A 72089-nucleotide genomic window follows, 5' to 3' on the forward strand; every position below is an offset into this window, starting at 1 on the left:
ATATGAGCTCAATGAAAAGAACTGAGGAAATCTAGTAGCCTGGAGAAGAAAATGCTCAAATGACATGACAGCTGTCTTCAAGTATTTAAAGCCTTGTCATGCACAAAAGGATTTAGACTTGGTGGTTTGACCCCAGAGGGCATAAAAAGGAGCAGCTTCTGGAAGTTTCATAGGCAGATTTCATTTCTATGTAAGTAAAAACTTTCTCAGAATCTGTGCTATCCCAAAGCCAAAGGGGCTCCTTTGGGAACCTGTATGTTGAGGAATATGGAAGAATAGATCAATACTTAGGTACAGAATGATCTAGGTGGCCTCCAAGGTCCCATCTGACTGAGAGATTCTACAATTCAAATGAACAGGGATTAACTAGATTAGCTAGCTATCCCTTACCTGTGGAGATCAGACAAGGGGCTCATTCCTTATGAATGGAGAGGTGGGAATTAGGAAAGGTCCAGAATACAAAAGCATGTATTAGGGACCCTGACCAATGCCAGAAGAAGCAAAAATAATGGTATTACATAAAGGAAGAACCACAGAAAACCCTCCTACTTCCCAATTCTGCCTGGCTGTCAGGAAAACAAAGGCAGATTCTACTTTCCCCACCCCCAAAGCAAGGGTCTGCACATGAACAAATTATGGTAACTGTATGTGATGGAATATTACTGAGCTATAAGAAACAATGAATATGGAGACTATGCAGAAGCAAAGGAAAACTTCTCTAAATTGTTGCAAAGTGAAATAAACAGAATCAGGATACCTAGAATAATGTAAATCAACATAACGAAGGAAACAGAACACCGTACTCTTGTAAGCCAAGCATGACCTGAAAGAAGTGGCATAAGACTGCACCTCTCTTCCTTCTTTGAAAGGATGGGTGGAGAATATTGCATACAATATCAGATTTTGTGAATTTTTTGCTTAGTTTTGCTGAGTTCTTTTTTCCCCTCTTTCTTTTTCATTGTTTTTATTGAGGAATGATTCTACGTATTAGAGTGATGATAATATAGAAACAAAAGATATAAAATTTAAAATATATATATATTTAAATGTTAGCCAAGGATCTAAGCAAAAATACTATATATATATATATAGGGGGTCTTTAAAAATTGTTTGAATATTCAAAAAAACTGGGGCCTAGAGCAGCAGTATGACTTGTCCAAAGACTGATAGCAAGTTCGTAGGAGAGTCAGGTTTAGATCTCAGGGAGAAATTCATTTCTACTCATAACTCTAAGCAATTACTAGAAGAAAATGGGAAATTTTACAGCATTCGGATTGGTAGTTATTGGTAAGAGACTAATAACAAGGCAACAGATGACAGCTATAGCTCAGAAAACAAACTAATTTCTCTTACATATATATGTGTATATGTAGGTACATATACACGTATATATACATGTATATGTATATGTGTATTGTGTGTGTGTATATATGTATACGTATATGTATACACATGTTTGTGTATGCAGGCTAAAGTGGAGGGAGAATTGGTGCATTTTTTTTGGTGTTCACAGATGATTGTGCACTTAATTGTGCACTCTGAAGCTGAGGTGCAACCAAGAACGGATCAATACTCTGCTGCCTGTGCTAATTTTGGCCCAACAATTACCCAGAAAAACACAGGTGCTTCACCAGCCAGCATCACACCATCCACACATGGAATCAGTTATAGATGATGGAGAAGTTTTGAGGGCTGTGGATAAGTCCACTTACCTTGGTAGGGTACTCTCTAGGGATGTACACATTGACAATAAGGTTGACACACACATTGCCAGAGTTAACTCAGTGTTTGGGAGGCTCTGAAGGAAAGTGTGGGAGTAGAGAGCTATTAGAATGCCTACCAAATTGAAGATCTACAGAGCCATTGTGATGACCTCACTGTTGTATGCCTGGGAAACATCCACAGTCTACCAGCACCATACCAGGAACTTGAATCACTTTCATTTAAATTGTCATAGAAAGATTCTGAAGATCACCTGGCAGGATAAATAAACAGAGGTCCTTTCTCAGACTAAACTGTCAAGCATTCAAACTGTACTACAGAAACACAACTTTGATGGACTGGCCCCATTTGAATGCCAAATATATGCTTGCTTAAAAGACCATTTTATGGAAAACTCATACAAGGAAAACATTCACATGGTGGTCAGAAGTGATACAAGCACACTCAAAGTCTCTCTCAAGAACTTTAGGAATCGATTGTGTGATGTGGGAGACGCTGGTGCAGGAAAGCCCAGCATGGTGGTCTCTCTTCCCTACCTTTCCTCCTTCTCTATTCTGACTTATTGACTGACACTAGGTCTTCCTATCTCACCCAGGCTAGAAGTGCAGGGGACACACATAGCAGATTACAATACTGGGCAGCACAGAAGATACTGTCCTCTATGAGTAAAGCAAAATTGAAGTAGCCCAAAAGAAAAGTGAGATGTGCACATTTAGAGAATCCGCTCCAAATGTTCACATGGACTATTTGTGCACAACTTGTGGTAGAGCATTCTAAGCTCATACTTGTCTGATCAGTCACAATCTATCTAACACACTGTAACTTGGCTCTAACATAATGTCATTTTGGTTTCCTATGAGAATGAAGGAAAACATCCAACCAACCATATACATATGTGTACATACATATACGTATATACACACATATATAAATATATACATACACATATGAACTGACTCATTTTTCTTACTTCAGTATATATTTAGGAAGACCTCCCCTTGTTTAAATCTTTAAACATTTCCTTTTCCTCTTGAATAAAAATAAGAGATTGAAGCTCCTCCTCCTCCTCCTCCTCCTCCTCCTCCTTCTTCTTCTTCTTCTTCTTCTTCTCCTCCTCCTTCTTCTTCTTCTTCTTCTTCTCCTTCTTCTTCTTCTTCTTCTTCTTCTTCTCCTTCTTCTTCTTCTTCTTCTTCTCCTTCTTCTTCTTCTTCTTCTTCTTCTTCTCCTTCTTCTTCTTCTTCTTCTTCTCCTTCTTCTTCTTCTTCTTCTTCTTCTCCTCCTTCTTTGTTAACCACCAGGCACATGTGCTTTCCTTCTTTGTACAAATGTTCCTTCCTCATCTCTGCCTCCTGACTTCCCTGGCCTTCTTCAGGTCCCAGATGAAATCCAACCTTTCACCAAAAAAAACCTTTTTTGTTGATGTTCGTGCCCCCTTAATATTAATGTGCTTACCCTCTATCTCCAAATTCTCCATTTTGCATCTCATTTCTACCTAGTTGTCTACATGCCATCTCGCCTGTTAGACTCTGACCTCTTTTAACAGAATTGGTTTTTATTTGTTTGGGTTGGAAGGCTGCATTTCTTTCTATTCCCAGTGCTTAGCACAGTACTGGGCACATAGTAAGTACTTAATAAATGCTTGCTAATTTGACCTGGATACCTTTCAAAAGAGTCCTCCATGAATGTCATGGGCCTGCTAAACTCACAGTAAAAAGAAATCTGTTTAGGGGCTGCATAGAAAACAAGTCAGAAAATGGCTAAAGATGCTGCTTTTGGTCTATGATACATTAATCAGAAATATTCTCCAAAGTTCATGCTGACACAGCCTCCACTGTTCTCTCCAAACTCGATAGTCATTAGACAGAAGAAGCTTGGCTACTTTTTGTCTTCTTCATGTCCCTAAAGAATTCTGTGCCTCCATTCAGTGGCTACTCTGTGACAGGCATTATTCTGGGGAAACAAAGTCAAAACACCCCCTCACTTCAAGAAGCTTACAGTCTGTCTGGGGAAGACATCTATTGTAATATGGCTTTCTTCTCAAAAACTGAATTTATTCCATGATACTAAAATTTGTTTCCTCTCCAGAACTATTATGTTCACCCTTTTATACTAATTTCCAACCCAGAGGAAGGCATCACCTTCCTTTGGGAAAGATTATCAGTTATATCATGTCTCTGCCAACTAGTCTACCTAGGTGTTCTGTCTCCTCGTGGCATGGTTTGAAATTTAAGAACTCAGAATTTCCTGTATGTAAGGGAAGTGATTGTTGGCAGGACAGATTCTAGCTAAATAGACAGCTCTCATGACTTCCTCCCCACTAATTCTACCTCCTTTGCATTTCCTTGGAATAATATCTACACTTTAAAAAAAAACAGATTTAAAAAAAGAAATACCCCTCTCCTAAAAAGAGTAATGAAACACATCTATGTGGCATAAAATTCAACTGACAATAAAAGAGGGAAAACAAGCTCAAATTGATTTCATCTGGTCAAGATCAGACATTCTGAGTCAACCTAGTGTCAAGAAAAGCACAAATCCACCCTAGAGATGTCATAAAATAAAATTATGTCAAAATTAGTGGACATACAGGACTATAATGACACTATAACCTAACCAATATTTTTCCAACTTGTCTAGTATTTGTGCATCTTGTCTGTAAGAATATACAGTGCCTTTCGATTAGCAGCTCAGTCTAACGTCTTACTAAAAATCAGGACAGGTTCTGACGACTATATTCCCCTAAATCTAGACCAGAAATGGAACTGAGTCTAATGTGGCATGGCTTGTTGCAAACCCATGCTAATTCCCAATGACCAATGTTCTATCTAAATGCTCACCAACTATCTGTTTTTAAAAGCTGTTTAAAGATTTGATAGAGATCAAAGTCACTGTACCAGGATATATTTTGCAGAATCTGTTCTGTTTTACAATTTTGGAAATCAGCACATTTAGTAGAGTTATACATTTCTTTGTGTCTCCAGAGCCTAACACAAGTTTTACACGTGGTGAAAAATGTTGGTGAACGTTGTCATACAATAACAAGAGAATAAACCTGTATGTAAATGTTTTACACAGAGCTATTTGCTACTCAGCAGAAAGCAAGCTTTAGAGGATGCTGGCAAATTAGGAAAAGGAAGGGGACTTTACATGGATTTCCAAGACAATGGATGCCTTTTTTTCCCTAGTTCTTCCAGCTTTCCCTCTGTGCACCTTCATCTTTATAGGATTCACTTGTGAGAAAAGACACCAATGCTAATTTATATGACAAAAGCAGAGACAATGTGTTACTTCTTAGAAATATCAAGGGGATTAATCAATAGACCCAAAAGAATCGATGGGAAAGAAATACCCCCAAACTCTTTCTTCAGGATTTGCTACCACTATCCTCCTTTCCCACTTAATATCTTTTAAAATTACTTCCCCAAGACTTCAGTTCCTTTTTTTAGCTGATGCCTCAGAATCAGGAATATTGTACAGTATCCAAGACCCTGAAATCTAATAAAACAGAACAAGCTTCTTCTCCTCTTCACAGGAACAAAGGGAAGTTAATCTGGTGGAATGCTATAGGCAACTGACAAGGTGTGCTCCTTTTCTGTTTCTGTAAGAATTTCCTATAGTGCTGGGTGACACTGATATTGGTTTTTAATTGAAGACCTGGGCTCTGACTGCGCAGACTGAGAATGGAAGGGAGAGCTGACTGATTCTCGAAAGCCAAGTATACACCACTGATATATAGGTAGGAGTAAGGCCAGATGTGCCCTCCCGCCTAAGGTGACTCCACTATCATCATAAACAGTCATTAGTGGAAAACCTACTGGATACCACTGAAGAAGGGAGCGTTGGACCCAGAATGCTGTCTTTTCATAGGATCGTAGGATTAAGAGCTGGAAGGGACCTAAAAAGTCTTATTCCTCTCCCCCATTTTACAGGCAGGGTAATTGAGACCTGTGGTAGGGAAAAGATTTGTTCAAAGGCATATCACTAACTGGTGGCAGTGCCAGGAGATAGATCCAAATCAGCTTATTTAAAATCTTTTTACCCTAGGCTGTTAAGCAGTTATCTATACTCTCCAAGAATGGGGTTCTATTCCCTCCAAAAGTCGATCAGCATTCCAGCTTGGCGTCTTAATACTGACTTATAGACAATGGAGTGAGGTTGGGAGAATAAGAAGAAAATGTATAAAATATAATATGACAAACCTCCTGCTCTTCCATCATCATTCATAAAGGTAAGTTTGTAGCACTTAGATCCCTAAATCATTCCCCATCTATATGTGCCTACAACGCTTCAATTTCTCTTGGGACAGGGGAAGGGAGAACTAAGGGTTTTGAGTTCATACTCCAGGCAAGCTAAGACTCTTGCAGGGATACCCTGGCATGCCTTAGAATAGGGCAAGAACCTCTGTTCTTCCTCTTTTTTATATTGTGGATTTCTTAGACAGTCTGTTATGGTCTATGGATCCCTTTTCACAATAATATTTTTAAATCTATAAAATTTTTAAAACCCATAGGATTATAAAGGAAACCAATTATACTGAAATGTAGTTATCGAAAACACATGTTCAGAGACCCCAGGTTAAGAATCTTTTCTTTAGAATAACTCAAAATTCTCAAAAATGGTTCCATTCACAAAATCTCTGTTTAAAAGAGTTCCTGTACTAGGTGGCCTGGGATGTACTTCAGAAAACCATTCTAGAACTGAGTAACTTCCCTCCACAACAAACACACACACACACACACACACACACACACATCTCTCCTGGAGTTTGAGTTCCAGATTTGCATTTCAGCATCTCTATGATCTTAGACAATTGAACTTTTCTGGGTTTCAGTTCCTTCTCTGCAAGTGATGGTGTTGGATGAGATGGGATTTTCTTCCATCACTGCCAGTTGATGATCCCATAATTCTATTAAACAGTTGATGACAATGTGTGCTCACTGAACTTTCTCTTGTGCAGGCTAAACAGCCACAGGTCTTTCAACAGCTCATCAGATGACATGGCTTGACGTTTTCTCACCATCCTAGTCACCCTCATTTACATGGATATACTTCAGCTTATTAAGGTTCTGATTATGTAGTACTCAGGCCTGAACACCGTGCTCCAATTATGTTGGAACCTGGGGAATCTTAACTTTCCAATCACAGTTCCACGGCCTTCTGTTTCCAATGTTGCTATAAAGATGGCATCACAAAATTCAAACGTCATCTTGTAGCCAGTGAATTAGCACACTCAATTTTAGTATTTTTCTCTCCTTTAGCATATCAGTAATAACTAGTACTATGTAACAGCATACTCATTCATATTTCCTTCCTTTATTAAAATGTTGTCTTCAGCATGTTTTCGTTTAAGCCCAGCTTATATCAGTCCAGCGTTTACTCCTATATGCATGTGGTATGTCAAAAGGGCACTTGATTTGGTATTGGAGGACCAACACTTGTATCTCATCTCTTCCATTTACTACCTTGTGACCCTGGGCAATTCATTTGAACTTTTAGGCCCTTAGTTATTTCATCTGCACAACTGAGAGATTGGAATAAAGAGGCTTTACAGATCCTTCCAGCTCTGAGTCCACAATTCTCTGAGTTATGAGTTACGGAAATCTTTATCGAGAGTTCATTATTTTGTTTTGACCGAGTTAGCACCAGATTTTTTACAAGAATTACACAAAATCAGAAGACTTGAATGGGTTGCAATCTATTCTGGTGGGGAGTGAGCGCTTCCATTAATGAGATCACAAATCCACACAATTATCAAAGGAGAACCATAGGTTAAGAGCTAGAAGAGACCTTGGAGGTCATCTAAATCATCTCCTTCATAACATGAAATTAGGCCAGTCATTGGTAGATTAGGAGGATGTTTACCCCAAGCATGTGAAGGTTTCCCTAGGCAGAATGGGTGGATAAAAGTAATTTTTTTCCAACAACCTTGAAGACTTCTGAAGCAGGCTGTGGGAAGCTTAGATCATCAGACACTGAAGACACCAAGATCATCCGCTGCATCCTGAGCCATCATCAGTCACCTTGACTTTTGTCCTGCCACTGGACTTCAACGGCTCAGGAAGAGAGAGTGAGGCTGGTGACTTTGCACAACTCTGCCTCACTTAAATTCAAATCATGCATAAGTCAAGACATCAGCTGTGATATCATTGGTCCTGGGTGAACCACAACAAAATGAAGTCATCAAGGTCACAAGAAGGTCACTAATACAGAAAGAATTAGAACCTAGAGCATATGTCTCTAAAGATAGCACACTTTCCACAGTAACACAACCATCATCACCATCCCACCAGGAGAAACTCCTCTTCACATCATTTCTACCTACCGTAAATACTGCAATCTTGGGCAAAGAACAGCACAGTAAGCAGCCATTATAAGTTTCTGCTTTAGTTTGTGTTTGCATTTTACTCACTATTTTATAATCCACTGCATGAGAAAGCCTGGCTTCTTCAGTTGCTAAGTTAATTTAAAATAAATTAATTCAAAATTTCCAAAATTGCCAAGGGGCTTTTTTCTTGCTTTTTTTTTCTTCACATTAGATGCATAGAAAACAGATTTTTTGAAAAAAATTACTGATAGGGACAACAACCTGACGGACGAGCACAGAGCAGTGAAAGGAGTGCTGAATTTGGAATTAGATCTTCTTACTATTTGTATTTTAGCAGACAAGTCACAACTTTTTAGGACCTCAGTTTTCTGATCTGAAAAATGAAGAGGTCACGCTAGATGGATGACCTACCTACAATGTCTCTTTCAGCTTTAAATCTGTGATTCTATGATCTTGTTCTTTTGGTCCATCGCTTGCTCTTTCCAACTGTTTTAAAAATTTTCTGTCTTGAAATGAAGGAGGACAGAAGTGTGATCTAGTCTGTGGTCACCATTTTCAAAGCATCTGGGATAATAACCAAACAAAAGTCCTGAAAATATCCTTCTCGGTTAGTGCCTACTGTTACAAGAGGGAGAGTTAATGGAGTGGAATCAGAGATGGGGAATTGATATATTTCAACCTTGGGAACAAGTTGCTCTGAAATGGCCCTATGTAAGTCCCCATGACCTAATCTGGGTCTCATTAGCTAAGTAAGTAAAATGGGGACTGTTAACCAAATGGTCCCAGTACTGAGATAATAATTGTATGAGGACTTTAGCTTGTCTGATGAAAAATATCCAGGAATAATGAATTATTCAGGAAGCTAAAGGAAACTCTCCCCTCCCCTCCCTTTCCCTCCTCTTCTCCCTCTCTCTCTCTCTCTCTCTCTCTCTCTCTCTCTCTCTCTCTCTCTCTCTCTCTCTCTCTCTCTTCTCTCTCTCTCTCTCTCTCTCTCTCTCTCTCTCTCTCTTTCTGTCTCTCTCTCTCTCTCTCTCTCTCTCTCTCCTCTCTCTCTCTCTCTCTCCCTCTCTCTCTTTCTGTCTCTCTCTCTCTCTCTCTCTCTCTCTCTCTCTCTCTCTCTCTCTCTCTCTCTCTATATATATATATATAATATATATATATATATATATATATATATATATATATATATATATATATATATATATGCTTTTTTATCTATATGGCATAAATATGGAACCTTCATGGAAAAGGAAAGAGTGAGACTTTTTGGGGTTTATTATTATCAACCCAGCATGAAGATTACCAAGGACACAGACTCATAGCGTATTGAAATTGTAGAAACCTTAGCAGCTATTTAGTCCTGATTGTAGTCTGGAAAGGAATGGGACATAGCTGCCTTGACACCCTCCTTAAACAGAGATTCTGGGAGGAGCTAACCAATTTTTTTTTTTTTGCTTTTTTTAAAAATTTATTTATTTGTTTTCAATTTTCAACAACCTCTTCCATAAGTTTAAATTTTTCTCCCCCTCCCTCCCCAAGACAGCATGCAATCTTATATAGGTTCTACACATACATTCTTATTAAACACATTTTTACATTAGTCATGTTGCAGAGAAGAATTAAAATGAATGGGAGAAAGCATGAGTAAAACTAATCAAAACCAAACATAACAAAAGAGAAAATAGTCTGCTTCATTCTGCATTCTGATTCCATAGTTCTTTCTTTGGATGTGGATGGCATTTTGCATCGAGTCCTTTGGAAATGTTTTAGGTCCTTGCATTGCTGTGAAAGGCTAAGTCTACCAGAAACAGCCCACACACCCTGTGACTATTGCTGTGTATAAAGTTCTCCTGGTTCTGCTCGCTTGACTCAGCATCAATTCATATAATTCTATCCAGGTATTTCTGAAGTCTGCCTGTTCATCTTTTCTTACAGCACAATGTTCCATTCCATTCATATACCACAACTTGCTTAGCCGTTCTCCATTGATGGGCATTCCCTTGATTTCCAGTTCTTGGCCAACACAAAGAGAGCTGCTATAAATATTTTTGTACATATATATGCTTTTCCCATTTTTATGGTCTCTTTGGGATACTACTCTAGAAGCGGTATTGCTGGATCAAAGGGCATGCACATTTCTATAGCCCTTTGGGCATAGTTCCAAGTTGCTCTCCAGAAGGGTTGGATCAGGAGCTATCCAATTATTCAGGAGAAGCTGCAAGGGCAGAGGGTACCTGAAATGAGTGAATATCAAAGTTGGAATGAGGCCAGGGTATGTTAGAGGATGTCTGGAGTTCAGAGTGGAGAAGAATGAGAGGCTCATGGAAAGACCTTTGTACTTGGAACTGGAAGACAAGTCTTAGTGCAGTTCTCATCATTTCTAGGCAAACCACAGCTCCCTAGCCAGTCTCCTCATTTCTAAGATGGCAATAACAATGCTTGCCCTGTCCATCTTGTTCCACTTTGAGAATCAAATGAGATAACGTGTGTGAAAGTGCTTTGTGATCATGTTACACCCTACGACTATCACCTATTTTTGTTGTGACAGACCTTCCAGAGTGAGCACCTAAACAACTAGTAGATTCCCAATCAGACACTCTTCCATTTGCATACTTGTCTTCCAAAACTACCATATATCACAGGGTCATAAATATAGAATTCAAAGGGAATGCAGAAGCCATGTAGACTGATGTTCCCATTTTACAGATGAGGAAACTGAGATCCGGTAAATTAAGTGATCTGCTCAAGATCATCCAGATAATTTCACAGGTAAGATATGAACTGGGGCCTTCTGAGTTGAGGATCAGTTTTTTACCTCTCTTCCAACAATGGCTTTCTCTTGCCTATTGAAACTAGTCTAAACCCCTCTCACTGGTTTTCAAGACCCTCTGTCTTCTGGTTCTAGATTCCTTTTATGAACTTATTTGACACTATTTCCCAGCTTGCACGTTTTTCCTAATTGGACTTTTCTTCTTCCTATTTCACTCTCCCACATGAAACATGCTCATTATTGCCTCTATGTTTTTGCCTCCCGTCCCAGTATGGCCAACTCAGTCCCTAATTTATCTATCCTTTAAGTCTCATATTCTTCATAAAATTTCTACTCTCGCCTTTCCAGCTCTCCGAGTTCTAAACTTCTAATTTAGCACTTAGTATTCTGTACCACACAATTACGTACATTACCATCCCTTACTTTTGGTTATAGTGTCATCGCTGTCATTCTCTACAACTAGACCATAAGAGCCATGTGAACAAGCCACGTCCAATCCCAAATAATACCTACTGCAATAACCAACACTTAATTAAGTACTGGATGAACACTTGATAGCTCACATTTTTATTTCAGAAACAGGTAGGCAAACAAGTGGGGACCATGCCCTGACACTTTTAAGAAAGAGGCTACAGTTTCCTCCTCTACTAAATGGGTTTGCTGGTATCAATATGTGTAATACCACACAGTCTTGTGGCAAAGATCGAATGAGATCATGTAGATAAAGAACCTTATAGCTAAAAAGCATTATGTAAATGAGTTATAAGTAGCAATAATAATTAGAGGAATTGTATAGAAAAACCATGACTATGATATCAAAAGCACTTTTTCCCCATGAAAAGCATTATTATAATATATATTAATTCTGTATTAATTACTATATTATATAATATTACATATTTGCATATGACTGTTGCCTTTTAAAATTTCAGACATCTTCACTCAGTAAAGTGGGACCCAAATTCAGAAAAAGTCCCTTTGGGTTTGTTGGGTGGATGGAGGAAGGACAGGCAACCTTCAGGGCAGAGCTTCAGAGGTGAAGGTCATATTTGTAAGTCTCCTCTTTGATGACAGTTTTAACCCCATAACTTATTCCACTAAGCCCCAAAGAGCCTAAGTTGCTATAAGTTATATTCTTTTAATCACTATTAAGTAATGTGTGTTGGAAGAGGGTCTGAACTGAAGAGTATAATCCTCAAATTGAAAGTTAACAGCATTTTCTGCTGCTCAAGTGCCTGAGCAAAGTAGTAAGGAAATAATTAAGATGTAAAAATGTCCAAGGGCAACATTTAAATAACTTCCCAAATGAAGAGCAATAGTGATTTCAAGGAGAATCATAGAAAGGGCACTGTGGCGAAAAGAGGGCTGGACATAAGAATCAGGTAGACGTGAATGCGGATCCTGCCTCTGATACTCACTAGCTAAGTGACCCTGAGCAAGTTACTCAGCCTTTCTTGTCCTGTTTCTTCATCTTTAAAATATAGCTAAGATGGTGCGGTGGGTAAGATGCTGGACCTAGAATCAGGAAGACCTTAAAGCAAAACTAGCCCCAGACATTTACTAGCTAAACAGCCCTGGGCAAATCCCTTAGCCTGGCTTTTCTCATCTGTAAAATGGGGATAAAAATAGCACCTACCTTCCAGGTTGTTGTAAGGATAAAATAAGATAATACATACAAATAGACTTTCAAAGGACTTTTAAAGTGAAACAACAAAAAATATCTGTCATATAGATGTAGATATGTGTATGTATATATAAATATACATGCATACATGTTATATATATATATATGTGTGTATATATGTTTATGCATAAGTATATATGGGCAGCAGTGACTCAATAAGTTGCCTCAAGTCAGGAAGACTCATCACCCTGAGTTCAAATCCAGCCTCAGACACTTACTAGCTGTGTGACCCTGGGTAAGTCACTTTACCCTTATCCTCAGTTCCTCAACTGCAAAATGAGCTCAAGAAGAAAATAGCAAACTATTCCAGTGCCTTTGTCAGGAAAACCCCAAATGGGGTCACAAAGACTCAGACATGACTGAAATGAATGAACAGCAACATAAGCAAATATATACACATATGTACATATCTAAGCATGCATACAGACACATGTACATGTGTGTGCATATATGTGCTTGTAATGTGTATACATGAGTGTACACATGTGTTGATGTATGTGTACATGCATGCATATATTTCTATATATGAATATATATGCTTAAATCAAATCAAATTACTAGATACCATTTCTATTTATCTCCTAATCACATAAAATCATCAGTTCTATGTCTGAGAACTCTTTGGAATATCAGAGCGGGCAGTAATCTTAAAAATCATCCAGTTCAATTCTCTCATTTTATAGATGAAGAATCCAAGAACCTGAGTGAAAAAGAAGAGGAGAGGAGAGGAGAGGAGAGGAGAGGAGAGGAGAGGAGAGGAGAGGAGAGGAGAGGAGAGGAGAGGAGAGGAGAGGAGAGGAGAGGAGAGGAGAGGAAAGGAAAGGAAAGGAAAGGAAAGGAAAGGAAAGGAAAGGAAAGGAAAGGAAAGGAAAGGAAAGGAAAGGAAAGGAAAGGAAAGGAAAGGAAAGGAAAGGAAAGGAAAGGAAAGGAAAGGAAAGGAAAGGAAAGGAAAGGAAAGGAAAGAAGAATTCCAAGCTTATGTACCTTCTGAGAAGTGGAGCTGGGGCTAAGAGCCAGGTACACCAAATCTCCCAGGCCTTTGATCTTTTCACTACATCACTTGCCTCTCTGTGAACATCTTGGTTCTGAAAAAAAAAAGAAAGAAAGAATTCCCTACAAATCCAGCTTCTTGAGCACAAGAACGCCAGGCACTTTTTTTGTCCTGCTTTGGGCACAGGACAATGTTGCACAATGTAGGCTACTGAATGTACTCTAGGACCATAAGCTCCTTTAAGAGAAGACCTCTAAGGCAGTGTTATTATTGACACTCAACAGGAGTCAGGAAGACCTGAGTTCAAATCCTACTTCAGATACTTACAAGCTAGGTGACCCTGGGCAGGTTATTTAACTTTTCTGGGTTAATCTCCTTTCTCATCTGAAAAACGAAGACTCAATAACTTCTCAGGTCCCTTCTGGCTCTAAATCTATGATTCCATAATACTGTAATGACTCTTTCTCTGGGCTTCCCATCTCTTTATAGCCCCTAAACCAAATCAATAAACACTTATTCATCAATGAATAAAAGCTTGCTTTCTGACCATCAATCTACCTCCTACACCACATGATTTGTCCCTATATGCTTGATCTGGTCCTTTACGTATCATGCTCCTAATATCATAATAACACCTGTGTTACCTAGGGTAAGTTTCCTAATGTCTCTGGGTATCAAACTGTTCCCATATAAAATGAAGAGTATATTCTAGATCAGCAAGGTCAAACTCAAACAGAAATGGGAGTCATCAAAGTATACATAAGGATCCCTACAGACTACGTAGTGGCTTAGTTTTAAAATGTAATGTTATCTGTTTTACAAGATTTTTTATTTATTTTGTTAAATGTTACCCAATTACATTTTAATCTACCTTGAACCCCACCTGATGTGAGTCACATGGAGCCCACATGCCACATGTTCTTTCACCTCTGATCTAGAGGACTCAGTTCTATAAAAATCTAAGCTCTCTCCCCAGAGTCCTTTAGGATGATAAGAAACATTGGGCTCATTCAAAATCTCTCTGACCAGATTGCTTCAGATCCAAACTCACACAGAAGTGTGAAATATAAACACATGAAAACAAGACCCACTGCGAAACTTTGGGGGACATAGAACAGTTGAAAGAAATTAAATATTATAGCATCAGAAGAAATGGGTCTGAACCCAGTCTCCTCTGCTTTCTAGTTGTGTGATTCTGGGAAAATCATTCTCACTTCTCTGAGCCTCAGTTTCCTGATCTGAAACATGAACACAATAACACACTACTTACCCTACAGGACTAGAGAGAAGAAAACATTTTGAACATTTTAATGCATATCAGAAATGGAAGTTGCTATTGTTTTTCTCAAAGGACTATGAATTACCCACTCTGTTCATTCCCACAAGGTTGATCATTCAATCAATCAACACGCATTAATAAAGCGTATATTATATGTCAGGCACCATGTGAGGCGCTGGAGATGGAAATGAAAAAATGGAACAATTTATGCCATCAAGAAGCTTATATTCTATTAATCTATCCATCAGTCAATCTGCAAATATTTATTAAGTACATATTCTGTGTCAAAAATCGTGCTAAGTGTTGGAGAAGAAGAATGTATATGCATGTGTATGCATATATGTATACATACATTCACACAAACATATATAAAATACATGAGCATCGAAGTGGCACAGTAGATAGAGTACCAGCCCTGGAGTCAGGAGGACCTGAGTTCAAATCCAGTCTCAGACACTTACTAGCTATGTTACCTTGGACAACTCAATTAACCCTGTTTGTCTCAGTTTCCTCATCTGTAAAATGAGCTAGAAAAGGAAATGGCAAACTACTCCAGCAACTTTGCCCAGAAAATCCCAAATGGGGTCACAGAAAGTTGGACACAACTGAAATGACTCAACAACAAAAAACAACAAATGCATAAGCGCAAAATAAATTCAAGACAATTTGGAAAAGGAAGACACTAAGAGGTGAAAGGTTTAAGAAAAGTTTCACACTGAGGCTGGGCTGAATGTGAGCTGAATTGCAAAGTAAGTAGAGATTCCATCTGGCAGAAGATAGGGGTCAGTACCTCCCAGCCGCTGGGAACAGCCAGTGCGAAGGCCTGCAGATGGGAGATGGAGTGGCAAGTGTGAAGACCATCAGGAAAGTCGATTTGGATAGATTGTAGAGTGAGGAAAGGAGAGTGATGTATGAAGCTAGAAAGGTCTGTTGATGACAAACTTGATGACAAAGAAAGGTTTGCAAAGGTAAGCTAAGAAAAGTGCATTTTATCCTAGAGGCAATATAGAGTTACTAGAATTTCTTGAGTACTGGAGTGACACAGTCATGTTTGTGTGGAAGGAAAATCACTGGCGTCTGTTGTGGAGGACAGATTTTAGGGAAGGGAGACACTTGAGGCAGGGAGACTACTTGGGAAGCCGTTGCATCATCCAGGAAAAAACTGATATGGGCTGGAATTAAAGTGGTAGGTTCAGCATTAAAATGCTGCGGAAGTAGAAATGACAGGATTTGGCGATTGATAGAATACGGGGAATGAGTAAGAGTGAAAAAGTCATTTTCAAATGTAGGCAACAGCAAGAATAAAGGCTTAAAGATGAAAGAATGCCCTAAAAGGGACATGAGCCAAACCACAGAACCATACATTTAGAATTAAAAGAGACTTTAGAGACCACCTAGTTCAATCCCCTCATTTTAGACACAAGGAAACTGAGGCTTAAATAGAGCGAATAACTCATCCAAGGTCAAACAACCAAGAAATGGAAATTTTAGAATATTTAGAATCCAGGGCTTTTGATTCAAAATACAATGATCTTTCCAAATTAAGAACAAACTTTCTTTCACAGACACAAGGTGAGACACCTAAAGCTATTATAAGTGGAATCTCTTGGGTGATTATCTGGGCACTGTTGGGTAGCTCACTTTGGTCCTCTGGCTCTGTTTCTTCATCTGTCTAATGATTTCGAAGATCCCTTCTAAATGACTTAGCTACTCTCAGTAGTACAATGATCCATGATAATTCCAAGAAACTCATGATGAAAAATGCTGTCCGCGTCCAGGGAAAGAACTGTTGGAGTCTGAGTGCAGAGTGAAGAATGCTGTTTTTCACTACATTTTATTTTGTGAAGTTGTTTCTGATCTTTATTATCTTTCACAATATAACCAATATAGAAATATGTTTTGTATACTGTACATGTATAACTTATGTCAAATTGTTTGTTGTCTGAGGGAGAGGGGAGGGAGATAATGTGGAATTCAATTTTTTTAAAAAACTATAAAAATTGTTTTGCATATAATTGGAAAAAATAAAATATCTTTAGAAAGATCCTTTCTAGTGTTAACATTGTGTTATGTGCATAAATCTAAACACCAACCTCTTTAGGAAATTCTAGTAGTCTTTTCTTTTCCTATAATGCTTAAACTAGAATGTCTGACCCATCTAATGTTTTTTTCTTCTGTTCTTAATTCCATGTGTTCCCAACCTTGCTCTGATGTAACTTTACTTTTAATTTTATCAAAGTTTTGTGATCATCATTTAACCTCTTGAGTCCTCAGTTTCCTTGCCTAGAAAATGAAGATTGGACTTAATGTTCTCTATGCAGGAAGAAAAGGGGGAAGCATTTTAAAGTGTCTACTATGTGTCTAGCACTGTGCTAAGCAATTTACAAATATTATCTCACTTGATCTTCACAATAACCCTGAGAGCAAGTGCTGTTATTATCCCAGTTTAACAGTTAAAGAAAGACACAAACAGATAGTTTAAGAGACTTGCCAACTAGGAAACAACTGAAATTGATTTGGAATCAGGTCTTCCTAACCACAAGCTCAGCACACTATTCATTGTGCTACCTGGCTACCTCAGCATCCTTCCACTTCTAAATATGTGGCCCTATGCTTTCCACCATGGGGCAGCAAGGTGGTGCAGTGAGTAGAGTGCCAGGCCTGGAGTCAGGAAGACTCTTGCTGAGTTCAAATCTGCCTTCAGACACTGACTAGCTATGTGACCCTGGGCAAGCCACTTAGCCCTGTGTGCCTCAGTTTCCTCATCTGTAAAATGAGCTGGAGAAGGAAATGCCAAACTACTTTTGTTAAGAAAACCCCAAAAGCGGTCACAGAGAGCTGAATGTGAATGAAAATAACTGAACAACAAAATGTTCCTGATTGTCAGAATAGAGGAGGAGTTACTGAAACTATAAGGAAGGCATTGGTAGTTGGGGGGGCGGGGGGGTATCAGAGAGTAGCAGCAGGAACTCCAGAGAGCCAGTAATAACCAGCTTGCAGGTTATCCAGTTAAGGAGTCAAGCTAGAGGGCATATGATGATCATCCTAGTGCAAGCCCTTATTTTCACCTCCTGGGAATGGACCACTAAACAGCTACTTATAGCACTTGATCCCCTCCAGTGTCTTCCCTTCCTAACTCATTCTTCATAAAAAAAAAAAAAAAACTTATGTAAAGACATACTGTCCTCCATGTATTGTACTCTTTTGTTAACTTGCACAACTCCTCTACCTCTCTCAGCCTGTTTCCTATGCCTGGAATGACTTTTCAGCCCTGTCTTGCCTGTTGAATGTCTACCTATCCTTTAAAGTCCAGCTGAAATGCCCCCTTATCCAGGAAACCTACCCTGATCTGCTCCTTGATAACAATTTCCCAATGCCGACCTTCCAGTTCATTTATATGATATCATGTACCCTAGCTCTTCGTGTGTGGAACCTCATCCTTCTAATAAACCCATCAACATCTTCTGGAGAGGGAGCTCATCTTATCTGAACTTTAGTTCCCTCCTAGTTCTCAGTCAGTCAGTAAACATTTATTAAGCATCAGCTAGGTGTCAGGCATTGTGCTAAACTCTGAGGAAACAGAGAAAAGTCAAAGTCAAACCTTGCTCTCAAAAAAAATCACAGTCTAACAGGAGAGACAACCATGCAAGCGATCATGTGCAAACAAGCTACATATGTGATAGAGAATCAACAGAGGGAAGGCACTGGAAATAATGGGGATCAGAAAGGCATCCTGTGCATGGTAAGCACTAAGTAAATGTTCTGGCTATAGTTGCTGATGAGCCATCTTGCTCTATTTTCTCAAGTGCTAGGGCACCTGCTAATTTTCTATAGTATCTGTCCAAAAATCCTATGGATATGTTTTAGACAAAAATAAAGGTCTTCATAGCATTGAAGGTCTCCGAATTACCTTGATAAATGAAGGGTATACATTTCAGTGAGTGGTAAAAGCAAAGAAGATGCCCATTGATTGGGGGAACGGCTAAGCAAACTGTGGTATGTGGATAGTGCAATATTACCGTGCAGAAAGGAATGACCATTATGATGAATACAGAGAAACATGGAAAGATGTACATGACACGATGCAGGGTGAAGTGAGCAGAGCCAGGAAAACAGTATATACAGTAACTATAACAACGTACAGGGAAACAATTAAACATGAATGCTGCAAGAAAACAAAGAACAGGTTTGGATCCAAAGAAAATATATGAGAACAAATCCCCCCACTTCGCCCCTGCCTGTGACTTTGCAGAGGTTGGAGGGAGAATAGGTTCATAGGTATAGAACGCTGAAAATAATGTTAGGGGATTTTTTTTTTGGTTTACTGGTTTTGTTAATTTTTTTTTTTATTCTTAAAAGAAGTCTTGTTATAAGGGATGGCTCTCCGGGAGGGATATAGGAGGAAATCTAGGTGATGTAAAAGAAGATATTAGTAATATTTCTTTTGAAAATCTTGATGACCTTTGAGAGAAATGATTATTTTACACAAGGCTTAAACGGGAAACTTATGTTTCCTGTACCATATTAGCCTTGCTGATGGGAGAGAAAAGGGGCTTCCTTCAGTTGGTACCATTCTCAAGATGGCAATATTCCCAAAGGCTAATCAAGCTAAAAAGTTTGGACAGTTTTTAGGTTTCAATCTTTGACCTCACAAAATGACTTATGCTTAACATTTTGCAACGTTTGTAATGTTTGCCATGAAATAAGACAACAGTATGAAATATGATGTGAAAAGTAACATCTGGATTTTAGTCAAGTTTTAGAAGCATAAAATAAAGTTGTGTTTTATGGTAGCTAGCTCTATAGCAGACCCGGTTATTGGATGTCACTTTCTCATATTTACTTTTAATAACACTCATAAAATTATCCATCAGCAATAGGGAATGCTTTATAAACAGTCCTATGAAAGCCAAAAGTTTAATTTATACTCTTTTTTTCAGACCTTAAAAAAATTCACCTACAAATGAAATTTTAACATCTGTATCTTCTAGCTTGTTAAAGACCCAAACAAATGCTAAGGAGCTTTTCTTCTTCAGAAACACCCCAAATAAGAACCCAATGGCTTTGATCAGTCTTAAACCACTGGAATTACACAGGATCTGAGAATATGTAAATAGTCAGAGGTAATAAGCCATTCCTCTTATTTTAGAACTGAGAAAACAAAGTCAGAAAAGGTGTGATCTGCCTACAGTCATAAAGCTATATAGAGAAACAACCAGCATTTGAACCCAGGTTTTCTGATTGTATCCTTGCACTTAGATTGCCTCACTCTACAGCATCAAGGATTTTCAGAATAGCGACAACAATAAAGAAAAATGAATATATTTTTTTCCTGTGCTATGTATTTCTCTAATTAGGGAAATAATATTACTGATGGGAATAGGAGAAAAAAAAAAAACAGACTTCATGCCAGACATCATTTCAAAGCATCCATGAGACACTTGCAAGAGGCAAAAGCGAAAGTCACATGATCTCGTATTAAGAATATTAATTTTACTTGGGTCATGCAGAAACAGCGATACTTTCTTTAATGAAATGCTCTTAAACTAACTTCTATTTGTATGCGAACGACATCACCAGGTTTAGCACATTCAGACAATCACGCACACACTTCCCCCCTATCTGCTGAATGAAAAAGGAAGAGGGCTGTTGATTTATTACATATAAACAAAATGAATAAGATAGCATTTTATTAGTTGGAAGCCATGATAAAAACAGCAATAAAGAGAGGGAACACAAGTGGTCTACACCCTTATCAATAAATCCTCTGTATTTTAGGGCCCTGGCTCATGTTGTAATAATACAAGAGATAATTAAAAGGACTGAATTGCAGAATTGTATCATTATATCAGGAAACAGCATTCTAACAATAAGCTACGCGTCAGAATGATGGTATGTTATCTCTACCCTCGTTGGTGGGGGGATGGAAGTGGGATAGAGAGTAGAGAGACAATGAGAGATTTGGGTTTTGCTTTTGAATCTATTGTACCAAGTGCAGAGCCTTGCACACAGTAGGTGCTGAACTGAATCGAAAGCTTATTGAATAGGATTGGTTTACTTTAGCAGATTTCCAAAGAAGTTATACTGGCTTTGTGTCAAATTATAAATATACCAATCTAAGCAAAGACATTGTTGTTGGGGGGGGGGGAGATTTCCCCCTTATAAAGTCAAGCTTTTAAAAAATCCAATTTCTAGAAACAGAGTTGAATAGAATTCCCAAACTAGTCCATGTCTATGGATCCAGAGATGACTGGGAATGTGTGTGATGGCTCTGTTACTTTTCCCAAGATGCTCTGAGATTCACCTTCCTTGCCTAGGAAGAATCAACAAATAGGATTTAAAGCTGGTAAGGGCCTTAGAGATCTCCTTGTCGAACTTCATTCTACAGATCAGGAAACTGAAGCCCAGAGAAGTGAAATGGCTTTCCTGAGTTCATATACAGCAGGGCTGAGATTCGAACCCAAATCCTTTGACTCCAAATTTAGTAGTCTGCCTATTCCTATGCTGATTCTAATTAAATTTGCCAAACACGCATCATATATCTATCATGTGCAAGGATCTGGGCCAGATGCTAAAGATATAAAGATGATAAACAGCGTAATTCCTTTCCTCAAGAACTTTATAGACTAATGAGGGAATACAATATGTTCACCTCCAAGTGGGATTATAGAGGCAATCTTGGGGAGGTATAGAGAGAGCTGGCCTCAGAGTCAGGATGACTTGTATTCAAGTCCTGGCTATGATAGATACATGCTGGCTGTGTGAGCCTAGAAAAGTCACTTACCCTGTTAATGCCCCCAAGTAGCTCTCTATGAACAAGTGCCTATCTACATAGGTTAGGGGAGTTTCCTCACTAAGAATTCCCTATGCCACTGAAATAAGAGAAGTCCTCCACCACCCCTGAAAAAGGATGGAATGGCAGCAAATAAGAGACTCAAAATGCCAAAGGAAAATTGGGGGGAGGGGAGAGGTGTATGGCTATGACTCACAAATCTCAGATACCTCAGAACACATAACAAATGCGTCTAAGGCTAAAACACTTTTTTTTTTAAATGCACCTATTTATGAGGTTTTCCATTTACCAAACAACAGTCTTTTTCTGGTCAACCCTTCCCTTCCCCCCCTTCCCGGTCAGTTCAATCTGAGTTGCTACCTCAGCCTTGCTTTATAGGAGAAGCACACATTTTCTCCTGGGAGTTGGTTCATGCAAAACACTCCCTGCTGAGAGAGTGGAAATTTACCCAGAAGACATTTTTCCAGCAATAAGACTCCGGAGGAAACCTGATCAGAATTTTTAAAAAGATGTGTCTTGATTTTCCCCCATAATTCCTTCAAAGTTTCTCAAGGGGGCAAAAATAAACCAAATATTTAAGGTTCATTACACCTGGTCACAATAGGCACAATGAGCTATGGTCTAATTTAGAAAGAAAACTGAAAAGGAGCAGATGATTTCCAATAGCGTTTGAGCTACTATATCTTCTGCACTGATTCTGCCCCTCAATTTGTTCCTTGAGATTTTGGTTTATAGTCACTCTGAAGTCATTCAATTGATCAATGCATCAACTTTTTTTAAACACCTGCCACAGTCTCAATAAGTTACATTCAGCCAAGTAGCTATTATTTTGCAACATTTTTATAAACTCAGATATATTTTCACTCGTCTTACATTCATGGTTCGAGTACCATCGATTTGCTGCTGAAGTAACACTTGAGTTTCTAAAAGGTGTATGCATCATAAGAAAGTTTCCCTGATTATTTCTTGCTGGGACTTTTTGGTGAAAACTCTTGAAAGAAGTCTACGTTCCTAGGAAAGAGTGATGTTAATGAGCCTGCCAAAGCTCCAAATCTCAACCCATCCCAGGACGTTTCCTTTTCCCCAATCAAAAGTTTAGATTTTTTGTAACAAGAGATTGGATGATATTAAAGATACACAGACAAGATCTACCATTTTCAAGAGGAGCTACGTAAAGCTGATGTGAAACAGCTGACTGAGAAGGTCATCAGAAAAGGTACCTGGATGATAGCCCAGGGATAGGGGCTCAAATCCCTGTAACACGTCATATCTTTCTCCTTTTTGTAAAAAAAAAATGAGAACATGATGGAGAGCATGCATTTTAGGAAATGCATTTTAGAGACACATTTTACCAAATAGCATGTTCAGTTCCACAATGTGTGCTGTTATATAAAGACCCTGTTAAAATTTCAAAGTTTGCAAACTAGGGGAATGAGTGAGTGGTTCATTTAATTTATTTTAATCAGTTAGATGAGGAAAAATGCAATTCTATTGAAAGAAAACCTTTGCAGAAGGAGAGAGCAATTATGTTTTGCACACAGAGTACGCCTTAAAAAAATAAAAAAAGACCACATGTTCAGCATAAAAAAGCTTAGTAATGTCAATCATTTTGAATCCAAGTTCTTTTCATGGAGTCCTTAAACAGTGTAAAAATCACCCAATGTAAGAGTTGAACTTCCAAAGGCTCTACAAAATTGCTTTTGGAAATTCTGCACGTACCTGATGTGATGCTCTCTCCAACGGGGCTTGTTTTTCAGTGTGAAAAAAGCTTTGCATTCACTAGTACTAATTTAAGAAATATCACAAAACATCTTCTAAGGGACAACTCACCAAACAGGTCCCCTGAGAAATTCGGACTCAACAAATGAAAGTGTTGGGATTTCCCCCACTCATTAACAGCCCATCAGGCAAAAGAACAGCTTAACCATTTAAAAGTCGCTAACTAAACCAAAGTGCCAATGGACAGCTTAATTATAACAGAATGGTAATAATAGCTGACATTTATATGGCTTTGTTTCACCTAAAGCAACATACGTACTTTTTCTCATTGGCATTTTTCTGATTGGATCCTGCCAGAAATTCTGTGGTGCAGGTACTACTATTTTACCCATTTTATAGATGAGGAAACTGAAGCTCTGAATGATGAAGTGACTTGTTATACTGGCATAGTTGATTCTTACAAGGGTTGGTGCCACAAGCCATATTGCCTTTATATCATTAGTAGGAGAAACAGGAGAAAATTTAGTAAAAAGCAACAACCTGATGGCTACACAGAGGGAAGGAGGAAGAAATGGAGGGACGGGAGAGGGGAGAGAGAGAGAGAGAGAGAGAGAGAGAGAGAGAGAGAGAGAGAGAGAGAGAGAGAGAGAGAGAGAGAGAAGAGAGAGGGAGAGAGAATAATTCCAAGGATGCTTCTTATCTTTGTAGATTTTTCCTTTCTTTGCAGCTTTCAGAAGAATTTAGCATCAATTAATATATTTTAAATGCTTAAGTAATTTTATTTCTTTTCCTTCTGATAGCAAATAAATTCAATTTGGTTGAAGGTATTCCTGAAACCCACTTATGTCTAGTGATTTAAATCTTGTTCATATAAGTATGATTAACCCAAACTCTAGATTAAAGATGGTGATGGAGACAGCTGGTGACAGATAACTCCCTCGAGTCAGTGATGTCAATTTCCATCTATATCATTGGAACTTCTACATATATACTCAGACCTAGATCTTTTTTTCTGTACTATAATATGGAAACTTGTATAAATTCCATATCATAATAGATTCAACTAACAAGCTGAGCTTTCAACAAGAATTTTAAGCTTTCCAGAAAAAATGAGTTACTGAAAAATATAGTATTTGGTATCATAGGTTCAACCATTGCCTGTTCCCATTGCCAATTTAGGAATGAATTTCATGCTGAAAGTTTATTTGCTAACTTAATCCCTTGGAACTAGGAAACCCTATTCCCTTCCCCCACTCCATAGAAACTACATTATAAGTGATAGTTAGGGTCCCAGGGAAGTCCACAAAAAAAACTATTTAACCTGAAGAGTAGACATCATCCTCTACTAACACAATTTACACTATATGTAACCACCATTTACAATATTCTTTTTGTGCAAAAATACTTTCTAACTTCCAAGTCAGGTTGCCAGGAACACATTATACAGGTGCTCTTTGTCTATTGGATTGTTTTTTTCTGTTGTTAATTTCTAGAGTAGGACATCTACTGTTCTCCCACCAATACACATCTGATCCCAATTCACAAATGCCAATGCCACCATACTCTAAGTATATTCAGTATTTCATCGGGTAGGGTACCACTGTCTGATCTGAAAAGAGAGATCAGAATGCTTTGAGTACTAGAACTGGCCTTTTCTTTACTTCCAGTTTCAGAGCATCAGGAAATATAGGTCCAGAAATGGAGAGGGAAAATTAATGCAAGACTTCTAACAAATGACAAAATATCAAAAAATCTTGGGGATATCCATACAAGCAAAACTGATCATGCAAAATGTCCTCATAAAGCTATTTCTGGGAATATGAAAACAACTGCATTTTCATGCCATGGTCAAAGCATCAAATCAGAAACTTTAGAGTAGCAAATAACCTCTAAGAGTATGTTAATCCTCTCATCTAATTGATGAGGTTCACAGCATTGAAGTGACTAATGCAAAATCACAGCTAGTCAGTAGCACAGGTGCAACTAGAAGCATCTCCTGGCTCCCAGTTCAGCACTCTATCCACCCTGCTAGAAACTTAAAACTAAAATGAGAGGAAATTGGAGGTCCCTGTTTTTTACTTTTTATTACACTCAAAAATTCAATATAGCACATTGGAAAGAACAAAAGCTTTGCAGTCCAAAGATCTGGTTTCAAATCTGTTACTTACTAACTATGTGGCCTTAAGAAACTATGTTTCTCATCTGCAAAATGTGGCGATTTAACTAAATGATTTCTAAGGCTCTTCCATTTCCAAATCTGATGGTCCTAAATAGAAATGGCACTTATTGGCTAGAAGAGACCTTAGAGATCATTTAATTCAACCCTCTCATTATTTAAATGGGTAAACTGAGGCCCAAATAAGTGGCTTCTGACTGTGTGACTTGCCAAGGTCACACAGAGAGTTAGTTTGTCAAAGATAATGCATTTGGAATATTGGAACTCCATAGCGGTTTGCTGATTTTGCAATTTCACTGGCAATGAATTTCAGACTGTTTTTTCTTCCTCTCTTAACAGTTTTTGAATTTTCATTTCTCTGTAAGATATGAATATATTATACTAAGAGATATTACATAAATGAGACTATTATTCACAATGAGAACCTTCTCTACTAACGGCATCACTATTTGTAGAGTATAAGACTAAATAAATGTCTCCCATGAGTGACTAAATGCAAAATAAAAAAGTAACCACTCAACTTTAATAGTTTAAAAAATGCTATTAAACATAATGGCTCCTTGACATTCAAGCAGCACTCACTATGTTTTAAGTGATCTTCATTTTAAAAGAACTATTTTATTTACATTTTAAATATTGATGGCAATTCAAAATCTATGCATCTAGAAATGATAGGCAAAAGTATTTCTTTTAACCAACTCCAGAGTTCTGGAGTCAGAGTAGAACACAATCCTTTTACAGGTACCCTATCAAACTGAAAGACTGATAGAGTTAGCTGATTGCTCTATGAAGATTTCCTTCAATTAGGCACATAAATACACAGAGATGGGGCTGTGATCAGCTCCAACTTCCCAGGAAAATGATTTAGAATTACATAAGAAAAATTACTTAACTATTCATATCCCTTGACCCAGTGATCCTGCTTTTTATGGCATATATTTCAACAGGTCAGAAATGGAAAGCATATATACCAAAGTATTCATAACAACAATTTTTGTTTTAAGAAAAATTGGAAATCAAATGGATTTCAGTTGGAGAATGGTTTAAAATCTAGGTATATGAATATAATACTAGATGTATGAAATGATGAATATGAGAAATTCAAAGAAACATGGAGAAACTTAGATGAATGAGTGAAAAAGTATTTATTAAGTACTTCTTAAGTGCCAGGTGTAGTAAGAACTAATAGAACAAAGAAGGTAGAACCAGGAGAACAATAAACACAAAGAATGATATAATGGAAGAGAAAACAATATGAAACCCAAAAAAATTCGTATTAGATTCAAAGACCAATCTTGTTTCTAGAGGATGGATGATGAAAAATTTTCTCCTCTTTTTAGAGAAATATTCGAATATTAGTATAGAATGTTATATATACTGCTAGATGCAATTGTTATGTTGGTCAGTTTTGTCTAACTATTTTTCCTTGTTACAAGACATTGCTTCAATATACTTAGATCAGGTAGACTGGGAAGTAAACACAAGGTAAAAAAAAAAAAACAAACCAAAAAACACTAATGAAATATTTAAGAAAAAAAGATGATCAACTCTTTACAGGATGGTGCCAAGAAGAAAGAATTAATCAGAATTAAGTAATAGACTGAAATCCACCAAAAATTCACAACCAAATTAACGCCTTCTACTTTAAAGCACATCAATCCATAAATTTTATGTCTGCTCTGAGACCTGCCACCCAAGTATATATTTTTCTATGCTACTAGTCATGTGGCATCAGAAATATTCAAGAATATGAAGACTACAGCCAGTCTAAGTATATCTGTCCCATTTAAAGACACATAACAAGACCTAACACTACCTGAAACAGAGTTCTACTCATACTTCTGACAAAGCTGGGTTATTTTCGTCTTGGTATTCTCCCAGAAACCATCAGTGTCATCCTGAACTGCGACATCACAACCCCCATATTGTATGGTTCTATCAATGTCACCCATGAGCCACATTTGATATTAAGTGGCAAGGCAGCATCACCAACCACAAAGTCCATCAGCCACAAAGTGATGTTCACTCTAATGCAGTTCCATCAGATGTGACATGGACCCAGAGGAACAATTTAAAGGCCATCAAAACTGTCAGATAACTTGAAGTGAGAAGAACAGGAAGTACAGGTGACCAAAGAAACACTAGATGGAATCCACTAGATCCTCACTTCAATCTGTGATATGCCTATGGAATGCCAAGAAAGAAGAATATAGGATGACATGATCAGAGATAGAGTAACCAATTCTTGAGCAAAGGTTCTCATGTAAACCTGATACCAATGATGGCAGAGCTGCCAACAATGATGGGCACTACGCATTCTGGCTACAGCACAAGTCTATAGAGAGTCATCATATTGCAGAAAGAAATGAACAGCTTATGCCCTCACATCTGTCTATTGCCACCATCTTTGAAGAAAACAAAAGACTCCTTATCTAACTAACTGCTTTTCATAACTCAAAATATTTTATGTCTGAAAATATTATCCAAGAAGATTGTTATTGAAGAAAAGGAAGTATAGCATTAATAACAGAAATTAATCAAGAAAATCTTTTGAAGCCCCAAACTACAGTGTAATATGTAGAGGAACTGTATCTTATGACTAGACCAAGTGTATCAGTAACCACAACTGATGTTAGTTATGGACCTGTCTTCCTGGAAGATATCAGTACTGCCACAGAGGTTCCCAGAATCCACAAATCACCATTCAGAAACCAATCTCCACCAGGTTTGACAAATACTGCCATACCTAAGCAATAATGATGGAGACACAGGGCATTTTCTAGGGATGAATGACAAGCTAGAAGGAGTTGATAGGCCACCTGAGGGGCAGTGGAGAGCCATTAAGCCTGGCCAGTCATTAATCTCCAGGAATGCCCCGAGCCAAGGTCATTATTGCTATTATAAGCTGAAAAAGAAAGAAAAATAGAGGTGTTTTTTAATGGATGATACAATTTCAATTGGCACATATTGAGCATTTCTAGAGACTTAATTAAGCAATCAGATTGCATGAATGGTCTCAACATCCCATGCATTTTATAGAGTTCTTTAATGACTATGCATAGAATTATTCTGGATACTTTATGGACCATATCAAGTGAAGTTTTTATATAGTCCCAAGAATAGAGTGAACCTTTCTGGTGTTACTCTAGTTCAATCGCTGGTTTTTAGCATGTGGAGAGAGAAAAGGGTATTTCTTCCTAAAATATATATATAAGGCTCTAGAAAAGATCTAAAGGAAAATTTTCAAACATGATTTACTCAGACTGATTTCTCATTCTGTTGTACCCTTTTGAAGATTTCTTCCATAACTCTGTGTATCTGTGGTCATAAAGAGCACCCCAAGAACACCACAAGGGAGTGCAGTTCTAGACCTGGCTAACCTGTCACCATGGGCTCATCACATGAATTCTGTGACCTGGAGTTTTCTCAACTAAAAAGGAAGGCAGTTGAATTAAATGATCTGTAATATTTCATTCAACTCTAAAACTCTGATTTTATATATTTAATGGAAAAGTAATAAAAATTTCTCAGAGAAGTTCAATGGCATACATATGAAGAGGTGCTATGGTACCATGAAGAGTGTTCTGAATTTGGAGTTATCCATTCCTGAAATGCTGTACCTCCTCACCTGGACCCTTGAAATCCCTAGCTCTCTTCAGTGCTTAAGTGCCATTTCTGAGGAGAGGATATTTTTGATTCTTCTATTTGCTAAGAATCTCTCCATTATGATTTGTTATATGTATGTGTATGTATATATATATGTGTGTGTGTGTGCATTATGTATACATGTGTGTACATACATACATATATAAAACTTACGTGTACCTGCTGTTTCCCTCCAATACACCAAGGCAGGGACTATTTTATTGTTGTAGTTCATTTTTCCTTTCCTAAGAGGATAATAACATCACAAGGTACTATCTTGACTTGCCCAGGAGGCAGAGTTGCACAAAATCATCAGCCTCCCTTTCTCTCTCTTCCAGAGTCATTGGAGTTCAATGACTAGACAAAACTCAACCTGACTGGCAATGGCTTAGGATGCAGTGGATAACCTTGGTATCTTTGATAGCTGACCAGACTCTAAGCTTCCACAGATCCTGCATTAGCTGCCTCCACAGATATTGGAACAACATGCTCTCATGCTCCCATTAGGCCAGGTGAAGTCTTCCCATGCTTGGGGGTAGACAGCTCCCTAATTTAACGATGGGTTTGAGGTCTGTTGGTTATCCTCAACCTCATTCAGCCCATTTGCCGAAGAGGTGTGGCCACCACACATGCTATTGCTTCTTGGAGCCACAGGTGAGAGTTAGACACAGGTGAACACCAATGCATACCACGTAACATATGTTTAATAAATGCTGTTTGAACTGAATTATGTTGAATGCTATCTTAACTCAACTAGCATTATAAATCCTTTGATATCTGTATAATTAAATTATTTCATTAATAAGGGATTACCCATCAAGCAACTGAACTATTTTTTAACATTTCGGACAGAACTAAGTCTAAACTCTATCAATATAAATATATAGAAATATTATATCATATAATGAACAAAATTTAAATTTTTCTTAAAAACTAAGATGTTATCACTGTGCCCTACAAAACATGATGCTCTCATAGCTTACTGAGGTATTTAGCATTATTTTTGCTCCCTCAAAAAAAATCTCAAATTTCTAGACAACTTTAGAGCTCTTATGCCTTTAAAAAAAGATTGTTGTCTAACCCTTTGTAGTCATGTGTGGCCACTGGTTGTATATCTTGCTGAGAGTCTTCTCAGTGTGCTACTAATTTGCTTTAGAATCATCAAACTTTTAAGAATTGTGTATAAACTAAAATAAGTAGAATCTGAATAAAGACCTGAAAGACTTCCCTATGAATAAAGCCCGTGGGCCTTATGACATTTACTTGCCTTCTTAGAGGCCTCTTTCCCCCTTCATTTCAGGTTATCTGCTATCTTTACTGAAAGGGGAGATAAGCAGCTGGAGAGTCTCAATTTCTTGACCTGTAAAATGGGGAAAATAATACCTAAGGAACCTACCTGCCATAAATATGCCAATATTATACAATTTCCCAACACAAGTGTTATTATAATTCATTTTCTAATTTGAGTTCAAAATTCTATCCCTTCCTCCCTCCCTTCCCTGTCCCCTCCCTGGGTCGGTAAGTAATCTGACATAGTTTATATATGTGCAATCATGTAAAACATTAGAATATAGAATATTAGAAATGGCTAATTTAAATTTGTCTAATGTAAAGAATCAATGAACAAATAAGTCATCTAGTTATATGACTAGTTAAGCAATGCAGCACAAATTAATGTAACTAAAAATCCAGTAGACAAAAGTAGCTCAAAATTCTATTTAGAGAACAGTCCCATTAGCTTGTTACCTTTCCTCCTAACCCTGCTCCTCCTCTTTGTTCACCATTTCTTTGTCGCTACAATTGACCTGCCCCCAGTGAATTTGTAACCTTGGGGTTATCTTTGCCTCTTCCCTCTTTGTCACCTCTCATGTTCAATCAGTTATTGGGCTCTGTCACTTCCACCTGTGCAACATCTAATTGATACCCTCCTATCTTTTTTCCCCCATCACCACCCTCATAAGGTCATTGCTATCACTCTCTTATACACCAAAATAGCTTCCTCACAATTCTTTCTTTCTTTACAGTCTCCCCCATCCAAATCCATTATTCATACTTCTGCCAAGGGGAAAAAACAAAAAACAGAAAACATCCTCATGCATGGATCTGGTCATGACACTCTTCTGCTCAAAAATCTTCAATAGCCCCCTATTGTTTATTGAAGAAAGTTCATAATCCTTTCTCAGGCAAGGGTCTCCACAATCTGCTTCCACCCTCTCCTTCTAGCCTATTTAATATGGTCTCTGCACTACTGCAGACCAATGAATTCAGAGTCTCCTACTTATTACCTACATGGCCACAGGCAAGTCACTTACCTACATGGCCACAGGCAAGTCACTTTGTGTCCCTTTTCCTCCAGTTTCTAATGTGTAAAATGGGGTATTTTTAGCTAAATGGGATATTTATTCTAAAATCCCTTTCAACTCTAAAAATCAATGGTATAGAACTGTTATATTCTAAATATTATTGAAGAAATTTGGTCAACAATTATATGTCTTTGGGCAAGTCACTTCCTGTCCTTGGACCCTAGTTTTGCCCTTCTGTAAAAATGACAAGATGATCTCTGAAGCCATTTCTAATATTCTATGTTCTAATGTTTTACATGATTGCACATGTATAAACTATATTTGATTGCTTACCAATCCAGGGGAGGAAGGGAGGAAAGATAGAATTTGGAACTCAAAACTTTTTTTAAATGTTTTAACATGTAATTTGGGAAAAAATAAAATATATTAAAATATATATTCCATGTTCTATTTATGGAGACAATATGTCGTAATGGGACGGTGAATTTGGCGTCTAGAAGATCTGACTTTGAATTTTACTTCTGACACTAGTTAACTATTCCATCGAGCATAAATCATTTAATCACTCTGAACCTTAATTTTTTGTCCTGTAATATGGGGAAAATAATTCCTGTAGAACCCACCTCCCATAAACACTCAAAAGAGTTTAGCCTAACAATCCTCATAGGAAAAAAAAAATGGATAATGAATGACTATTATTCAGACTATGATAGACAACTCTAGGATTTATTCAGATGCATGTACATATAAACATTTACATACCCATTCATATATGTGTGTACAAACATATATACATATGTACATATGCTTATGCTGTGATGTATCTAGACAGACACCTTGTATATCTCTATATAAGTGCAGATATTGACATGGGCATAGGTTTTAGACAGACATAGATATACGTAGATATAGATATGTAGATATGTATCTTGAATAGCTGCTAAAATGAGTTAGGTCAGAACACAACAGAAGTAAGAGAGTGAAATTGGGATGTCTTGGAGAAGCAGCAAAGCTCTATGAATGATCTCATACTTTTCTTGGAAACAAAGGCCTATCTTCTTAATACCAACATTCTTTCATTGCCTTTGAATGACTAAGAGTCATGGAATATTATAATTTGCAAAGAATTGAAAGCAAGTATTTCCCAAAGGGCAATGGAGAAGTGCATAATGGGTAGAAGCAGAAAGTAATCCATTATAAATAAGGAATGATGAAGAGTAAAGGATGCCATGAAGAAGCATACCACTGAAAAATAAGCTGTTACCCCCATGGCCTGAGTGAAAGGCATTGATGGATAGAGCATGTGCTCTACTAGTATGCTCAGAGTCAGAAGAAAGTAACTTTACTAGCATATTAGGTAGACTTCCTGTGGCAAACTTATGGAATAAATTGAACCGAAGTCACAAAAGACAGACACACATGGCTAGATTTCCATCTATATCACTGGAAGTAATATCCACATCAATGAAACCACTAGAATAATGAAGTATGGAAGTAGGATCTACAGTCAAATCAATGATTTTTTTTAAACTACTAACCCTCTGTTCCCCTTCACAAAAATATTTTCAACTCCCTACTAAAAACATTATGGTAATGAGTGATTCCTAATCTTTTGCAAAAGAAGCTTGCAAAATTAATCCTATTGAACAAATAGATCATTTAGAATGGTAAAGGTTGCTTCCAGAAATAATAGTTTTATGAAGATGTTCTGTTTCCTCTGCAAATTAAAAACGTAGTTTCATTTCTTCCTTTACATGCTTAACAGAAGAACACTAACGTAACTTATTAATAGCATCGTTATTTTAGAATGGGCAGCATATATGAAAGTTGGATCATAATGTACAGAAATAGATCCTCATCTTCTCTTGCTATAATGTAACATTTTTAATGGAATAATCTATTCAGAATGAAAACTTGGCTCTAATGAAATTCTCCTTTTTCCCTGAAATAAGAAAAAGAGACAACAAAGTAAAGACCTTTTAATGTGGCGCCATTTACAGGAATGATCTCACAACCCCACCAGAGAAGTGTATTTAAACTTTCCAATGATTGGTTGGATTCAATTTTACTTGCGTAATACACATGGTTGTTGACATTTCAAACCAATAGGCATTTTGTTTTTAAATTTTTTGGAAATGGAACTTATAAATATTTATTCTAAAGGGTCAGCAATGCAAGCTGTCTGTTGGCTAAGTAGTTTTACTATTATGCAGCAGGGTAAACTGGGGTTTTGGATGTTGTTGAGTTTTGGGGGTTTTTGGTTGGGGTTTTTTTTGGTGGATTATGAGTGTCTTTAAACATGACAAATTTAAGTCTAAAATATTTTTGGGATGATCAGTCGAATTTCAGAATAGTAGGCTCCCTGTTTTCAAGAAATTAGAACACTACATTTTCCAGTGAATCACATCTGGCTCAGCTATACCTATATAGGCTTATATTTGTAATATGACCCAAGGGCTGCAGGTCTTGTCAGTCGTCCCTAAGGTGTCATCAAAGGCTAAAGTAAAATATGACAAAGAACTCACAGAGACCACATGAAGAAACCAAAGCAATAGGAGATTAAGTAATGTGACCAAATCAGATAACTAGCAAATCGTATTTGAATGTTTACTAATATCAAGTTCCACACTCCTTCCATTATTCTATGGCATTTATTTATATATTACATATATACTTTGTATATACTTTCTCCCTCACAGAAGCAAGCTTGAGGGCAGAGAATGGTTCATTTTTATTTTGTATCCCCAGTGTCTAGTAAAATACCAGGCACATAGTTGGCACTTAGTAAATGCTTATTGACTGATCCATGCTGATTCTCCATCAATTAGTGCCATCAACAAGATGGCAGATATTCCTGGGGCTCCTGGTCCAGCATAAGGATGACAGCAGCATTGATTTAGAGCTAGAAGCGACATTAGAAGTCATTTATTCCAAATTCATTTCAAAGGTGAGGAAATTACCTCAGAAAAGTTAGATCTCTTGTGTAAGGTCACCCTGGTAATAAGGGATGGCAGTGATGGCAGCAGGATTTGAATTGGATTCTTCTGTCTCAAAGAGCAGAGCTCTTTTCACTGTGCCATGCTGCTTCTACAAATCGATGTGTCGTATACACTACAAGTGATGTAGGAAAGAATCCACCCAATGTGTTGGTGGTCTTAATTTTTTCTAATTCTATGAGGATATGTATAAAAACCAGGCTCTGTTCACTGGTTATCTTTCACATAAGCCAAGTGGGTAGCCCATTTTATTTTTCAATTCTATATTTCTTATTAACACATCTTAAGAGAACGAGGAGATTGGTGAGAACTAGAGCAGCCAAAGAAGAGGACCTTGTGCCCAAGAACACCCCCAAGAGGAACCCTCCTGCTTTCTATTTCTTGAGCAGATGTGAAATTTTCTGGATACATTAATGCTTTGACAAGGCATAAACTTGCCTTATCCCAGATGCCTGCTGGCCCATTGCCACCACACTGATGAAATTTATCATTGGTTCCTATACCAGGGATTTATCCTTGGACTTGGACTTTAAAATGATGCTGTGTATATAGACTGCAGGTGTAGGTGAGATATGAAGAGAAACTCAGCAAAAAAAGGTGAAAGAAACTTGTTGATCCAGCTAGGAAAGACACTCTTGTCCAAGAACAGAAATCCCTGGACTGGCTTTTCTAGCCCCATCAGATGAGTCCTCTGGAGGACCAGACGGTTCCCTTAAGTTTTACTAAAATGGTTTACACAGGCCTCCCTACATGGAGTCCAATGTGTACCTTTTGTATGTCCAACAGATTACCCAGAAGAAGGCAAGGTTAAACTTTGTCAAATAACCAACCCTTGTCTAGGCCATTTTACACCTTTTTCAGGAGAAGAGAGAAAAGATAAAAGGGAGAGTCTGCCTGAGACATATCTAGGCATACAGCAGGGAAGATGGGAAACTATTCCAAGTCAGAGGAACATCTTGAGCCTTGGGAGCCAAAAATGAGTATGGTAATGCTCACGGTATTATTAAGCACAGAGGAGGATGGTTTTTAGAGTTTAGTGGGAAATAAAATACATTCAAAAAACATTTATTAAGCCTTGTCTAGTCCCTTTTAATGCTTGTACCTTCCCTCTGAGATTACCTCTAATTCATCCTGACATATTTTGTCTGTATATAGTTGTTTTCATGTTGTCTCCTCCATTAGGATATGAGCTCATAGAGAGTAGGGACTGGTTTTGTCTTTCACTGTATCTGTGGAACTTAGCACAGAACATATTGCACATTGTATCTCAGAGCAAACACCCATGCTTATTTACTGGCTTGATGACCTACTGTGTGCTAAGCATAGGGAGAGATGCAAAGTTTAGATAGACATGAATCTTACCCTCATGGAACTTGCAGTTCAGAAAACTACCAGCAAAATAATTAGAGATGATGGGTTCAAATAATGAAAGTCCTTGAAGGTCAGACAGAGGTGCTGAGATTGTAGTATTTTCCTTCAAAGTTTGAGAAATGTGATTTTCTTTTGTTCTTTAGATTACATTAATCTGTGAGTTCTTTATGCTTTATCAGGAACTGAATGAGCATCATCTTATAGAAAAAGTAACCCTTGAATGGAAGATTGCTCTAAGGTCCTTTCCAGCTAGATTACATATAAAATAACAATATTTAATGACTTAGCCTATTAAATAGCTCCAGTGAAGTTCATTTTAAATAATTCTATGTAACATAAAAAATAATTTTCATTTCGATAATAAATACATTGTAGGGGGAGGAGCCAAGATGGCGGAGTACAAAGACACACATATGCTAGGTCCAAAGCCACAGCCCATAAATTACCTATAAAGAGGAAATCCCAACAAATTTAGGAGCAGCAGAAGCCACAGAACAATGGAGTGGAGGAGATTTCTGTTCCAGAGATCCCTGAAAACAGACACCAAAGGTCAGTCGCACACCAGACCCAGAGCAGGGCCCAACCCTGCCTTAGCCACGTGGCCCTGAGAGGAGCAGATCTGAGCAGGCTTCAGGGACAGAATCTCCAGCAGCTGCGCAGGTCCCTCCACCCACAGGTACCAAAGGTCAGTGAGAGGGTCTCTTCGGCTGGTCGAGATGGGAGTGGGGTGTCCCCATAACTCAGGCCCCCTCGGGAGGCAGCAGCGGAGGCGGTAGCAGACAAAGGCTCCCAAAGCAGGAAGGAGCTTGGATCCATTGTTGAAGGTCTCCACATAAACCCCCTGAGGGAACTGAGCCTGTGAGGCAGCCCTGCCCCTACCTGAGCACCTGAACTTAATCTCACACTGAATAGCAGCCCTGCCCCCACCCAAAGCCCTGAGGCTGGGGAGCAGCATTTGAATCTCAGACCCAAAGTGCTGGCTGGGCGGATCTGGAGACAAGGTGGGGGTGGACAGGACACTCAGAAGTCAAGTCACTTGCTGGGAAAATGCCCAGAAAAGGGGAAAAAAATAAGACCAGAGAAGGCTACTTTCTTGGTGAACAGGTATCTCCTCCCTTCCTTTCTGAGGAGGAAGAACAAGGCTTACCATAAGGGAAAGACACAGAAGTCAAGGCTTCAGTATCCCAAACATCCAGAATAAATATTCCATGGGCTCAGGCCATGGAAGAGCTCAAAAAGGATTTTGAAAATCAAGTTAGAGAGGTGGAGGAAAAACTGGGAAGAGAAATGAGAGAGATGCAAGAAAAGCATCAAAAGCAGGTCACCACCTTGCTAAAGGAGACCCAAAAAAATGCTGAAGAAAATAACACCTTGAAAAATAGGCTAATTCAATTGGCAAAAGAGGTTCAAAAAGCCAATGAGGAGAAGAATGCTTTCAAAAGCAGAATTAGCCAAATGGAAAAAGAGGTTCAAAAGCTCACTGAAGAAAATAGTTCTTTCAAAATTAGAATGGAACAGATGGAGGCTAATGACTTTATGAGAAACCAAGAAATCACAAAACAAAACCAAAAGAATGAAAAAATGGAAGATCATGTGAAATATCTCATTAGAAAAACAACTGACCTGGAAAATAGATCCAGGAGAGACAATTTAAAAATTATGGGACTACCTGAAAGCCATGATCAAAAAAAGAGCCTAGACATCATCTTTCATGAAATTATCAAGGAAAACTGCCCTGAGATTCTAGAACCAGAGGGCAAAATAAGTATTCAAGGAATCCACAGATCACCGCCTGAAAGAGATCCAAAAAGAGAAACTCCTAGGAACATTGTGGCCAAATTCCACAGTTCCCAGGTCAAGGAGAAAATATTACAAGCAGCTAGAAAGAAACAAAACAATTCAAGTATTGTGGAAATACAATCAGGATAACACAAGATCTAGCAGCTTCTACATTAAGGGATTGAAGGGCATGGAATAGGATATTCCAGAAGTCAAAGGAACTAGGACTAAAACCCAGAATCACCTACCCAGCAAAACTGAGTATAATACTTCAGGGGAAAAAATGGTCTTTCAATGAAATCAAGGACTTTCAAGCATTTTTGATGAAAAGACCAGAGCTGAAAAGAAAATTTGACTTTCAAACACAAGAATGAAGTGAAGCATGAAAAGGTAAACAGCAAAGAGAAGTCATAAGGAACTTTACTAAAGTTGAACTGTTTACATTCCTAAATGGAAAGACAATATTTGTAACTCTTGAAACTTTTCAGTATCTGGGTAGTTGGTGGGATTACACACACACACAAACACACACACACACATAGAGCACAGAGTGAATGGAATACAATGGGATCATATCTTTAAAAAAATGAAATTAAGGAGTGACAGAGAAATATATTGGGAGGAGAAAGGGAGAAATGGAATGGGGCAAATTATCTCTCATAAAAGAGGCAAGCAAAAGACTTTTTAGTGGAGGGAAAAAAAGGGGAGGTGAGAGAAAAACATGAAGTTTACTCTCATCACACTTGACTCAAGGAAGGAACAAAATACACACTCATTTTGGTATGAAAACCTATCTTACAATACAGGAAAGTGGGGGAGAAGGGGATAAGCAGGGTGGGGGGGATGATGGAAGGGAGGGCAATGGGAGGAGGGAGCAATTTGAAGTCAACACTCTTGGGGAAGGACAGGATCCAAAGAGAGAATAGAAGCAATGGGGGGCAGGATAGGATGGAGGGAAATATAGTTAGTCTTACACAACATGACTATTATGGAATTCATTTGCAAAACTGCACAGATATGGCCTATATTGAATTGCTTGCCTTCCAAAGGAAAGGGGTGGGGAGGGAGGGATGAAGAGAAGTTGGAACTCAAAGTATTAGGAACAACTGTCGAGTACTGTTCTTGCTACTAGGAAATAAGAAATACAGGTAATGGGGTATAGAAAGTTATCTGGCCCTACAGGACAAAAGAGAAGATGGGGACAAGGGAAAGAGGGGATGATAGAAGAGAGGGCAGATTGGTGATAGGGGCAATCAGAATGCTCGATGGTTTGGGGTGGGGGGAGCGGACAAATGGGGAGAAAATTTGGAACCCAAAATTTTGTGAAAATGAATGTTAAAAGTTAAACACATAAATTTAAAAAAAAATAAATACATTGCATGCATTTGTCATTTAATGAATATTGAAAGAATTAATGGATAAATGCAATTAAAGGCATGGCAGTATAATAGAGAGAACTATACCAAGAGCAAAAAGATCTGGCCTCAAGTTCTGGCTCTATCATTCATTAGCTATGTGACCTTAGATAAGACACTTGGCTTCTCTGAGACTGTTTCCTCACATGATAAGTCTAATCGGGGGATTGCTAAATAAGTTGTAGTACATGAATATGATGATATATTGCTCTGCTTTAAGAAAGGAGAAGTAAAAAAAAGAAATACATGGGAACTCAGGAAGACTTGCATGAACAGATGCAACGTGAAACAGATTGAGGAAAACTATATACCTAAGTACAAGGATGCAAATGGAAGGAACAACAAACAAAAGTCTGAATTCAGTGTAATTATTTGCAAACAAGGTTGGTTCCAGAGAAGTTATAAAAAATACACCTCCCTCCCTTCTTTGCCAAGGTCGGTGACTATGCATATGCATATGGCTTGTGCCGCAATGCATATGCTTTCAGACTTCGTTGATGCATTCACCATTTTTACTGAACTGCTTTTTTTTTTCTCTTTCTTTTTAAATCTTCATTACAAGGAATGGCACTCTTGGCAGGAGAAAGGAGGAGAATATATACAGAAGCAAAGGTAATACAAAACCAAAAGATGTCGATAAAAAACTTAATTAAAATTAAAATTCAGCTAAGGAATACCCATCCTAACTACATCTCAGGGAGTTTGTGAAGGTAGAAGCAGAACAGTATGGAATAGACTTTGTTATCTCTGAAGTGCTACCATCGTCATCATCACCTTTGTCATCATCATTTCTGGGTAGCCCCTCCTTTGACCATTTTGATTATTTTAATGCCAAGCTGAGAGGCCTGAGCAAGTTCGGGTAAACACGAACTACTCAGAAACCTTTCTCTCTCTCCCCACAAACCCAAGCCCAATCTCCTAGCTATTCAAGCAGCAATCCCCAAACCACCACATCATCTAATTGAAATATTGATTCTGAGGTTAGAGCTGCAACTTAAAATTCCAGAAGAGAGAATGACTCACAAAACACATTGTACACACCCACACACATGCCCCATGAAAACACATACACACACACACACACACACACACACACACACACACCTTTTTGCAAAAAAATATCACAGAACACATAGTTTTTCCATACCATAAAGCTTTCTGGGGTTTTTATTTCAATTAGACTTCTTTTTTTAATAGAAGGGAAAAATAAAGAAAAAAATCATCTTAGCTAAAAAGACAAACATTGCCAGAAAATCTCCAAACAATGTTTTATTTCTTGAAATGGTTTCAGGGTGAACTATTCCAAAATGGACAGGGCATTCTTAAGAAAGCAGTGTACTTTTTTAATTATAGGTAGCAAAAACGGGGGTGGGGAGTGAGGGAAGAGTGCTTCCATGTTTCCAATTATCTTATCTACCTAAAGGGCTTGTAAGACTACAGATAGGACACTATTGTTTCTGTCAGTTTTTATTATTTTTTTAAAAAATTATTTAAACAAGTACTGCATTTACATGGAGAAATTTTCACAACCCTGACTTTTGTCCTCTTTATATTTTCATTCATTGGGTAAGAGCAACCAACTCCCCTGACACTATTATCTCCTATGAATACTAATTATGTCACCACAACAGTGCATCTACTAATCTTCTAGAAATAATGTGAGAATTACTGGGATGAGATAGGAGCAGAATGGAATTAGAAATATATTTTGCGCATTTGTCAAAACCAGTGGTTTTTCTACGAGTGGTAATACGTTGAAGTGCACATCCAAAAATTCCTTCATAAAAGGACACATTATGGCAACAGAGATAAATTATTCCTCTTAATGCCATACTTTCAACACAGACCAATTGCTGCAGCAGAACTAGCATTCTGTATGCTTAGAGATAGTGAATTCTATTATCCATGTTAGAAATTTAGTTCACAATAATGGGAATTTTTATCCCAGAACCCCAACTTCACCTCCAGATTAGACCTGTTTTTGATTGTGCTTAATGGACCTGGCCCATAGGTGAGACTGAAAGGGGTAGAGGAAGGAAATCTCTGGACACTAAAATTTCACTGATGGCTATCTAGCTGCCCAAAGAATGTATCCACTATAGGACTCCACTCATCATCTTCTGTATAGCATAAAATATTAGGACTAGGATGAAGCACAAGGAGCTAGTCCAGGGGTGGAGAACTTGTGTCCTCAAGGCCACATGTGGCCCTCCAGGTCCTCAAGTGCATCCTTTTGTTTGGATTCAGTCATGAATCCATGTGGCCTCAAGACCACAAATTCCCTATCTCTGAGCTAGTCTAATTTCTCCTTTTAAAATGAGGAAAGTAAAATCCAGAAAGGGAAAGTAATTTGTCCAAGGTCACATAGCTAAAGAGTTACAGAATCAAGACAAAAAGAACCCAGGTGCCAACACTCATTCCAGTGACGATAGCTACGTTGTCAAGTCTTAAACTTTACTCATACTTAAAGTCCCCTTTCTTGTTTATCAGCTTTCTACAATGATCTTTTCCCTCCCTTTTCTCTATAGCCATGGTCAAAATTGTACTGTGTTATTTCACCTCATATTATATTCTCTGCTAGTAGAATCACAGACCTTTATACAAAGCAGAAGTAACTTAGAGATATTCCAGTAAGAAAATGGTATTAGTGTTTTTCAATAACTCAGGATAAAAGAGAAGAAAAGTCTTATTGCCTAGGACTATTACCCAAAAATATATCCCTTCCTGATGTCTTCTTCACACCTACTCAAACTGGGATGGAAATGCGGGCTTCTATGGTCCTCAACAACTACTCAACTTCTAGGACAGGGTCTCTGCCTGGAGAATCCTAGAGTTCTCAGAATCAAGAATCATAGAAACTTGAGTTGAGTAGGAATCTTGGAGGCCACCTAATTCAACCCATATCTGAACAAAAATTCTCCTTACAATATTCCCAAGGAATAATCATCCAACTTTGGTTCATGACTTTCACTCCTTCTCTCCCAAGGTAACCCATTCTAAAAGAAGTAATCCAGTGAGGGAAATGAATTAACTCTTTTGGGGTCTACTAATTACTATGTCCTAGATGATTCAGCCCTAAGGAATACTCTCTGGTTAGTGAGTCCCTGCCCAGGACCTCCATGTCTTGAGAGGCCCCAATCACACTGCTCCCTTTATTTGTGGCTCACTTTCAGGTCTGCTCCATTCCCACATCAGCTTCAGTGTTCCAATGTGGATGCTCCACCACCCTGCAATTTTCCAACTTCCCTGTTTTATCTTCTTCTATTAAAAATCAAGTTGCCTTCAGTTCTGGCCTTTACATCAAGAAGGTCTGGAAATTCCGTATTTCATTGAATGTCCATCTCCTTGCCTGAAAGATAATGCTTAATTTTACTAGGTAATTGATCCTTCTCATCCTTTCTCCCATTCGTTTTAATTCTTCTATATAACATGACTAATGGAGAGTACCTTTTCTTACTTCATGTTTTTGTATCCTCAGCATTCAGCATAAAGTAAGCACTTAGTAAATTCTTTCTTTCTCTCTCTCTCTCTCTCTCTCTCTCTCTCTCTCTCTCTCTCTCTCTCTCTCTCTCTCTCTGTCTCTCTCTCTCTCTCTCTCTCTCTCTGTCTCTCTCTCTCTCTCTGTCTCTCTCTCTCCCTCTCTCCCTTCCCTACTTCTCTTCCTCCCTACTTCTCTTTCTCCCTCTCTCCTTCCTTTGTCACCTTTCCTCTCCCTCTACTCCCCTCTCTTTATGACAATGACAAACACCTATGATATCAAAGTAGTTACCTGTTTTATGACTCGATACTAATCACTGAATGAGCTACCTTTGTCATTCTGTCTTTAAAGGATTATTTTATGACTTTGTCATATGAAAGGGAGACATCTTGTTGGAGCCTGTAAGGCAACATTTTGCTCTACTGAATCAAATGCTTTTTTATAGTCAGTGAATGAGAACTGCAGAGGGATCTTGTAATCCTTTAAGTCAACTGTGTGATTGTAAAGCCGTGTTTTACTGTGGAAAGCATGTCTAATAACCTTCTCTTACCTTTATCAAGGATGCCCTTACTGGATAAATAGATTTTCTTTTTGGTAGTTGTTGTTGGGATCTGTGATTTCATCAGTTTGGGGAACTCCCCAGTGAAGAAACCATCTCTACAAATACTGATAAGCAACTTTTCTATAACTTTAGTCTTTAAGAGGTTTATGCTTTAAACCCAGACCACACTGACCTCAAGGCCAACTCTCCAGCTCCTCCTCCATGCTGCCTCTTTCACATAAATAGATCATTCTCATTAAAAAAAAGGTTTTATACATGGGAAAGTAGGCATATGGGTCAGTAGCTATTGATCTTCTCTCAATCATAGTTTTTTTCTATTGAAGTTGAGGGTCAACCAAACAACAACACTCAGGGTTGGCATGAGTGAGCAGGCTGGGAGACGTTACACATGAATAATTAATCAGGAGAAGCATGGCAACAGAAGTCATCAGAAATGTCTGAGTAGGAAAAAAATATGAACTATTCAAACAGCAAGATAAAGGAGTAACTGATAGGCAGCCTATCTGTTCCATTGGTATTCACGCAATGTCAACAGAGCAAAGGAAAAGTCTTGAGAAGGATGGGTATGAGTAGTAAGCTATGTGTGGGATGGATAGGCTTGGGTAGATGGTGATCTGCATTTTTAGAAGTATGCACATAGATGAAATCACAGATCAATTTGTATTATTGAGCAATCGGAGTTATTATGTAATACGTTTATAAATAGGAGCTAAGACTTTCTCCAAACAACTAACCTTACTACCAAGACAAGAATCAAAGAGAGAATCGGGCTTTTTGGAACACACACACACACACACACACACACACACACACACACACACACACACAGCTTTTCAAAGGGCTTCCAAAATCTAGTTTCAGTGATATAGTATGGAATGTGACAAAAAGTGAACAAGATACGGATTCAGGAGAGCTGTGTTCTACTTTTTTGTATTCATGTGACTATGAGAAATCACTTCACTTTTCTGCCTCTAAGATTCCTCATCTGTAAAATGAGGGTGATGTTCCCCTAGGTTCCTTACAGCTTTGATGTTCTATGATTAAATGTCTAAAGCCCTTCTGGGTACTAACATTCTTTCTTCTATTTTATTAGGTCCTTTCCAGCTCAAACTTCCATGAATCTGTCTGTCACCCCACCCCTTGGTATATTTTACCTGAAAGAACTTTCTAGGACATAGGGATCAATTTTTTAATTATTTAATGTGTGAGATTCTCCATCCCTATAGGCTAGTCATCTTCTTGAGCACTTACAACTACCGTACACTAATAGCGTATACAGTGTTGGGCTGCATGCTTAGAAGGAATTATAATAGCATTTGTGCAGTACTCTAAGGTTTGTGAAGTATGACACGTTGCCTCATTTGATCCTCACAACAACCCTGTGAGCTAGGTGTAATTGTCCCCCTTTTAGAGATGAGGAAACTGAGATAGAGCTTAAGTAACTTGCCCAGGATCACATAGCTAGTCCATGTGTGAAGAAGAATTTTAACTCAAGTCTTCCTGACTCCAAGTCTAGCATGATCTTTAAAAGTCTATGTCTTTAAAAAATAATGTATTTTAGAATTAGTGCACTGAAATTCAAAATTATAAAAACCCAGTTACATGAGCAATTCTTGTAATAGTACATAATACCGTGGTATCAAGCAAAACTACCATCACTATGAATAGTTTATTAATTATACTAAACACATAAAAATCAATTCAAATTAAACCAATAGATATTTGCCAAAAACCAAAAGTTAAACTAGTGATTGTGGTCCCCGCCAAAAGTAGTGCTAAATTGCGGGGGGGGAGGGAGGGGGGCGAATAGTTTGAAACAGTGCCAGTAAGGCAGTATAAATGGCATTGGCAAACAAGTTGATAATTCATGATGTGAAAACAATACAAGAAGTAATTAAGATGAATTCAGTTCAGCAGGAGGAGGTATTAGTTTAATATAGTAGTATGTACTGTTGAAGGAATATATATGTCTTAAATTTTTTGCACCTTCTAAATTTCAGCACTCTGAGACAAAGCCCTGATTGCTCCAACCTAGTTATAGTTCTGTCATGAGCTTTCTAAATGCAAAACTCTAAGCTAACTGTTAATTTAAATACATAGATGTGTAAGGAACAGTCCTTGCTCTCTAGGTGTTTATAATCTACTTGGGAAGATAAAGCATGAAAAATTACACATCAGGGTGAGGTAACTTTAGTTCTGAACAAAAATTAAAAAGCTGAGTAAAATTATAGAAGCATGCTATGCTTCCAAAGGAGAGAGAGAGAGAGAGAGAGAGAGAGAGAGAGAGAGAGAGAGAGAGAGAGAGAGAGAGATCACTGTGAAGCCAAGTGGTCTGGGAAGACTTCTTGGAAGAGTAGGGGCTTAAAAGAGTGGGAACCAACCAGGCATAAGTAAGGTTATCCAATAATCAAGAAATAAAACAAAAGACATACTCTTCCAGAAGGTGCTAAAATCACCTTAAAATTCAGTTTTTAAAAGATGATATTTACCTTTTATAGAGAGAGAACAGAATACAAGCACAGATAAAATATAGCTGACATCACTTTCTGCTATGATCTCTCATGACCTCTAGATGACAGAATGTTTCCCCATCGTCTCTGTTACCTATGGTAGGAAAGTTGGCCAGTAGTTTGGATGGGGGTATTAATTTTTATGAGAATTTGATCATTTTCTTGACATCTGACATGAAAAATTGTTACATTGTAGGTGTGGTCTGTAATTTGTGCTTTGGAACCAACTCTCTTTTCTTCACCCATCCCCAAACAAAATTTTAATTTCATAATAGATTTCAAAGGAAAAACATGATTCAATTTCCAGAAATTTGCTTTACAGTCTCTTTTTCAGGTACATGCATTCTGTAAAGTAAGACACCCTTCAGTTTTACTTCACAAGGTTCAAATTGCTTTTCTCTTTCACACATAAATTAGATCAGAATCATTATTTCATATTTATTCAAAACCACAAGTTAGTGAGGAACATAGGACTGTAGCAGGCCCCAGTTGGAAGGCAGAGTGATCATATCTTATGCAAACTACTCAGAATGCCAAGACGATGATTACTAAAAATTCTGTCCAAAATATGTAGCCTTCTTTCAGAGTTGTTAAAAATAATTTATTGACTATTATTTGTATTAATGTCACTACAAGTTACATGGGCAAATGAAAGACAAAAAATTAAATTTGCTTTAATATTAGTTAAAAATATAATATTTAATAATAAAATAATATATAAGTTTGATTTGAATTGTGTAGGCTCTTCATAGTGATTGTGGCTTTACTACACACATTATAGTATTAGGTGCTGTTAAAAGAAAATAATTAATAATAATAACTAATATTTATATGGAGCTTTAGGATTTGTCAGTCATTTAAAAATGTCATCTCATTTTGTCCTCAGACCCCTCAGAGAAAATGTGCTATTACTATCCCCATTTTACAAATGAGGAAGCTGAGGCAGAAAGATTAAATGGTTTGGCCAAGGTCACATAGCTAATAAGTGTATGAAGACAGATTTGAACTTAGTCCTTCCCAATTCCAGGATCAGTGCTCTAGATACTCGCTAAAGCACCTGGTTGCCATCTCTGCCTTGTATAAGCTTAAGTCACTTCCCCCTCTTCTCACCCCCATGGCTCAGTTTCCTTCTTTCTAAAATGAGGGGCTTGGACCAGATCAAACTTTCTTTTCTGTCCTAGACACTTCTGTAAGTCTAGTGATATCTATGGACCCTTTTCAGAAGAATTTTGTTGTTGTTTTTTAATTCACAGTTGAAAGGGAAGCTAAATTTCATTTATAAGTTAGTTGAGATAAGGATGTAAATTATCCCTTCCACATCACAGCAGTTAGGAGCATGATACCCCTGAAATTCAAAAAATTGATGTAAAAATTTTTGACCCTTCATACCAGAGAAGTCTGAATTTTTTCTTTTTTTATGGGGTGTTTACAGTACTTTTTTATAAACTTTTGGGTTAATATTATACAATATACATACATTTTATGTATTTCTGAGTTTCTAAACTTCTGTGTTGTCTGCTGGCTTTTGATGTTTTCTGTGGCGGCTTCTGCTAAACTCCCCAAAAATCCTCATCCTCATGTCAACCTGTAATATATCGAAACTGTGGCAGGAAAAGTCATGATGTGGAAGTGATAACTGTAATTTTTTCTCATACAAGTTCATGGAGCCCCTGAAATCTATTCATGAACCCCTTAGGAGTCTTAGAACCTAGGTTAAGAACTCCCAGACTAGATGACTGTTAAGTGACTTCCAGCTCTATCTAACATTCTGTTTCAGATTACAAAGTACAGAGCAATGGTGACACCACGATGTTTAAATAAAAGAAAAAGAAAACATCTATTTTTTTTCAATTACATTGCAAACTACAATCAATTGACCAGCCCACACATTTTTATCAAGTTCATGCCATGTGGTCAGCCCTTTGCTAAGCCCTGAGGGAGATACCAAAAAAGTGCCAAAACAAGTGCCAGACCTGATGGCTGAATTCAGGCAGCTGACCTTGCTGGGGAATGGAAAATAATCTGTGCAGCAATCAGAACCCAGTAAGTCCTGTGGCACACATGGTAAACGCTGTAGGAACTCAGAGATGGGAGACAGCAATGTGGGTTGGAGCAGGCTACAAAGGTTTTATGGAAAATGTGGTACTTGAGCTGAGCCTTGAAAAATCATAATAGCTTCCATTTATGTAGAGCTTCATGGTCACAATGCATTTTCACTTTCCAATGAGATAATGAGGTACACAAAGTCCTCTGGAAACCACCATAGAAATGCAAGCTATTGTGATTTCACATTTGTTATCTCTTTTGCTCCTTGGAACAAATGTGTGAGGTAGGTGCAATTATTATTAACTCCCATTATACAGATGAGAAAATAAGCCTCAGAGGGGTGAAGCATTACTGTCAGAACAAGGGCCTGAACCCAATTCTGCTGACTCTAAGTCAAGTGCTCTTTCCATTATGGCACACTGATGGGTAGGATTTAGACGTGGCAGATTAGCTCTGTGATCTGCCATGGACATCCATCAATTAAAGGCCACAATTTCTGCTGTCCCAATTTTCTAGATGGTTCCCCTGGCCCACAATCAATGTCTATCCCCTGAGAACTCTTATCTCTAGTGTTTATTGTCTAAATCACTCGTTGGACGCTTGGCGTATGCTAAGTGCATTATTATAGTGTTCACAGAGGACATTTACCCTTTCTGCTCACACCTAGCAAGAAATAAATACTGTATTGATTGAATGATTTATCTGGATTAAATCCCAGAAAGTTTCCCTTTATTTAGTCCTCTTACTTGACCAAGAGTAAGGACAGGACAGTATGACTCTGACTGTTTGGAAAGTACACAGATCCCCGGTAGATAAATATCCAAAGGATATAAAGTGTTCAAAAGAAATCAAATGGTTAATAACCATACAGAAAGTGACTCCAAGACACCAATAAGAGAAATACATAATTAAACAACTTCCAGTTAACAAAGATAAAACATGGAAATAGTCGATGTCAGGAAGGCAGTGAGAAGATAAGCATACTAGTATACTATAAATTGGTCTAACCATTCTGCAAAATTATTTGGAACCATGCAAGAAAAGCCTTTAAACTGTTCATAGCCTTTGATCTGGATATTTTATTACTCTGCAAATATCCCAAGGGTGTCAATAACAGAGAAGTCCCATATATAACAAGATAAAACAGATGCCCATCAATTGAAGAAAGATGGGGGGAACATGGGTATAATGTAATATTTGTTGAACCATAAAAACTATGAAAATGTATAATTCAAAGAAGTATACTAAGACTTATAAAGAAGAACTAAGAGAGACATGTATGCAAAACGACTCCAGAAAAGACAGTCTTGACACTAGAATATTAATGACTAAATGTACCTTCTTTCTCTTGGTAGAGTGGTGGGAACAATGGGTATGGAATGCATTATGCACTGCCAGACCTTGGCCATTGTGACAGTTGATTCTTTTTAGATATCTTTCTTTGTGCAAGGAAGAGATCAGTGACTGAAGGATAGAATGAGGTTAGGGGAAATGGTTGGTATAAAAATAAAAGGTCATAATAAATCCTTTCTTTAAAAAAAATAAAGTATCTAGGATCATACAATCAGAGAATACCTCAGAGAATATCTGACCTCTAACACACTGGAGGGTTCTCCTTGACAATATTTCTGATAGATGATCTTCCAGCCTATCCATGTGAGGGGATCTCACTATCACACAAGTCACCCCATTCTATTGCTGGACAACTCCAATTGATTCTTTTTAATTTTCTTATTTTTATTGAGCCAAAATCTATCCTCTAGAGCTTCACAAAATATCTACTCTCTTTCTTCTGTGACAGCTTTTCCAATATGTGAAGACAACTATCAGCTCTTTCCCCACTCTTCTCCAAATTAAATATCACCATTTTCCTACCATTCTCCTATGACTTGGTTCAGAGTTCCTTCACCATCCTGGACTTTTGTCCTTGAAAGGAAATGATACTCCAAGAGAACAGAAGAAATACCCCTACTTGAGCTAGGGGGTAGAAGTAATGGAAAAATGATCAAAGAAGGACCTTTGCATCAGGGGTCAACTATACACTAGAAGTCATTTATATATCTATATGGTGTGATTTAAGAGTAAAATAAAGAACCCTCCTCTACCCAAATATGTGTAGTTGTGTATGTGTGGGATTTTTTAATCAAAATGAATTGATTGTCTTTAAGGTAAGTTTGACAAAGTGAAGAATTTCAGCCCTGTGAGGGAAATTACATGCATACATGCATACATGTATATATGTATGTGAATGCAAGAAAGATGATTAAACTGTTTCTACTCTTTGACTCAGTGTTCCTGAAAACTCTTTTTAAAATTGCAGAGATCTCTGGAGCACTACACTTTAGCATAAATTTGTATAATCAAATACCGTTCCTCCTTATAACAACCAAGATCATCTCTGAGGGAATGGGAGTTTTTTTTCTTTGTTGGGGAGGGCAAAGGAGAGGAGAAGGCAAACTTAGAATCCCTAGGTCTCATCAACATTCAGCTCAAGTACTATCTTGTCCATGTAATACTTCATGATCTCCAGTTTAATGTTTTCCCTCCTCCCTCAAATTTTTATTGTTGTCTCAGTTGTGTCTGGTTCTTCTTGACCCCATTTGGAGTTTTCTTGGCAAGAATACCAGAGTGATTTTCCCTTTCTTTGTCCAGCCCGTGCTACAGATGAGGAAACTGAGACAAACAGACTTAAGTGACTTGCCCAGGATCACCCCACTAGTAAGCATCTGAGGCCAGATTGGAACTCAGGAAGATGAGTCTTCCTGACTCCAGGAACAGCACTCTGTCCACTGTGTCATCTAGTAGCTGCCCCCCAAATTACTCAGTATTAATTTTGCACATATTTTACTTCTGTGAATAGACATAGGGTTTCTTATCAGTTGAGTATAAGCTTCATGAGAGAAGGCAAGGTCTTGTTATCTTTTATACCCAATGCCTATCATAGATTAAGTGCTTTAATTAATTAATTAATTAGTCATAGATTAATGCTCCTTGAACTGAACTAAACTGAACTGGCACATTGAGGACAGAGAAGAGGGAGGCTGTGGAAAGCCTATGGAAAAGAGATGCAAAAAGAAAGGTAGAAGGGTCACTATAGACTTTGTGCATTTGTCTCAAATTGATTCTGGCCAAGTATCTGACTCTGTATCTTGACATCTGACCTCAGTTTTACTTTAATCATTATGACTTTTCCAACTGCTGGACTTGAAGTAGGAAGTAGACTTGACCTAGACTAACTCCTAAGGTATCTTTCAACTTTGACTATATGAGTCTATTATATCCGTACCAGATCCTCCAAAGCTAGAAATCTCTTTTTTCCCACCAATAGATTATCTTCATGGTCTCTTGTTTTAGGAAGTCAGACTTCCCATTGACAACTCAAAACAGAATCTGCCCTGAGATCATGAGACTGTGCAAATTCTTCTGAGGAATACAAATGTACCCTCTGTGAAAGGATACATCCTGTCTTAAAAGGAAGAATATGTTATATGGATAAAGAACTGTAATCTTTGCCTTAATTTCTGACTGTTATATCACCATTAAAAGAAAGATAATAAAGGCCTGAGGTAGGCACCAGATGACTTGAGAACTTCAGCACAAGGATAATAGATATTACATTAATCTGTCTTCCTTAGTTCCATAACCACCACTAATATGAATGCGTATAGATACACAAGGTAATCAAGTTTTTGGCTGAGTGTTACATCTGATATTTGAATCCCTCCAAATAAAAGACTAGAAATATTGTAGCAATATAAGAAAACCCCCAAGAGACCTCTTCTGGATACCTCTAGCCCATGTCCCTCCCTAACATGCTTTCTGGCATGTAACTACCCTAGGAGGAAAAGTGTCTCTTAAATGTAGCTAGCTCTGCAGAGTCAAAATAGGACACATCTTGAGGGATTTTAAAATTTGGTCAGTGACTGTGTTTTCATGCAAAATGAAAATGAGTGTATGTTAATATTAGCAAGCAGTCTGGAGCATATAAGGATTTCTCCTGACTTATTTATAAGAGCTAAAGCCCATGGATCACAATGTGGGAAGATTCCAAAGAGAAACTGGGTTGTTATGACTATCACTTATACCAGTGTCTCCCAAATAAAAGACCTGAACATCTATGTTATGGGGATGACTGTCCTATAACAATAAGTCCTTTGGCTATACTCAAAACTCAGATACTTTGGATGAGGTCAAAAATGGCCCCAACTTATGCTGAATTCCATTCTATAGCCAACTGTACTATTTTAAAGCCTCTTGTATAATTCTTGGCTGTGTCGCTATTTGCTGTTCAGTTGTTTTCACATTTTTGAAGGGCTGTTATGTGGAATAAGATTCATTTTTCTTGAACACACAGGGCAGAATTAGATCAACATGGGGAAGCTATAGGGAAACAAATTGTGGCCCTCTATGAAGAAGAACTTTTTAATAATCTGAGCTGCTCTAAAACAGAGTGGACTGCCTCATTAGATATTGTTTCCCACAACTGGAGGTATCCATTTGTTATGATTGTCCCGTCATTTCAATCCTGTCTGTCTCTTCGTGACCCCATTTGGGGTTTTCTTGGCAAAGATACTGGAATGGTTTGCCATTTCCTTTTCCAACTCATTTTACAGATGAGGAAACTGAAGCAAACAGAGTAAAGTGACTTGCCTAGTGTCACACAGCTAGTAAGTGTCAGCTAGTAAGTGTCTCCAGTTTGAAATTAAGACAATGAGTCTTCTTCACTCCAACCCAACTCTTTATCCACTGTGCCACCTAGCTGCTGAGAAGTATTTAAGCCAAGCTTAATTGGGGATGATGAAGCAATTCAACTATCAAATCAGGAATTATTCTAAATAACCCCTATGATCCTTTTTGACTCAAAGGTCTTTTGAGTTTATTATTTAGCTTCCAACCTGCACGAAGAGAAGATATGATTATGTCAAAAACATACTAAGTACCTTAACATGCTAGAACATTGGGATGACTCTAGTAAGCTTAAATTCAGTAAGTATAAAAATAAAATCATATGTTTGGGTTCAAACAAATCAACCTTACAAGTAAAGGATCTGGAGGCATGGCTATGTAACAGCTGGTCAGAAAAAGATATGGGGTTTTAATGGATGACAAGGAAAATATAAATTAAGAGTACGCCATGACAGCTAAAATGGCTAATAGCATCTTGGTCACATTAAGAATCTGCACTGCATTACAACGCTTCTAAAGAGACTGGGCCTCACTTGTTCCAATCTCTTCTGTAATAGTGGATGTATTTCCATTGCCTATACTCAAAGACTTCTTCTTAACAGTCTTTGGAATCTTAAATGTACTTAAAATCTTTTAGTCTTTGGACTTGATCTTTGAACTGTGTAAAGTATGTAGTGTTCTGAGCTTTAGAACAATTGTTGAAGAAGCATCTCAAAATGAAAACTTTACATTTTCAAATGAAAATTTCAAAACTGCTGGTGATTTGTTACCATTATTTAGAGTTGAATTCACATTGCACAGAGGATCCCAGAAATACTTTAATACTTTAGGAGAGGGATCTCTAGACAGTTGATAGAGACCTACTAGTAGATCTTGCACCTCCTAGATGTCTAACCTTTTATTTCTACTGCATCCTTTTCTCTGTCATGTTACTAGCCCTTTCTGACACCCTTCAAAGGAAGGGAATGGCCTCTGTACTCATTTTTCAGATACATAGCTTCTGCTGAACCTGAAAACATCAATTCCTCACAAACCATTCCCTATGGTACTCCCTCCAGGAAGCAACAATAAAGACATCCTTAGGGTGAGCATACATTGCATGACTTTTCTGGTATCTCTAAGGAATGGTTAGTATGCCAGCAGGACACACAGACACACATGGCAGGGAAAAATAGCCAGGAATCCCAAGTCTCTTAAGTCAAAAACATACCTTTTCTTATCTCTCAGTCCCAAAATATTTGATTTTTCCTCATTTTTCATCTCAATCATGCCACAATTAAATTCAGTTCAACGTGTTTATATTAATCATTTACTATGTGCCAGATTCTGTGTTATGTGCTGAAGACTGAAAGACAAAAAATTCTTGCCCTCATGGACATCAACAATAATTTTGGGAAACAATTTATCCACAGTGAAGTAAATGCAAGATAATATTTGCAGCATAGGTAATAAGGGCACTAGCAACTGGGAGAGTGGGGGAGGATCATAATAGATTTTCTGCAGGCAATGGAACTTAAACACTTAAGGAATCTGGGGATTTGATGACATAGAGGCAAGAAGAGAGTACATTCCATGTGCAGGGGCCAGACTGTGCAAAGGTGTGCTGTCAGGAGATAGGGTGTTATGTACAAAGAACAGAAAGCAAGCCAATTTGGGGAGAACATACAACATATGAAGGAAAGTTGCAGTTGTAGTATGAAAAGTCAAGGGCAAGGGTGAGGGAGAGAGAGGGAGAGAAAGACCAGGCCTGTGATGTCTTTTATATGAAAAGTTCCAAATGAGGAAACTTCTTGTCTTGATGCAGGTGGGTACTTTCTCTGCAAATTCTAGTCTCAGAGAAGGTAAAGGATTTGCCTGTAGTCACAAAGCCACTGTATGTCAGAGGTGAATCCCTGCTCTTCCTGGATCTGAGGCCATCTTTCAATGAGCTCTACCATGCTGCTTCTCAGAATGATGTGGGCTATTCTGGAATAAATTAACAATGCCTCTCTTTGCTTCCTCTAGCCAAACACAGTCCCAGTAAGAGGGAAATTCTATCACTCTCTCCAGAATACATGTTCTTGCTTTCTTCTAACCCTTAATGGTTCAAGAGCACAGTTTCTCCTCTTGTGTTAACACTCTCCACAATTTAAAGGATTCTCGATGGGGAAGGGATGGTGTAGAGGAAGTAGCTGTCTTTACCTAACTTCTCAGGGAGTGCTTTGTTAACATACTATCCTTGCCAGCCACCTCTCTGGTAATCTCCAAAGCTTTGAATAAATGAAATGTGGTTGGACATCCAAATCCCACCTTCCACACTTACTGGCTATAACCATGGGCAAATCACTTACTGTCCCTGAGCCTCAATTTTCTCAAATTCCATTTGGAAACTGATAGAACAGATGATCTCTCAGTCCCTCTAAAAATAATTCAAAGGTATATTAAAACAAATGTTGTCCCCTACAAAGCAGTCATCTTGGCAGGTTACAGAATTACTTTAATCATGTTGCCCATGTTCAACATAGTATAGGCTTTAACTCCTCTTTGGGAATTGCCTCAGGAAACTGGAGCATGTGCCTTAGTGATGCCAAATCCTTTCAAAGTAAATTATTCTTGACCTCTCTACAGAATTGGACAATGCAGTTTACCTTGTCCTGGATATTTTCTCTTTTTTAGTTGTTCACAACTCTGCTCTCTCCTGGTTCTTCTCCTAAGTCTCTGCCAACTGTTTCTCAATCATCATTATTGGTTCTTTGTTCGTGGCATGCCATGCTCCTCCAGGCACTATTCTGGGTCTTCCCTTTTTGTTCTGAATGATCTCTTTCAAAGACCATGTCATCTTCATGGACCCAGTACAGATGATCCCCACATCTAGTCATCCAGTCCTAATTTCTCTCCAATACTCCAAGCCCACATCACCAACTGGCCTTTGAACATCTAGAACCAGGTATCTCATAGGCATCTCACTTCAACATGTCTAAAGCAAACTCATTATCTTTTCCCTAAAACCTTCTCCTCTGTCAAGTTTCCCTGTAACCCTCAAGGGTACCACTATTTTCTCTGCTTCCTGGGTTCCCAAACTTAGTGTCATCCTTGATTACTCACTCACATTCATTCCATATATCCAAACCTTTGCCAAATCTTGACGTTTCTACTTTCATAACCTCTCTCATGTACATCTCCTTCCCTAGTTAAGGACCTCACCTGGGACCATCTTACCTGGGATATTTGAAAAATATGCTATTTGTTTTCCCTCCTTCAAGTCTCTTCCCTCTTCAACTCATCCTCCACTCAGCTACCAATGTGATTTTTTTTCTAAAATAAAGGTCTGACCATGTCATTACACAACTCAGCAAGCTTTAGTGATTTCCTATTACCTTCAGGATCAGATAAGAAGTCTCCATTTGGTATTTAAAATCATTCACATCCTGGCCCCTTCTTATCTTTCCACTCTTCTTATACTTCCCTCCCTTCTTCTACCTTCTCCCCATCATACACGCTATAATCCAACAATACTGGCCTGCATCTCCCATCTCTGTTCCCTTATACTAACTGTTCTCAATGCCTAGAAGACTCTGACTCCACTTTCCCTTGCTTTCTTCAAATTTCAACTCCTATTCCACCTTCTTCATGAACCTTTTCCCTACCCCACCACACTAATGCCTTTCTCATTCATATTGCCTCCCTGTACTCCATGTATCTCTTGTATATATCAAGTTATTTGCATGCAGTCTCTCTTCTAGAATGTAAGTTTCTTAAGGGTGTGAGTATATGTACATATGTATATAGCTAAGACTACATATGTATGTGTACATACATACACATACACACACGTATAGGTATGTATTTTCTTTTACTTTCTATGTTTCTTCATCACTGAGCCCAGTGCCTTAAGCAAGCACTTAACAAATATATTTGGACTCATTGACTAGAAATACTTCAAAATCACTTGGGGCCAAGTATGGTGAATTGGCTAGGGACTACTATGGTTAGTCACATACAAAGTGTTACAATAAAAGAATAAGAATGGCTTTCTGATAAGATTCATAAATTCACTCTTGTATTTTTAAGCAAGCAAAATATTATACAACATCCCTTCCCATTCAAATTTAGCAACTGCCAAAGTCCCCAAGAAGAGTTTGCTTTATAGGCCTCCAGTCTACAACTGTCTACTTACCCACTACTTTTTGTCCTTGTCTCAAGTCTCACCCACTCCCTGCTTAAGCCTTTACTCTTGGGTTTTTGTCCCTATCACTCTACTGAAATGGCTCTCTATGGAGTCCTCAAAACCCTCCAGATTCAAAGACCCCTTCATCTTCCTTTAACCAACCTGTACCACCTCAGCCATGAAATCTTCCTTAATCCTACTTCCTTGATCCAAGCTAGAAAAGACCTCTCTTTCCTCAAGTCTTCCATAGTACTTTCTTTGGATCAGATCTCTTCTTTGCATTTATTCTATTCTAATTTGCATATTGATACTTTACATGGATGAGTGATCCCTTGGATTTGGGTACCACGTACAGACTGTAACCAATTCAAACCTTCTCATCCTGTCTGACTTTTGTGCACATCCTTTCATAAATCCTTCATGGGGCAGTGGAATGAGCTCCACTCAGAGTTCTGAGGACCTCTTCTAGATCTCTTCACATTGCCTAATTAATAACAAGTACACAAGCTGGCCATCAGTTTTTCCTCCCTGTTGCTACATGATAAGCTCATGCTTTCTTTTTCCTTGATCATATATCTCTTTGATGACTTGAATTCTTCATAAATTCAAGGTCATACAGCTTCAATTGAACAATACTGAAGTTAAAGTGTGTAGGTCTTTGGTTCAAGAAGAAATGGAGGTATTTAAAAGCACCATACAGTTTCTCAAAGGCAATCTTGCCTCCCTTCTTTTTCCTGTTCATTTCAGGGTCCAGTTCATTTTCCATGGCCCATGTCTAATTTAGTATCTAGACAGTAATGGATCAATTCTATGTGTTATGGGTTGTCCATCTTATTGCATATAATTACCTTAACAATATGCCTCCTCCACAGACTTTTTGGTTTTTCACATTTAAATTATCCCTTGATTTCTGTGTTTTTGTTGTTGGGGTTTTTGTTTGTTTTCTGTGTGTATACTTTTCAATCTCGTTTAAGAGGTTTTAGTGTTTAAATTTCTATTATAATTCCTTGGGTACAAATTCAATTTTCTCTACTAAACTATGTTAGAAGAAAAACTGTTTTCATTTTCATATTCCTAGAATCTATAACAATCTTTTGAACATAATAGATTCCTATTAAACATGTATTGGACCGAAATCATCTCCATAGCATTTGACATTGTTGACTATGCCCTCCTAGCTGACATTGTACTCTCCTGGTTCTGAGGAAAGATGGGTAGTTCTATTGGATTCAGAGGATCCATGGACTAAAGTGCCTCAGAGAAAGTTGGCCCAGGAGGGAATGGGAAATGATAGAGAATGAAATTCTGAAAACATGAAGGGAAACAATTCAGTGAGGAGGGGAAATGGATTTGTGTAAAGAAAGGGATGTGGATACAAAGGGAACTTATCAACCAACGTAGATTTTAGAAAGAAATGAAAAGAAAATGAGAGTGAAGCCAAATAACAGAAGACAGGTCGAAGAGTGTCATAGTTGTATAAAAATCTGTCACAAATGCTGGTTTTCATAAACTGAGGCTGATAAGGGAAGCCAAGGGTAACAAAAGGGGTTTTTTGTTGTTGTTATATTGGAGATGGGGGAGGATCAAAGAAGAGATAGGAACTTTGATCAGGATTATCATAATGGGATGATAATAACTAAGAAGACAGAAAAGGTAGAGATACCCAAATCTTATGAAATTTTCTTTTTTTTTCTGCAAAGGAGAATGACTTTTAACCTGAAAATGGCCTATGAAAAGTGATTCATGGGGGTGTTTATATAAATAAAGAGATAATAGGGGACTTAGCTCTCTTTAATGAGTTCAACTATGTTCTCAGGTCCTGAAAGAATCACCAAATATATTTCTGGAGCCACAATATTAGACAGATCATGGAAAATGCACCACAAGGGAAAAAAAGCAAATATTGTCCCAATTTTCAAGAAAGGAAAAAGTACCCCCACTCACATCAGATCCAGGTTAAAGAGAGAACAATATATACATTTAGAAGGGAATGAAAGTCTTCTAAATTTATAAAGAAAATAAGAGGGTGAGGGAATAGGATGGGGGAGTCATATTGAAGGTTGTTTAGATCAATGGGAATGGGAGGATAAGGGAAGAAGCTTTGGAGTTGGGGTAGGTTAAATAACATAAGGGCCAGGTAGCAGAAGTAAAGTAGAGAGGTCAGGAAGGATAGGAAATAAGAGATATACACAAACATAAAATAAAGATCAGGAATAGAATTTATTAGGGGAAAAAACAGAGATAATGATCATGATCTCAGACAAAGTTAAAGCTGAAATAGATAAAATCAAAAGAGAAAATAGGGAAACTACACAATATGTCAGGATTAATCAATATTGTTTTAACCTATTTAAAATAACTAGACACAATAAAGTTGGAATATTGCTGTGGTATAGGAAATGATGAGTTGTGGACTTGGAAAATTATGGAAGGACTCAGACTTCTCTAGGAAGATGTTATCCACTCTCAGAGAAACAGAAAACAAATAAGCATAATACAGTCTTACATAGACACACTTGAATATAGGTATATGTCTATAAGTGAGTATGATTATAGATATCTAAGTATATGTAAGTGTATGCATGTACATGTATATTTTCTATATATACCTTTATATCTATATATCTTTGTGCTTATGTGTCTATATGTATGTATATATATATGTGTGATATATCCATGCTTAATTGTAGCCTTCTTGGGGGAGGATGGGAGAAAGGGAGGGAAAAAAACAAAGCACAAAGTACACAACAGAGAACAAAAGAAAACTTACAAGGAAGCAAAGAAAAGATGGACAGCTCTAAACACAATGTGTAGTATTTATTATACACGCATTCTTGAAATGGAAATTTATTGCTGTATATTTTGAATCCTCCTATATTCTACTGTGCACATGGCAATGCTTTTCCTTATTTTCTTATTTTGTATTTAAATTTTAATATTTAAGTTTATAATATGTTTCTTTTTCTTTTCTTATTGTATATTTAAGTTCCAGTATTTAAGTTTAAGATTTTATTTTTTAAAAGAAAAAAAAGAGAAAGGAAAAAAGTACTGAGTCTGTATACTATAGACCAATGAGCTTAACTTCAATTACTGGGAAAATTTGAAAAAAGGATCATTAAAGAGATGGTTGCTGAATAACTGAAAGGGAAGTGGTGATTACAAAGAGCTAAGATGGCTTTATTAAGAACAAATTATGCTAGACTAACCTCATTTCTTTTTTTAAAAGGATGAATGAATTAACCCATGGTGGGGAAGGATGTAAACATACTTTACCTAAATTTTTACGAAACTTTTGAGAAAGTATCTTGTAGGGAATGTGTGCTGGCAGATGATAATGCAATCACAAGAATTCAGAACTGGTTAGAGGGACCAGGATGGTGAAGGGTCTTAAGTTCATGACATGTGAGAATCAATTGAAGGAACTTGGCATAGTTAGCATGAGTCAGGGAAGACTCAGGGGCATGATAGCTGTGTTCAAGTATTTGGAGTGCTGTTCTGTGGAGGAGAGATTAAACTTCTTCTATTTGGTTCCACAGGGCAAAACCAGGGGCAGTGAGTGGAAGTGATAAAGAGAAAAATTCAGGTTTTAAGTCAGGAAAATCTTCCTAACAACAAGAGCAATCCAAAAGCAGAATGACATGCTTTGAGAGGTGGTGGAGCCCCTCATCTTTTGGAGGTCTTCAAGCAGAGGCTGGCTGACCACTCTTCAGGTAGGCTACAGTGAGGATTCCTTCATATATAGGTTGGACTAAATGGTTATTGAGTTCCCTCCCAATTCTCAAATTCTGTGAGTTTGTGATTTTGATGCTCTACCCTTCTACTTTGACCACTCTTTGTCTCCAAATATTTCCTTTCCTCCTTCCTAATTCCAAGTTTCCATCTTTAACCCTTTTCTTTCTTTTTATCCCTTTTAATAGTAATCTCACTTGCTTCCTTGGCTTGAACTCTCACCCCATTATGTTTGACTCCCAATGCTCATTCTTACATTTCCAGCTACCTGCAGGCCATCTTCACCTATATATACGACCAGCTCTTCACAAGCTCAACATATTCCAAAGTGAACCCATCCTCTCCTTCCTATCTCCCTCCACTCCCTGCTTTCCAGGAGCCATTACATCATCTGTGACAAGCACCACCATTTAACAGTTAGCTACGTGAGAGAAGGGACGATGTCATCCTTTCCATTTCTATCTCCAGTGCCTATCATCATGCCTGGAATATAGTAAATGATCAATAAATTCTTCTTGACTGATTAATCCTCATATACAAAAAATCATGAAGTCCTCTTGATGCTACCTATGGTTTTTGCTACATAATGATCAGGGAGATTAAGCAAAATGAGGATGAGATCAGGCAGAATAAAAATCTCTCTTTTTTCTGCCTTCAAGAGAATATTTCTAAAACAATAAAATTCAGAGGCAATCTGTCTGGAATTTCAGAAGCCCATCCACTCGGCTGAAACATTTGCTACTTGATGAAACACAATGATAAATTTCTAAAAGCTATACTTCCTTACAGACAGCTACCAAATTTTCTGCCCTGAAGTGTTTTCCCCTTCTTCATTCTTCTCCAGTTTATGGAGTTAGCAGCCCCACATGAACTGGGAACATTAAACTCTCCTCTAGAGGCTTTTGCTCCTTGCAACCAGTGATTTCATCACAACTTAAGCATGAAAAATTGCCATTATTTACGCTCATGAGCATGAAACTTTCCAAATGTTTTCCACAGCACCTACCCGAAAGTTGGTCTGGTTGTTCTTGCAAACTCTTCCTAGATCATGGAAACACAAAACAACAAATTCAGTTTTTCATCCCAGAAAATGCATTCAAACTTTACTATAACTCTCTTCATCATAAATTTGGTATAAGGTGGGTCTTAACAGACTCTATCCAACAACCACGGCAGTAGGATTTTATATTTGTCAAAACAACCCTTTGAGATAGGTTGTCTCTGTGTTATTATCTCCATTTTACAGATGGGAAAACGTTCAGGATCAAAGAATAAATAATTTTCCAAAAGTCTAACAGCTAGTAAGTGGTAGAATTAGGAAACTAACTCGGGACTTCTGACTCCAAGTCTAACTTATTTTTATATAAATAACTGTAATTGAAAACATAATTTAGGGGCCATAGAGCTGAGTGGGAAAAGGGTTAAACCTGAAATTAGGAGAGATCCAGATCCAGATCTGAAATCTGACACATATTAACTGTACAACTATGGGAAAGTCACAATCTCCCTGCCTACCAGTTTCTTCATCTGCAGAACAGAAATAATCATTCCTCTAGTTCCTACTTCATAAGAGTGGTGAAAGAATTAAATTAAATAATATATATAAAGCTAATGCTTACATAAATTCTAGTGATTACTATCAGAGTTACAATTTTACCTGTAATGTCTCCTTAGACCATCGTTTCCCCTACTTTATGATCTCTAGACTGCTCTACACTGTTAAAAATTGAGGGCTCTCCCCAAAGAACTTTTGAATATGTGGCTTATGTTGATGGACATTTACCATATTAGACACTGAAACATCTTAGTATTATTATGAAAATAGTTTTGACCTCACCAAATATCTGAAGGAATCTTGGGGACTATTAGGAAACCATGAAACATACTTTAAGAACCTCTGCATTAGACCTTCTGTCCTTGGCTTAAGAGCTTCACATATGTGGAGAATAATAGTAATTTTGAAGTGATAAGTGGCAACACTGGGATTTGAACCAAGGTCTTTTAACTCTAAATTTATGTGATCTTTCACCGCTCTAGGAAAGTTCTTTTTTGCAAGGTGTGGAGTAATCAGTCCTAGAGGATCTGAATGTTTGTATCCATTGCAATATAGGCTGTCAATCAGTTCTTTTTCAATGACTGTCACAAGTAAATCACTTGTGGGATGTTTCCACTACCAATTTTTTCTCCCTTAAGAGCATGATTTTCCCCATCAAATTGAGGCTTATGGTCTTTCAAAAACATTCTCCAACCTTAATTACCTGAGTATTCAATATTTGGATCATTTCAGAAACATTAACCCCCCTGGTCAGTCCTCCACTGTAACCATACTACTTGGTTAGAGAGAATGTGAATGGATCCCAATGTTTTCGGGTAAAGCGTGGCTTGCAAAAATGGTAGTGACAATCACCCTCTTAGCCTTCTCTCTGATATCTGAAACCCCAGAATCCTAGATGAACAAGGGATATCAGGAGCCATCCAGCCCAACGTGAACAAGAATATGAATTCCATTTATAATTTAGAAGACAAGTAACTCTTCAACTTTTTATTAATGATCTCCACTGAAAGACTCACAATTTCCTGAGACTATTACATGTTTGTAGATCAGATTGTTAGGAAATTTACCTTGGATTTAAGGAAAATTTCCTTCTTTGAAACTTCCATCCACTGCTCCTAGTTGTGTCCATCAGGGTCAGACAGAACGCACTTAATCTTATTCCTTTGTGAGCACTCTTGAGATATTTGAGCACAGCAATAGTAATCTTCCCTAAGAATTATCTTGTCTTCTCCTGGATAAATATCTCCAGATCATTCAATTGATTCTTAGAAGCACAATAGAAAGAGAGGGCTGGATATGGAGTGAGGAAAAGCAAATCCAGCCACATGCATGTACTAGTTGTATGGGGCAAGTCATTTAACCTCTGCCTGCCTCACTTTCCTCATCTAGAAAATGGCATAATAAAAGTATCTCTACCTCATGGGGTTATCACATAGGATAAAATGAAGTAATATTTATAAAGTACTCACAAATTTTGAAGTATTGTATAAAGGTGATATATCACTATACTCATATTAATATTCAAAGTGCTTCACCATCCTATCTGCGTTTCTCTTGATATTCTCCAACTATCAAAAAATCTCCTAAAATGCAAAATTGAGAACTTAAAATAATACCACAGATGAAGTATAACTAGGGTAGAGTGCAAAGGGACTACCCCATCTCGACATAGCCTAAAATCTCTAGTCAAGGTCCTCATTTTACCAAATACTGAATTAATGCTAAGAGCACATCCAAATATTAGTATTTTTCATTTACATACTTAACACTTTTACCAAACCTTATGCTTTTCGAAATATATCTTCACCTCCATTTATCTTTAACATCTACATAGTCTCTGAAACCTGTGAGATAGGTGGGTTTAATATTACTATGCTCACCTTATAGGGGAAGAAAGACCCAAGAGATTGGGACTTCCTTGAGGCCAACACAGCATTGAAGCAGTATAATTGAAATTAGAGCCCAGAATTCCTAGCCTTTTAGGCTTTTTCATCCAGACCACAAATACTCCTTCATGTTTGATAATTACTTCAGTGTTCACACCATCTCATTCTCCAGCAAATACAGATATTACTACTGAGTATCTACTACATGAGCAGTACTGTCTTGGACACTGGGAAATTCAAATGAGCCTAGACCTAATCCTGGCCCTCATGGATTTCACTGTCTAGATGGGGAGATAAGTTCTTCACAGGTAAGATAATCAATTTTGTATAAAATAATTCATTCATTCATTGCTATAAGCATTTAAGTGCCAACTACATGCCAGACACATATGAGAGAGTATCATGGAATAAAGAGCCAGATTTGAAGCCAAGAAGAAATGGTTCAAGGCCTGCCTTTGACATATACTGGCTATGTGACCTGGGTAAGTCATTTAATTTCTCAAGAGAACAAAAAGAAGGACAACCAGGATGTTAAAGGGTCTTGAGTCCATGTCATATGATGCCTACTTGAGGGAATTGGGACTGTTTAGGCTGAAAAAGATTCATGGAGAACACAGGTGGTTTAATGTGGAAGTGATATGGCTTAGTCTGTTTGGCCCCAAAGGGCATAATCAGGAGTAATCCAAGGAAAGTCTAAAGAGATATATTTAGACTTGATTCCAGGAAAACTTCCTGACAGTTGGGGATGTACAAAAGTCGAGTCAGCTGCCTTGGAGGATAGAAGATTTCCCCTCATTTTCAGTATTCAAATGGACATAGGATGACCATTGGTGTAGGGTGTTACAGTAGGGATTCCTTTTCTATTTGGGTCATACTAGATGGTTGCTGAGGTCCCTTCTAATTTTAAAACCATGTGATTTTATAAACTATTCCTCATCGAGTATTTCATAATTAAATTTGCCACAGGTGCAAGTGGTTCTGCAAATCAGCCATCAGAGTGGAACAGTGGAAAGAATTTAAATCCAGTTTCTTTATTTGCCTCCTGTATGACCTTGGAAAAAATCATTTAGCTCCTTCTGGCTTCAGTTTCCTCATCTGTAAAATGAGAGTGTTGGACTAGATGACCTCTCTACAATAAAGAGAGTATTAGCTCTGGATTCAAGAGACCTAAGACAAAATCTGGCCTTTGACACTCATAACCTGGATGGCTTTAAGGAAGTCACTTAACCTCTCTGTGTCTCAATGTCTTCATCTATAAAATAATGGGGCAGGATTGGATGGTATCCTTACACTCTAGACTTATGATACTATGATCCTCACCTCAAATCAAAGATTTGGGGGACCCTCCTATGACACTCATTTCCTGGTACATATTTTGCCACTAACTTGGGCAAAACAAACTAAGAGTTGGAGTCCATGATCTTCTAGAAAGAATTGATCCAGAGGGACCTAATCTATGGCTATTCACAAAATTAGCAGAGGACAGGACTGAATATGGCCCACAAAGAACCATAAAAGCCAAAGGTTTAGAGGGACAGGTTCTATTCAATGAATACTTGTCTCCCTAAGATTCTTTGGTTCTAGCATCCTTATGTGATATCTCCTGGCTTGGATCCAAAGCAAACTGTCCCCAACCTAACCCACTTAATGTTCTATCTCCACAGACTTCTAGTTGAAGAACTGGAGTTTTAATATATATTAGTAATTACATATTTACTAATACAGTTCACATCTATATAGAAACTTATAATTTTCAAATGCTTTCACATCAATTATCTCAATTGACCTCAAAAATTTTCAGGGTAGATAATGCAAGTACTACTATTCTAGAATAATTGGCCTAAGCCACTAAGTGTTGTCATGCATAGAAGTCTGAACTTGGAGTCAGAAAGACCCAAATTCAAATTCTGCCTCATACATTTAGCTGTGTGAGCCTGGGCAAGTTGCTTAATTTCTCTCAGCCTGACTTTCCTCATCGGAAATGGAAGATAGTACCAATTTTACAGGACTTTTATAAAGATCAAATGAGATTATATTAGTAAGCCTTAAAGTGTTATATATGTGTGTACACATATACATATAAGTATATACTAGATATTTTTATTTCTATTTTAGTGATGAAGAAATTAAGGTTCAGAAAATTACTTAAGACAGTCATAATAAGTAAATGAGATCAAAATCCAGAGTTTCTAAGTCTGTCTAAAGCTTATTCTACTCTATCACAGTTAATAACTTCCCATTTTAAAGTTAAATTTTGTTAAAGTAAGTTATTGGACAGGGAAGGCACATTTTCTTTTTTTTAATGTTTATTTATTTATTTTTGGTTTTCAACATTCATTTCCACAAAATTTTGAGTTCCAAATTTTTTCCCCATCTCTCCCCTCTGCCACCCCAAAATGTCTTGCATTCTGATTACCCCTTCCCTCAATGTGACCTCCCTTTTATCACACCTCTCACTTCCCTTATCCCCATTTTTTTCTCTTTTCTGGTAGGGCAAGATAGATTTCTATACCCCATTACCTGTATTTCTTATTTCCCAGTTGTATGCAAAAACAATTCTCAACATTCGTTCCTAAAACTTTGAGTTCCAACTTCTCTCTCTTCCTTCCTCCCCACCAATCCCCACTGAGAAGGCAAACAATTCAATATAGGCTATATATGTGCAGTTTTGCAAAAGACTTTCATAGTAATCATGCTGTGTAAGACTAACTATATTTCCCTCCATCCTATTTTGCTCCCATTTATTCTATTCTCTCTTTTGACCTTGTCCCTCCCCAAAAGTGTATACTTCTAATTACTCCCTCCTCCCACTTGCCCTCCCTTCTATCATCCTCCTCACCCCACTTGTCCCCTTTTCCCCTACTTTCCTGTAGTGTAAGATAAATTTTCATACCAAATTGAGTGAGCATATTTTTCCTCCTTAAGTCAAATGTGAAGAGAGTAAGCTTCATTTTTTTCCCTCTCACTTCCTCCCTTTTCTCCTCCATTGAAAAAGCTTTTTCTTGCCTCTTTTATGAGATAACTTGTCCCATTCCATTTCTCCTTTCTCCTCTCAATATATTCCTCTCTCACCCCTTAATTTTATTTTTTTAGATATCATCCCTTCTTATTCAACTCATCCTGTGTGCTGTGTGTGTGTATGTATGTATGTATGTATGTATGTATGTATGTATGTATGTATGTATAATCCCTCCAACTACCCAAATACTGAGAAAAATTTCAAGAGCTACAAATATTATCTTTCCATGTAGGAATATAAACAGTTCAACTTTAGTATGCCCCTTCTGATTTCTCCTTCCTGTTTACCTTTTCATGCTCCTCTTGATTCTTGTGTTTGACAGTCAAATTTTCTATTCAGGTCTGTTCCTTTCATCAAGAATGCTTGAAAGTCCTCTATTTCATTAAATGACCATTTTTTTCCCCTAAAGTATTATATTCGCTTTTACTGGGTAGGTGATCTTTGGTTTTAATCCTAGTTCCTTTGACTTCTGGTGTATCATATTCTAAGCCCTTCAGTCCCTTAATGTAGAACCTGCTAGATCTTGTGTTATACTGATTGTATTTCTACAACACTCAAATTGTTTCTTTCTAGCTGCTTGCAATATTTTCTCCTTGACCTGGGAACTCTAGAATTTGGCTATAATATTCCTATGAGTTTCTCTTTTTGGATCTCTTTCAGGAGGTAATTGTTAATTCTTTTAATATTTATTTTGCTTTCTGGTTCTAGAATATCAAGGCAGTTTTTCTTGATAATTTCACATGGTCTTTGAGCAGAGAGCTTCAAAAATGGACACTGCTACTGCAGTAGCTATTGTTGGCAGGTCCAGATCATGTTCCCTGCTCACTCAGGTGAAAGAGCTTTCTCACTGACCTTTGAAGCTGTCTTTGGCATTTGTAGGTTGAGAAATCTGGGAACTACTGCTGCTGGTGGCACCCTAAGGCCTGCTCTAGTCCTGTCCCTTCCATGCAGCCCATGCTGGGCTGTGCTCCACTCTGTGCTCAGTGAGATAGACCTTTCCTGTCATCTTTCCAGGATGTCTTGGACTGGAAATATTTTTTGCTCCATCATTTTGTGGCTTCTGATGCTCTAGAATTTGTTTAGAGTCATTCTTTACAAGTATTTTGTGGGCTTTGAGGGGGAAGCTTCTACAGGTCCATCTTTCTACTCTGCCATCTTGGTTCCAACCCCAGGGAGGGCACATTTTCACACCCTCATAGAACATGGGAGCTGGAACAGACCTTCATAATCACCCAATCTAACATCATCTTGCAAATGAGAAGACTGAGGCTCAGAGAATGAAAGAGTTTGACCAAGATTACTCAAATAATTAGTGGTGGAATAGAACCTAGAACTCAGCTATTATACTATGATCCTGGGGGGAAAGCTTAGGGCAGTAGTGTTGTCTATTGATTAGTAAAATTTCCTTTCTGGGGCCTTTCATTCCTTAATAGAAAAGCTTGGCTGACACCATGTACCCAATGACACAAACTGAGGAGTCCAAATGGATTTCTACATTTTAGCCTATGTTCACATATTTTGTGTCTTTAAGGATGTTTCTGTTTAAAAGTACTCAGCATTTTAAGACAATCATTGACATAGTAATTATTTTTACTACCTGACACTTAATGTAAAGATTAGTGTGAATAATTCAGTAATAATTAGTATTGATGCAGTATTAACTAACCCCTCAGGCATAATGATCCAAAAGTAGTTTGAACATATTCCAGTGGGTTAGTTTTGTGACCTAATCAAGTCTCATTCTTATCTCCTTTGGGTGATTCCAAGTTTTTTCTTACAGGGTGGCTTTTCCATGATTTCTAATGGTATTCTATAAAGTGTATGGTTCTTAGAACAATGGAAAATAACAAGAGGCACTGCCAAATGTCCTTCACTGTTACTTTGCCACATGATTTCCCTATTTCTGTACCATAAATGTCACCTATTTCCACTAATAAGAATAATAATGATGATAGATAGATAGAAATTATATAGCACCTTTATCTTCCAGGCACTATGCAAAGCACTTTACAGATATTATCTCATTTAATCCTCATTACAACCCTGTGAAAGAGATGCTATTATTAATACCATTTTGCCTATGAGGAAACTGAGGCTGAGAGAAATTAGATGGCCTGCGCAAGGCAATACAGCTAATGAGTATCTGAGGAAGAATTTGAACTCAGGTTTTCCTTGCTGTCAACTGTGTCACTTTCGTAGAGCCCTGAGAATAACCAGAATTAAATAGATTTACAATTATTAATGTAGGATGTCTATACTCAGTAATTATTGGCAATACTTTCTTAAAGTTTTTAAAGTGGGAGCTAGATGATTTATGCTACTGGAAATGGAAATCAGGAAAAGCCATGCTAAAATTCTGCCTCAGACATTTAATAGCTGTGTGACTCTGGATGAGTCACTTAATTTCTCTCTGGCTCAGTTTTCTCATTTGCAAATTGGTGATAATGATAGCACCTATCTCAGAGGATTCTTATGAAGATACAATGAGATCACAGATGAAAAGTGCTTTGCACTCCTTAAAGCACTATACAGATGTTGAGAATGGTGATGATGATGTTGATTATGGCGGTGATGATGATAAGATGGGGTTGGTGGTCGTGACGATGATGGTGATGAAGATTAGATGATAGTGGTGGTGATGATAATGATGATAATAAAATGATGGTGATGGTGATGATGATAAGATGATGATGAAGATGATGATGATGGTGATGATGGTGATGATGGTGATGATGATTTTGATGTTGATGTTGATAATAGTAGCGACGATGATGGACTGAGAGTCAGGAGACCTAAGTTTTAGTCTAGGTTCTATCCCTAACAGCCTTAAGAAAGTCACTCAAGCTCTTTGGGCCTCAGGTCTGGGGTTTTTTTGTTTTGTTTTGTTTTGTTGCTGTAAAGTGATAGGATTAAGCTGGTAAAATGAAAAATGCACTGCATTTTGAGTTTAAAGGCCTGGATTCAAATCTCTTATGTCTTATTTGACATAAGACTTGTTTGACTTTGGGCATATCACTTAACTTACGTTTCTGTTGGGCTAAAGAGGATCTTTCCAGATCTAAATCTCTAATCCTAAATGATTCCTCAACTTCCCACCAGGTTCTAATATCCTGTGTTTTGTGTCCTAAGGTCCCTTCTAGCTCTAGAATTTTGAGTTCTAAGATATTTTCCTTCCATAACATTATATGTATCAAGGTCCCTTCTAGGTCTAACATCCTATAATTCTAAGGATTCTCATCATCTATAAATAACAATTATCTGCATCATACATTCAATTATCTTATGATATAGTGAAGTGGAAAGAGCATTGGATTTGGAATCAAAAACTTGGATTCAAATCCTAACACTACCACATACTCACTTTGAGAACGTGGAGGTCATTTAACTCCTCTGTGCCCCAGTTTACTCAACTCTAAAATGAGGAATTTGGACAATATAACCACTAGGGTTCCTTCCAAATCTATATGCTATGTTCTTACTTACCCAAACAGAAGCTGTTACATATAGACTGCACCACTAAAATAATATCTGCTTAAAAGGAACACACACACACACACACACACACACACACACACACACACACACACATTCATCATAAAATTCCAATTACAGTTCACATCCAGAATTTATCCAAACCAGATTTTAAAAGGTAGGGAGTGAGAAATGGAGATGTAGGGTAGAAGAAGAAACCTGACATAAATAGACTAAAAGTAGCATGGTGTAATGGACATAGAAATAACCTTCAATCAAGAAGACCTGGGCTCAAGTCCTATGTCTTCCATATCCTGGCTATGTGGCTCTGAGTAACTCATTTAACTTTTCAACATTAGAGGCAACTTTCTTAAACTATAAGGTATAAAGTAAGTACTGATCTGTTGTGGTAGAGAGAGTATCCTCATTGGAAGTTCCCCATACCAGTGAAATCATAGGGAAAGTTCCTTATAAAAATTCAGATCACTTTAGTACTTCTTGGGTACAAATTTTCCTGATGATTCTAAGCTCCACAAGGGTGGAGACTGTACTGTATAATTACTTTGTATCCCCATCTGTATTTGACATAGGATGAGACCTTTATTAGGTGCTTTGTATGTATTTCTCAAAATAAGTTAAAAACTATTACTACCTGTAGTTATCATCACATTTTTCAAAATTCCCACATGCTATCATTTTCAACAATTCCAGCCAAAAGTACTTACACTAATATTTAACCCATTTTATTTAATAATCCATTTCCTATTAATTTTTAATGTTAATACCTTCTAAAGTTGGTAATTGGCAAACTAATCAAATTATTTCCCCTACATTTTCTTGGTCATTATTCTACTAAGAATTCAGTGCCCCCTTCAGGTAGCCAAAGCTTAAGTAATTATGACCAGTCCTGGTCTCAGAGAACAAAAGATGAAACACATCTCCTCCTTCTCAATGGAGAAGTGGGTGACTACACATATAGATCAAGATATACACTACCAGATATAACTGTTGTGTTAGTTTTGTTCTACCATATGTTACAAGAGAGAGTTCAGCAAAGTTAATAAGCATTTATTAAGCATCTATTATACTAAGTGAAAAGATTCTGGTATTAATAAAAAAAATTTAACCATTCAAAGCATAAAGATTTTTTTAAATTCCATATATGGATGCACAAGTTGTGGTATATGATTATGATGGAATACTATTGTGCCATAAGAAATATTGAGCAGGATATTTTCAGAAAAACCTAGAAAGACTTACATGACCTGATGCAAAGTGAAGCGAGCAGAACCAGGAGAACACTGCACACAGTAAAGCAATATCATATGATGATCAGCTGTGAATGACTTAGCTGTTCTCAGCAACACAATCCAAGAAAATTCCAGACTTATGTTAAAAAATGCTATATACCTCCAAAGAAAGAATCAATGGAGCCTGGATATGGATGGAAGCATTTATTTTTACTTTCTTTATTTTTCTTGGGTTTGGTTGTTTTGGTTCTTTTTCTATCTGCGGTTTCTTTCACAATGTGTCTAATATGGAAATATGTTTTGCATGATTGCCCATGTATAATCCAGAGCAAATTGCTTGTCTTCTCAAAGAGGAGAGAAGGGAGGAAGGGAGAGAATTTGGAACTCAAAGTTTTAGGAAAGAAATGTTTAAAAATTGTTTTTAACATGTAATTGGAAAAATACATAAAGATTTTTCACATAAAAAAAATCCACATCCTTGATCAGAACCTATTTAACAACACAGAGAAGATGGAGGAATTTCCTTGTTGCTCTGGGTCCGCCAAAAATAATTCACTCAGCACTACGAATGAAAAATAAGTACATTAGGCTTGAACTAGATTAATCTATATGAATTAGACTGATATGTAAATTGTTTTCTTTATGTGAATTTCATTATGGTTACCCAAAACATCCTGCTGGGCTAGGGTGTTAAGTGATTCAGGAATAGAGTAGAAATGCCCAAATTAATAGCACAGCTGTATACCAAACAGAATCTGTATTTTTACTCCATTAGGCTTTTC

Source organism: Notamacropus eugenii, chromosome 6 (genome assembly GCF_028372415.1).
Source record: "Notamacropus eugenii isolate mMacEug1 chromosome 6, mMacEug1.pri_v2, whole genome shotgun sequence".
Classification (NCBI taxonomy): domain Eukaryota; kingdom Metazoa; phylum Chordata; class Mammalia; order Diprotodontia; family Macropodidae; genus Notamacropus; species Notamacropus eugenii.